The 67918-nt window shown below is 37.8% G+C and overlaps 4 protein-coding genes across 8 annotated transcripts; 2 read left to right on the top strand and 2 right to left on the bottom strand.

Annotated features, from left to right (window-relative positions):
- The first annotated feature begins 7275 nt into the window (after positions 1-7275).
- Positions 7276-12922, top strand: LOC142611792 (uncharacterized). The gene is made up of 5 exons (XM_075783937.1): positions 7276-7801; positions 8171-8422; positions 8831-8899; positions 11721-11913; positions 12127-12922. Exons 1-5 carry the CDS (start codon positions 7388-7390, stop codon positions 12549-12551), a joined length of 1353 nt encoding a protein of 450 aa, XP_075640052.1. The 5' UTR covers positions 7276-7387; the 3' UTR covers positions 12552-12922.
- Positions 12923-13934: 1012 nt separating this feature from the next.
- On the top strand, positions 13935-21077 carry LOC142611765 (uncharacterized). 4 transcript variants are annotated; one of them, XM_075783893.1, is made up of 9 exons: positions 13935-14120; positions 14192-14304; positions 14466-14702; positions 16286-16394; positions 17361-17406; positions 17729-17814; positions 18288-18346; positions 19002-19132; positions 20784-21077. In XM_075783893.1, exons 1-9 carry the CDS (start codon positions 14100-14102, stop codon positions 20789-20791), a joined length of 810 nt encoding a protein of 269 aa, XP_075640008.1. In that variant the 5' UTR covers positions 13935-14099; the 3' UTR covers positions 20792-21077. The 4 variants fall into 4 exon arrangements, with proteins under 4 accessions (XP_075640008.1, XP_075640010.1, XP_075640009.1 ...); XM_075783895.1 differs by having other exon boundaries at positions 13937-14120; positions 17729-17790; XM_075783894.1 differs by having other exon boundaries at positions 13939-14120; positions 14212-14304.
- A 13323-nt stretch (positions 21078-34400) lies between these two features.
- Positions 34401-39307, bottom strand: LOC142612649 (uncharacterized). Its single transcript, XM_075784769.1, has 4 exons — positions 39220-39307; positions 38641-39001; positions 35411-37824; positions 34401-34778 (listed from the first exon to the last, which is right to left on the bottom strand). The coding sequence occupies exons 2-3, from the start codon at positions 38997-38999 to the stop codon at positions 35451-35453; spliced, it is 2733 nt and encodes a 910-aa protein (XP_075640884.1). The 5' UTR covers positions 39000-39001; positions 39220-39307; the 3' UTR covers positions 34401-34778; positions 35411-35450.
- A 12110-nt stretch (positions 39308-51417) lies between these two features.
- On the bottom strand, positions 51418-67518 carry LOC142613571 (protein arginine N-methyltransferase 1.5). Of its 2 annotated transcripts, XM_075785965.1 has the most exons (23): positions 67277-67518; positions 63391-63508; positions 62649-62758; positions 62122-62211; positions 61953-62018; positions 60280-60359; positions 60089-60164; positions 59910-59996; positions 58652-58736; positions 58308-58399; positions 58174-58209; positions 57928-57996; positions 56715-56783; positions 56519-56572; positions 56324-56398; positions 55846-55938; positions 55656-55759; positions 54599-54647; positions 54427-54513; positions 54133-54238; positions 52737-52824; positions 52188-52281; positions 51418-51961 (listed from the first exon to the last, which is right to left on the bottom strand). In XM_075785965.1, exons 1-23 carry the CDS (start codon positions 67409-67411, stop codon positions 51878-51880), a joined length of 1947 nt encoding a protein of 648 aa, XP_075642080.1. In that variant the 5' UTR covers positions 67412-67518; the 3' UTR covers positions 51418-51877. The 2 variants fall into 2 exon arrangements, with proteins under 2 accessions (XP_075642080.1, XP_075642078.1); XM_075785963.1 differs by lacking the exon at positions 63391-63508 and having other exon boundaries at positions 67277-67414.
- Positions 67519-67918: the final 400 nt, after the last annotated feature.

The raw sequence follows: 67918 nt of genomic DNA, 5'->3' as shown, positions 1-67918 counted from the left end.
AGAGAGTAAAAAAAAGAAAAAAGGAAAGGGAGAATACAAAAAATGTGATAAGGCTTGCACCAATAGGCTATTTTCTTCTCTCCCTCTCAATAGCCTACTCTCTAGCAAATTAGCAAACTCGAGATTAAGCCATTTAGGTCCACTTCTTCAAAGTAAGCAATTTCTATGGCAGGATTTCCATGCGAGATTGCTCACATTGAAGGCTGGTTCCCTTCTTGGACTTAATCTGCCAAGGAACTAAATACAGCAAACTAATTCCCTTTTCTTTCCTTCGTTTAACTAATTAAGCAGTAATCGTACTCCCGTCATATTCACACAATCGTATTTTCTTGTTAAGAAAATGGTTTAAGTGTTATCTTTTATAGTTAGTAGACGTACCCTTATTGTATTATATGCCTCCTACCATAACATTTTTTGTAACAACGTCCTCTGCGGTAAGCAAGAGATCAAGATCTTGGTGAAAGGATTCTAGTTTGCACACAAGCTAGCTTGGGGTGAGTTTCAATCAAGTCGGTCCTGGCTCTTCTACCCCAGAATCATTGGGCCACAATGCGGCAGGAAACAGTCCAGCCCAAAAAGGAAAAAACACAAAAAGGCCCACCACAGTAATTTATGACACAATTTCGTCAATTGAGTTACAAAATTATGATGTCTAGTTCATGATGATTGCTATTTATCATTAGGCTTAAACACCAATTGATATTTTATATAGGTGAAATTTGAACCTGTGGTGGGCCTTTTTATGATTTTGGGCTAGGCTGGACTGCTTCTTGCTGTACTGGGCCCAAGTATTCTGGATAAGAGAGTCGGGACCGGCCCAACTGCAACTCACTTTGGTCTGGTTTGTGCACAAACTATGCCTCTATTTGCCGAAACTTTTGTCACATGCCTATGGCAGGCGAAGTTGCCGCAGAAGAAAGTTGCAGCAGAATGGGTGCAACAAAATAATGATAAGCGAGATACATTATTGTTAGGCAAACTAAGTAAGCAATCTTTCATTAAAATAAAAGAGAATGAAAAGTTATAAGTATAATAATAAAGCCTGGAGGAGAAATGATAGCAGTACTCAGTAAAGTTAAAGAAGAATATACTAGCTTGCCACATTCAGTTTAGTCACAGGGCTATGGCCAAGGAGGGAACCATTTCCTCAATGTGGGTAACCTTGCAGGAGGATCCTGTCGTAGAAATTACACACTTTGAGGGAGCGGACCTGAATGGCTTGTGCCCAAAAGGATTTTTTAGCAGAAGGTAGGCTTTAAGAGGGAGAGAAGGAGAAAACCTATTGGTGCATGCCTGCCATTCTATTCCCTCTTGCTCTTTTTCTAACTCTCTGTTTCTTTCCCCTTTTTTACTATTTTAGTTTTTCCTTTTGTTTTCTTTCTTTTCTTTAGTGCTTTCTTGTGCAACGTGATGGTGATCACTCTTGTGGTAATTGCTACTGTTTTTTCCTCCCCCCACTGTGCAAGGCAAAGGCCCTTTATATATTGTCTGCAGCGACTATTTTTTACCATTTTACCCCTTGACAACCTTTGTCTGGTCTGGGTGTCCTTGCCAACCACCACTGGTTTGTCAATGCCCCAATTACCACCATTTACCTATGCTGGCTGTGCCACTCCCTATTACCAGACAAAGAAAGTTGTTTTGTTTGTTTGCTCACCGTGGCCTTTTCATCTGCCACCATGTGGGTATTCTCTCTTCCTATCTCTCGTGGCATGCACCTAGTGGTTCTAGCTCATACTCACTCTTTTGGGTGGTATGTCATCCTAGCAGGACATTTCCCCCAGCGAGAACCCCATAATAAGCTTCCCCTTCTCCCCACCGTCAGACCATACCCTCTCTTACCTCTAACCCATAACCCACCACTCCTGTATTGGCTGATTACAGGCTGGTATTGCCTAGGTCTTGCATGTGCTCCACTTCTTGTGTACGTTCAAAACATGCCCGCTACTCATGCGTTTGTTGTGGTCTGGGGCTCATCTGTGCGTTCTGCCGCCCATCCTTAACCTCTTATGGATTGAACCATATGCTAGTCTTTCATTCTTTATTAGCCTATTTCTTTCCAAGGGTTGGGCCTTGCTTGAGTTTTTCTTCTTTTAGTCTATTCCTTGCTCCAGCCATAGTCTCGTTGTCATTCTTGTCACACCATTCTGCTATTCTTGCTACGGTGTTATTGGACCCGTGTTTGCTGGGCCTCTTTGGGCCTGCTGCCCAGCCTTCTTTCAATGATTCCATATGGTCATTCATGCTACTTTGGGCTTTCCCAATTCGTTACATTGCTTGTGGGCCTCTTTTGTCCCATTTCCTTCTCCTTGGACATCCTCGGCTCATTTCTTAATTCTGCATTCCCATGGGCACTTTGCTAACTTTTTTGGGCTTCCTTGGCCCAATCACTTTATCCTTCATCCTTGGAGCTCATGGGCTTTCCATCAACTCTTTTCTTTCCTACTTCATTACTTCAAGCTTGTTGTGACCCATTCTTACTTTTCTTCATTACATAATGCCCATGAGTTTACTACTTCCTCTTTTGGGCTCCTCTAGGCTCATTTACTTTTCTCAAGACCCATTTATTTATTTTATGGGCTTATGATCCATTATTCTTGCCATTAATGGATCCTTCCTATCAATCCACTAACTCTCTTCTTGCCCATATTGTTGGGTTTCTTCCTGCTACTAGACTTTTAAAAAATGAGCCTCAACAGAACCCTATATTTCTTATTTAATGACAAAAAAATCCTATCAATTAAGCTAACATTATTAAATAAAACCAATTTAATAAACATTGGTTTTTTTCTCCCTAATCAATAACCCACTAACTTTATTTATTTTTTCTACTTTATGCGGCTGTGACATCATTTTTAGATTTAGGCCTTTTTTTGTTTGTTTGTTTTGTCCAACATAGGGTGATGTGGCTTAACGGTGAGACTATGACAAATATGATTACAAAATGGGTGATCGTGTCTTAATAACTAAGCACCCATTTTATGCTTAATGGTGAGACTACTAACAAAGATGGATTGTAGGGCTTTTTTGAAAACAACAACAAAGGTTAATGGCAAAATTTAGACTCCCCTCTATCGTTTGGGACATCAGGTATAGGCTCTCTTTGAGGTTCCATCTCAGATCTTCAACTGAGCATTCACATAAACTCATGTAAAAATATTTGTTGATTTTAGTATAAAAATCAATATTTTCTATTTTATACATTCACTTTTCAAAACACTTTAGATTAAATTATTTACTTTACATTACACTACATTAAAATATATATATAAAAATTGATTTTTATTAATTGTTTCTTTTTCTTTACACACAACAACTATCTTCCATTATCTTTATTCATTTTCGAAAAATATAAAGAAAAAAATAAAAAAAATTAAATGCAAAATGAGTAGTATTAATATAAATTTATACAGTTATTGTAATGAATGAGCTAAAATGTGATACATTTTCTATTTATTAGACAAATACTGATGCTGACCTTGCAACCACTCCTCATCCGTTTTCACCTACCAAATAAGGGGTTCCATCCTACATAACCCATCCCATCCCATCCCATCTCAACCACCAAACACCACCCCCAAAATAATCACGCCCTCATCCCATGTGAACATTCCGAACAAACCCGTTTGTCCTGTACCCCTCTATTGGGCTGGGCCTAAGCCCTTCAATTCAAGCCCAACTACAAGAACCAAACCCTCTTCTACAAAGCTCAATTAATCTTAATGCCACATTGCCACACTCTCCTTTTTTTACAAACAGAGGGCTCCCCCTTTTGTGGTAAGGCCCAAATGGCCCCGGGTAACATTCACAATCACACTTACATGATAAATAATAAATAATCTATTTCTTCAGCCGGATTACATTTATCTATAATATTATTTATCTATACTAGTATTTAAGGAGCTTCCCCTGTTTAGATTTCTTAATTTTGATATCCAAAATATCCTCAAATTTACCAGTTTGTAAAGCTGAAATAGTAGGGTTAGACATGTAAAATTATCAATTTAAAAAGTTCTAAATTTTAGATAAATTTGAAAAATCATTACCTACAAAATAGGAACACTTCTACTAACCCACTTATTTTAACACACGTTTATAATATTATATTCTTAAAAAAACCTCACGTTGAGTAAAAAAAAAACAGTAAAATTTCTAATATTTTATTCTTAGAAAAAACCTCACGCTCAATAATAAAAAAAAACAACTAATGAAATACCCTTAATTTAATAAACTTATCTTTATCTCTAAATCATAAGAAATTGTTTAAAATCTTAAATTGATAAAAATTGAAAACAAAAAACCTAATGAAAAAAGCCACGTTGTATCAAAAAAATTACCACGTTTCTATTTTGAAAAAAAAAATCCTACATTCTGTAAAAAAAACTACCCTAGCCGCCCCCCTTTTTTTTTCAAATTCAAATTCAAAAAAAAAAAAAAAACCTTAACACGAGATTTGAATTCCACTCCCACATTTTACTCCTAACAAATTGCTTGAATTCCACTCTCCCAAGTTTTACTCCTAAGAAACTGCTTTACTATCATATTTAAAAAATTTAACTTCTCTTTAACTTCTTTTGCTTATCCAGTTTTTATTTTATTTTATTTAAGTTTCATGTTATATCCTCCTTCCTTTTCATCTTCTTCTTCTCCTGGAAATATCAAAAAAAAAAAAAAAAAAACCGGAATAGAATATTACTGCACTGAAATAACAAAAGACTTGATTGCTTGACTTCCAAGATTATCCAGATAAGTATATAAGCAAATATTCTTCTTTTACTTATCCTTTTTTTAGTTTTCTATTTCTTACATTCAATTGCTGCTTTAAAATATTGTATTTGTTTTTGCTCTCAAGGTGTCTTCTTTTGACTTACATTCATTGTTATCCAATTTTTAATGCCCCGGGTTGCAACCATTGTCATATAGAATCTAAGGTGAGTAGAGTTGCTTTTTTATGCATGCTGTAATAAATTTATTTTAGAATTTTTTTGAACAAAAATTTAAATGGATTTGATCTCAATTACAAACCAAGCAAGACCATGTGTGGTGCTGTTAGCAAACCATGGAACCCAATGTGCAGAGCATTCCTCAAAATCCCATTAATTCTTTGATTTCATAAGAAAATCAATGGAACTCAATGGATGGTTGTGCCACTCGATCATTCCTTTGCTTGCACAATTTATTTGGTTTTATTTCGGATTGAACATTTGCATCTTTGCCCTCTACTCTACAACACCATTTTGTGCTTTGTGTGGAGCCCATTGGTCTTACCAATTTTTTTTTCTTGCAGATATTATGTACATGTGCAAAAAAATGAGGATATTAGCAAGATGGGAGAACAATTGACTGCCCTGGCTTTGGATTAATGAGAGATATACTTTTTTTCAAGTAAATATTATGTATTGTAAGTAGCTAACTTTTTTTTTGATACCATTTATTCGTCTTATTGAGAAACTACCTTTTGATTGTGGACTTAGTAAAGGGCACAAAAAAAAATTCGAAATCATTTTGTTTACATTTTACTAACGGAATGGCATATACCGTTTTGTTTGATTATTTTCTTTCTTTCATTTTATAATTCTTTTCATTTTTTATGTTGCATTATATTCTTGATTTTTTTTTTTTATTATTCCCTTCTTCTTTTTTCATTTGATAGTGCAAGTTAGCTAGGAGTGATATAGATAATTCTGAGTATATTTTAGTAACCATTAAATTTGATTATCTAAACATTTTAGTAGGGAGATCGTGAAAAAGAAAAATATAAGGCGGATCAAAATTTTAGTAACAAATAAATTTTATGAAGCTTTAAAAAAAAAAAAAAATTCTAGACAAAATGACTACAAACATATCAAAAGGAAAAACATTTTAGATGGGTTTGTGGAAGATATGTAACAACAGTGTAGGAAGCCCACACATATTGTAGGAGAAGTTTCATGAGAACCTCTCATAAGATAAACATTTAGAAGGCTTAATAAAAGATGTTGAATCATAATCTTCTTTGTCATACACTATCATATATATATGGTTTATGGATGAAATTTTTAGAAAACATTTTTATTATCCAGACATTGTTTACTTTATGAGATCCTTATATATTGTGGCCATGACATTGAAAAAAAATATAAGTTTCAAACGTGACTAAAAAAAAGTAACCGGAAATTTAACCAATAAAAATAGAAGATTAACCACACCCATAATGTAGAACCATTCAATTTGACTTATGTCCTACAAATTTGAACTCTAACTCTAATTATATTAATGTTTCAAAAATTAATCAATTAACAAATTTTGTGTTCATTTTTTGGAGCTTGCCTCATGACACTTATGGTTGTATTAGTAGTTTGCAATGCGTAATATTATTGGACAAATGCATAAACCTAAAATTGGGATGAATAAAAAATTATGACACTACACCAAAAAAAAAAGCCTCATTGTATACACGTAAGGGCTCTTTTTGAATCACACAATATTTTTCCATTGAATTTGTATTTTCCTTTCATCATGGTCACGCATAGGAGTTTTCAAGTAAAGTGGTTGGCTATTAAATAGTTTTAGTAGCATTAATTTTAACTAATTTCATAAATTCATGTTAAGTTATTTGTGATATTTTGTTAAAAAAAATACTAGCCTCTGAGTACAAGCGTGAGACTCTTCTATTTTTTGAGTAAAATTTAATAATTTGCATTCATTATAATTTGAGATTATTATATTTTCTAATCACAAAAAAAAAAATCTAGGGGTGTGATGAGTATTATGCATTTGTGGGTGAAATAATTTTTTCATCACACCCCTAGATCTTTTTGTGATTGGAAAATATAATAATATCAAATTATAATAAATGCTCTAAATTAACTTTTACCCAAAAAATAGAAAAGCCTCTGAGCACGCGCGTATTTTATTGTTCTCCTAAATTGTACACAATTGTAATACATTTTTCTTCTAAAAAAATAACAATAATAAATTTTTTATTTGCATGAATAATATATATATTTTTACTCTTTTCATGCAAGTATTAAATAAAAAAATTACATCTACAATATTTTTACAATAAATTTTAAGTAATAAGTTGTCTTGATTACTAGTAATCGATATTAACAACTTACTACCTACAAATTTGTTTTATAAATATTATGAAAATGTAATAAATATAATAAATCTTTAATTTTCCCTATTTTATTTATTTATTTATTTTTTAATCCACTCCAAAATTGAAAGGGCGAAACAAAAAAACCTAAAGGGCCACCACCACCAAAGTGAAATCCTAAAATTAGGGTTTAGTTAAAATAGACAACGGAAAACAATCAAAATTCTCATTTTTATTATTATACACAGTGAACGCTGATTGCTGATTGTAGTTTGTAGCCAGAGATTTACAAGACACAAACAAAAAATGGCGAAATCATCAACCGCAAAGCTCTTCTTTCTCTCCTCACTCTCATCGTCGTTCCGTCTTCGCTACCTCACCACCACAACCACCACCACAAGAACTAGTCTCAGCCTCACTTGCAGTCGTAACATTACTACTCGTGCTTCCAAGAGTAACAAAAAGAAGCAGAAAGCGAAAGTAGTAGTAACTGCAGCAGCGAAGAATTCAGTGGCGGTGAAGGAGAAGAGGAGGACTCGCTCTGACAAAGCTTTGGATGAACACGCAATCCAAAGCTACGTTGGTGTCGGTGACGGTGACAATGGCGCCGCCGCGCCGCATATACCTGTGATGCTTGGCGAAGTAGTCGACGTTTTCTCCTCCAAACCCCTCCGCTCTTTCGTCGATTGTACCGTCGGCGCCGCCGGTCACTCCTCCGCTGTTAGTCTTTTCTTTCCTTTCCTACAATTTCAGAGAGTTCAAAATTACTTACTGCTACTTCAAATTTTTTTTTTTTTTTTTTTTTTCTAGTTAGTTTCAACATTATGGTATTATTATTAGCTCATTTTCACTTGGAATTGAATATAGTCCACACTTCCTGTCTTATTTTCTTCCCCCTTTGTGAATTGTGATGAAGTTGTTTGATATTATCTGGAAAATGTCTTTACTGGCTAGTTATTGTGCTTGGTCTTGCCACTGAACATTTTCTGAGAGTTATTTTTTCTGATCTCATAATTTCTATCTATGTTCCAAGTTGCTCCTGCCAAATTCTTGTGATTCTAATCTATAATTACTTATTGGAAGCAACAGATAATTCAAGCCCATCCAGAATTGAATCTCTATTTTGGCATGGATGTTGATCCTGTGGCTTATGAGAAGGCTAGAGCTCGAATTGATGCCATCTTGAATGGTGATTCTTGTCATCCAACTTCTGACCTCAAAACACATACCGTTTTGAAGAATTTTAGGCATATCAAATCTGTGCTTAGCGAGGTTGATAAGAAACTGTTAGACACTGGAGTTGATGGCATCTTAATGGACTTGGGAATGTCATCCATGCAGGTTTGTGTTAATTGCATTTGTTGGTTCTTAACTATAGATGACTTGGTGTGCGTGTGTGTGTGTGAGAAGCTTCATGTATCACATTGGATTTTATTTTTTCTCTCATCTTTATCAAATGTAAAATTTTCATATATCTTTGAGGTTTGGGAAAACTGGGGTGATAGATTAATGTATTGTAACGGTTCCTTTTTCTTCTTCTTCTTTTATTTTTATTTTTATTTTTATTTTTTTTAATAAAGCAGCAACAGTTTGCTTTTCTTTTTATTTCATCATAGTTAATTAGTGCCAGTCTTCTACAATTAAGATTGGCAGTTTTGTACTCTGATCTTTGCTTGGGGGGAAGTCTAATTCCTCTATTTACATTTTACATAATATTATTCTGTTTTGAATGCCTTCTTTTTCAAACAGGTGAATGATCCTGAAAGAGGGTTCAGTGTACTTGGTAATGGACCTCTTGATATGCGAATGGATCCTCAGGTAACAATAAGGCTTTCCCCAGATTTTTTTTTTTTTTTTCACTTTGTTATATTCAGCTGATAGGCCTCAAAGAAGTTTAGTGATGTACAATCAAAACAATTAATGCATTAATGAAAACAAGAAAATACCAATAGTTGAATTTACTCTTTATTTATTTATATATTTTTTTGATGAAATCATCAAATTGAAATTACTCCTTCAGACTAAAAAGGTAGAACTAGGATTAGTGTCAGCAATATTTCAACTTTATTTGTATCAAGTACAAGTGGGTTTTTCATTACCTGGCATTTTGACAGCTAGCACTTGCAAGGGGAGGAGGTGCTCGATGAGCAACAGCTCATTGGCCTTAGATTTAAGTAGTGTTACAGGTTGAAAAAGAGGATAAAGATAACATGGAAATAATAGATTTAAGAAATGAAATCTAAAGTGTAAGTAGTGGGTTTAAGCTTTCCAACAACTTGTAAATAATTGTCATCCTATCAATGCCCTTGAGGTCTCTTTAGTCTTTAGGTCTAAAGTGCTGATTTTAATGCAGAGAAGATACATATATTTTTTTTATATTCATTGTCTGATATGTAAGAGTGAAATTTGGTTATTATTATTTATGTAAGTGGGATTTGTTAATGAATTAAATCACAAATGGTGAGAAAGGATATAACTTTCCAGCTGAGATCTAGTAGTTAGAGAGTAAGTTATTTTGCTTTTCAAATAGCCTCCTTGTGAGTAGTAATAGTAGGTAGATAATAAGTTATTTTGCTTTCCAAACAGTGAGAAGTAGTAGTTAAATAGTAAGTCATTTGTGAGATCTAGTAGTTGTAGTAGTAGTAGTAGTAAGTTATCTGCTTAAGTGAAATGAAACAAGTTTCAGGAATAACAATAACTAGTTGCAAACCCATGCGATGCGTGAGAATAGATAATTATATTTTAGTTATGGTATAATATATAATTAATTTGTTCACTAAAATTTGTGGAAAATAATTTGTTCACCCAAAAAATTAATGAATTTCTAAAAATATTTTTCATTTATCTATCTCAAAAAAAAATCATCATTTTGTTATTTAGATTTTTTATTGTTGATATTTTCATTTTTTAGGTAGTCCATATTTTGATAAATTATGTTATTGTGTGTTATATTTTCCTAATTTGTTTTTCCTGTACAACTAAACTGTTTGCGTTTCAAATATATTATTCAAAATTTTCATTTTCTTAAAAAATATTATTATATTTATAATTTTTCTTATTGTGAGTAGCTTCCAACTATTGATTTGGTTTTGTTTACTAATATAGATACATGAGATTGGAATTGCATATTTCTTAGACATTCCAAAGAGATTTTACCATATTATAATTTTAATATTTAAAATAATATGCAGGAAAAAGGTAGACCTTATGTCTATAATTGAACACTGTACCTATCGAAATGAAAGAAAATAATTTGTATAACAACATAAAGAGAATGTGATCTAAGAAGTGTTTTTTTTTGGACTACCAAATCATATTAACCCGAAATTGTATCATAAAAAAACACAATAATTCATCAACCTAAAGCATAGTTGCCAAAAAAAACAAATATATATATATATATATATATATATATATATAGAGAGAGAGAGAGAGAGAGAGAGAGAGAGAGAGAGAGAATAATCACCTTTTTTAGAGAGAGAAATAGAAAATAAAATGAGAAGAAGAAGCATCAAAATAAAAATATAGTCATAAGTCTAACCAAATAATCCAAGTCATGCTATATTATAGAATAACACTACATTCTTATAAACTATCCTTATATGCAATAGAATAGCATTTAACAATCATAGCAAAAAAAAAAGGATAATAACTTATAAAATAAATAAAAAAACCAAACTTCATCAACCCAAAATAAAATTCTAAAGAACACATAAATTCATCAATCTAAAGTAGAGATACAAAAATAAAAAATTCACACAAAAACAAAACATGAGAGAGAGAGAGAGAGAGAGAGAGAGAGTAATTACCTTTTTCATGTGAGAAAATATGTATAGAATGGGAGAGAGAATTACATATTTTATACATATAGATGAAGAGTGACATAAAGGTTGAGAGTAGTGGAGAGATGAAAAAGGGAAATTATGATTGGAAGTAGTGGAGAGAAATGAGAAATAGGTAGATGATATGGCTGTTGATGTGGCTTAACAGGAGCTTAGTAACAATAAATGTTACACTTAACAAAGAAGAAAGGATCAGGGTGCATGATGCCATTTAACATCTGAAATACAAAGAAGAAAGTCAGGAAGCTGATGCCAAGAAGATAGGACAATAAAAGGGGAAGAGTTGGGGAGCCTCAAGGTTTTATTATGTTATAGTGAACAATGTGACTAATGATGATGTCTGAAATGGGTTTGTCTGGTGAGAAAAGCAGGAGTATTGACACAAGAAACAGATACATAAATCCATTAACAAACTAATACAATTCTTGGATTACATGGCACCAGAAAGCATTATGCTAAGCCTACAATTTTGTTCCACATACTGCATGCAGACACCTCAATTATGGGTTGAGAAAAAAAATTTCTGATCTTTTTTACCTTTTTCCTCCCTTAAAAATGCTTAGATGTGTAGAGTTCCGTACCACTGTCTTCCATACTAGAATTCCCATGAACAGTTTCTGCTTTCCTTTTCAATATACATGTTTTTTTTTTCCCACTCTAGGCATTGTCTTGGTGTAAGTTGATATCATTGCTTGTTGGGGGAATGAGTGAATTGGTCTATTTGTTCCTATGTTTGCTCACTAAGTAATGATTTTAAATTTGTGTTTAATTAACTGATTGGAACAGGCCTATGACAGGCAAGTCTGAGAGCAGAAGACATTTTAAATTCTTGGCCAGATACTGAAGTGGGACGGATATTGCGGGAATATGGGGAGGAAAGCAACTGGCGCTCTCTTCAGAATAAAATTGTTAAAGCCCGATTACATGGTGGGTTGCATACAACTGGCGAAGTAGCATATCTTATTCGGAATGCAACTCCTGGGACTAGAGGTAGTTTTCTTACCCTTCTTCCATAGTGGTTTTCTTTTGACTTTGCCTTCTATATCCATTCTAAATATATGGTACCTTTACTTGAAACACTCAGGTAATGTGCCTACTGTGCACCTTGCCCCATATCTCTATCTATAACTAGGGGATTCAAAAACTCTCCCCGCTAACAATGGGAAAAGCATTTAAGTCAATATTTAAATTCAATTGCTACAGGAGGGAGGCAAGGTTGGATAAAGACAGCAACCAGGGTGTTTCAAGCTCTGAGGATAGCTGTGAACGACGAACTTAAGACGCTGGAGGATTCGCTCTATTCTTGTTTTGATTGCCTCGCACCTGGTGGTAGGCTTGCTGTCATCTCTTTCCACAGTTTGGAGGACAGAATTGTAAAACAAACATTTCTTGACATCATTAACAGCAATGAGGATGATGGGGGTGAAGAAGGGAGACAGAGAAGTGAATTGAGAAAGATCAGAAATGACAATGGTGAAAATGAACCATGGATTAAACAAATGATACAGGGCTATAGTGGAACAATCCTCACAAAGAGACCAATAACACCATCGGAGGAGGAAGAGAGATTGAACCGCCGGTGTAGAAGTGCTAAGCTCAGGGTGATTCAGAAGGTTGAAAGAGACTAATGTTGGTTGGAACTCCGGATTCCCCAAGCTCATTTTTTGTTGTTGAACATTTTATAAATCTGTATCTCTGATGTTCTACCCCATTGTTGATTTATCATTATTTAATTGAAAGTTCAGAAGTAATAGGTAAGTGCTGGTTTTTTGAATTCCTGTACTACCCAATTATTGATCTGATGATTGTGATCAACAAAAATGATATCATGGGAATTGGACTGTTAATGCTTTTACTGGAGCCAGAATCTGTGTTAAATATTAAAATGAAATAGAAAAAGCATTGTACACCCCTTCGGAAAAAATTAGCCGATATCTTGCGCGATGCACAATGTATTTTTAAAAAATTTGTAAGAAATTATCCTATTCATCAAATGCTATTATTGTTAGTCATGACTAATTTACAAAGTTTGTTAGTAAAGTTAAATTCAAACTAAACCTATTTCCTACCCATTTTTTCGATTCCAATGCTGGGTATTCTTTGTTATGTAGCGTTCTGTAATGAATTGTAAGAAAGGAAAGGAGACATACATTTTACAATGTTTAAGAAATCATAGACTTCAACATAAAAGATAAAAAGTATTTATTACCTTCCATGTCAATGTTTAATAAAAATAAAGTACCCCCATAAATCTTTCAAATCTTTCATCCATGTGGAGATATGAATTTCATGTTTGTTACAAAATGAACACAATTTAGTCAATAAAGAATCCCATTAATCATGCAATTGTTGCTTAGATACTTTGACAAGTGTAATAGCATTTACTGTATCTTTTAATTTTTTTTTTTGCTAAGTTATTGACAACTCAATTGTGATCTTCAAAATATTTTTTATTCAGTGCAAAGCAAAGACAAATTCAAAAGATAGAATTAACTTCATAATAGATTGAGCTTTAACTTTTTGGCTGTAGAGGCCATTTTCTTCAATAATCTCATATCCTTAACGTCTATCACCTTCTACGTACACTGCTTTCTAATTCTTCTTTAATTTTACCAAAGCTTTCTAATTCTTCTTTAATTTTACCAAATTGTATATCCCGAAGAGCATCCAGTCCCTTACAAAAGCCTCCAACAACAATAATTCTAGTCACAAGATATATAATGAAATAATAAATTTTAATTTATGAATATGGTCACGTGGTGAATAGAATATCCGAATATCTATCCTGCGCAAACACAAAGAACCCACTTATTGCTACTCATATTTATTTATATATTTTATGCACAAAATTTGTTCATGTAAAATGATGTGATCACTTTACAACGGAACTCTCAGTGTAGACACGTGTAAAACTAGTGGCCTCATAACGTGCTGTTTGCCGGTGCTGAATTAAAAAAAAAAAAAAAAACGTTGATGGATTAAAATAGTGATAGTGTGAGACTGATGATACTCTAACATAGCTGTCGTTACCCCCCATCCCTCTCACTCTCTGTCTATCTTCTTCAACCTTTAAGCATTCAATTTCAACCTCCAAATAGCTCCTCCTCTTTCTAATTTCCCAGCAAAATTTTAAAAAATACAATGAATTTAAACTGGTGAATGAACATGCTGCAACTATGTTGCTCTTATCTTTGTTGGTAACTTCGAAGAAATGACTCTTTCATTTTAGTGTGGATTCTCCTCTGGCTCTACTTATCTTTTTTCAAAGTCTTGTATTTCACTTTGCAGCAATATAACAATGATGTTAACTACTAAATGGCATGGACGTGGACAAGGCTGTGCCTCATTTCTATCTTCTTCTACACCAAAACTCAAGACCAGGTTTTACTACTACTAGTTATAGTAATATTAATCGATGTAATATATTTATGTTTTTCTTAAAATATTGGATAACTTGCTATTTTTCCATCTTTGCTAAATTTGCATAATCTTTCTTTACTTATATTTGTACTCAATATCTTAAAGTTTTGAATTTATTTCAGGAAGAAAACTGAAGTAATCAAGCTAAACATATCAACTCCATCTGAGTCAAATGTAAAGAAAGCAAATTTATCAGCCACAAGGAAAGAAAGAATTAAGCTTCCAAATTATGATGATGATTGCTGTGGGGGAAAGACATTTCATATTAGAGAATTTCTAGGCCACCCTTCTGGAATTCAAGCAATGCTCAACACAAGTTCGTTGCAAAGTTTTCAAGCTCTTGACACCAACACTTACAGGTATTTTCATTTTACTGTTCAATTTAATTTTCTTTAGCTTTGCTAATCTTATTTTGATTTGTAATTGTGTTTTGCCATAACAAGTAACGAATATTTTCATGATATACGGAACTGCTTGTGTACTATTATTGTTTCTTGAGAGAAACCGAAATTACCAAAAAAGTTTCGGGGAAGAAAGAGAAACTGGATGCAAACGAATGCTATAATTTATTTTATAAGACTTCATGGGGACCAATTGTTCCACATCGTGAAGCATACATGGTTGCGGAAAATGTAAGACGAATGCACCATTTTGGAGGGTAATTTGTGTAGCTTTGTGCCATCAAATCTGGTCTAGGGTGCCTAAAGGGATTAAATTCTCTGCAGTGTTATAAAAAGAGACCTGTCAGTTTAGGAAGTAATCGAGAGGGTGACTTCATATAGAATAGAATGGAAAGAAAAATACATGTGGCCTACCTTGACTAGTTAGTTGAGGATCCATAACTAATCTGAAAATTTTGGGACTAAGGCTTAGTGGTTGTTGTTGTTTAATGTTCTTGAACATGATATAGGTGAGAATTGTGGACAATTTCTATGTTAAAAGTATGAAAGATCAGAAGGATTTTGAGTGTGACCCTTGAATGATTCTATTAAAAGATCTTATTTTTTAATCTTTTTTGGTCCTCTTGTTGCTGGACCTGGCCTTAATAGAAAACTTAGTGGGATCCTGATAAAAAATTGGGGATTCTAGTAAAAGATCTTATTTTTTAATCTTTTACAGTCCTCTTGTTGCAAATGAAACTATCACGATGAAATTTTATGATACGCTCTCTTTGTTATGGTCTCAGAATTTTATGACAATCCTTTGTGCTTTCTGTTATTTTAAGTTAATTTTTCAATGAAGTAGGAGCTTAAAAGAAATTTAAAGATCCACAAGCATTGACCATAAAAACCAAAAATATTTTAATTATGGTTATTAATATAGAATAATTCAATATTTATTACTTATTACTTTGTTTGCATATAAATCTTTTTCTAGAAATCATATCTCTAGTATAGTGGAAATTCCTATATCACATATGAAGTGCAATGCTGGTTTTTAACCTCAAGCTTTCAAAGATGTAATATAGCTAGAAAACAATAATTTTTCTTGTCTGGAAGATTCTATTCTTCTAGAGTGCCCCTTTCTATGGTGCAATTCAATTTCTGAGCTTTGCCTTTCAATGATTACATTTTTTGTGTTCTGAAGATTGGACAACTCCCATCTTCTTAGTGCAGCTTTGGTGCTGTGTATGAACAGTGGTTAATTAACCTATTCAAGTTTTATTATAAGATGTTCTTGGCTGTTCTTATAGACATCAAGGATGAGCTGGCACAATGATATTTAAGAAATTCTGCTTCTTTCTTTAAACTAAATAAGATTTCTATAATTCAATATAAATGAACCAGACACTTAATTAGTTCAGTTGTAGTCTCATCCAAAATCATGGACAACAAACTTTCTCATGTGCCTTCACAATTATAAACTCTACAGAGAAAAATCGTTGCTCATACATTTTTGGAAATCAAGTTTCAAATAGGATTATCCTCAACTGATTGTGTAGGTGCTTTCTTCCAAAAGTTCAACTTCTAAATTTTGAAGCGGCCCCTGTGTTGGACTTACGAGTGACCCCAACAAATGAAGATTGTACAGTTGAGATGCTTTCTTGCAAGGTGAGTTTCTCCTCTAGGTGAGATAGTGCAAGAGAAATTCCAAGGGGTTGGGGAAACGGGCTCTGGCTGTCACATCATTCTCTCCTGGTTTCTTTAAAGTGAAAAAATACTTTGGTTTGGTACCATTTCCATATAAAAGGGACAGGGTTTGTTATTTGGGTTAAACTTGTTTACAAAAAACAAACTATTTTAAACACTCCTCCAAATGCAACTGAAGTCATCATTTCAATTGTTTTGGAGGGTATGTGTAAAATTTTGTAAAATAGTTTGTGTGTAATAAACACTACTAATATTATTTTCATTAAAAATGACAAAAGTTTTATACTTCCAACATAAAAAAGGCAAAAGCAAACTTTTACTTCCATTTACGAACACCAGATCCACGCTGGTACCTCCTCTGCCAACCACACCACAGGCATGCTACCTCCAACACCACCATCAATGCATTAACCCTTTAGTCCTTTAACGCTACCAGCATGTCACCGTCACCACCTTTGCTGTAATAACATTTAGTACTGATATTTGACTTACAATTCATTTATATATATTTTAGGTTCAGACCTGCGGATGTAAAACAAACAATCGATTTTTTAAATGTTATAAATGCCTAGTGAGCTTACTTAAACAGGAAGTAAGGGCCGTACATGAGGAAGAAGAATACTGGGATGGCTTGGAGATATGCAATAAATTTATAGTAGAAAAAGAAAAACAACAAGAACTCCATGCTCAGATATTGAGAAGCCTCCTTTGCCCAGTCACATTTGAACTTTGATTTTACTACTTTGAGCCTTCATAATTAATTATTTGGCATGGTGTGTCTTGGTCTTAAAAATTAGATGCTGAATTGGTTTTTCTGTGGGGTATCTCTTGTAAACTGCCCAAGTACTTGGTTTGTTCCCTTTTCTCAATGATATTTTTAAACATTAAAAAAAGGTTCGCTGAAGTTTTTCCCAATATGATATGCAGTTTGAGGGTTCAGAGATCATGGAACGACAAAACAACCATTTTTCAGGTACATTTAGATCTACTGGAGTTAGCCTAGTAGAGAAATAAGTAGTTGTTTATGGGAATAAAAAAATACAAGTTTACTGCAGAGGACTAACCTTTTCTATTCTTCCATTTGTTTGTTTCTCTCCTCATATTCAACTTCAATATCTTAAGACTTCTGTAACATGCTCATGGACCGTGGAGAGGCCATTGTCCATAGGACCTACAAGAATCTTTGTACAAAAAGTTTTATACAATATATGGGGTGTTATATTCATTTGATATGATGCAAATGATTTTGAATCAATATCATTAGATTTCTTTAAAATATTGTTTTGGACTTGCAGCTTCTATGCTAAATCACATGACATGGGAGACGAATGATTTTGAATCATTTTTGGAGGTTGAGGTGAAGTTGAATCTCACTCTTGAGGTTGTAATTATTCCCCTTAGAAATTGTGATAACTTTTTAGATTGTGGCATATGCAGACTTATTTTTTCCCTCAAAAAAGAGAAACATGTTAAAGAGTTTTTTTGTTGTTGTTGTGGGGGAAGGCCAGGGGTTCCCACATGTTGCATGAGGAACAATTAATTCACGTGAGACCAATTTTTGAAGCACTGTTGGATCATATCTTGTTAACAAATAAAGTTTAGGTTTACTTTATCCATGTTAATTAGCTTGGTTGATGAGATAGTTCTAGCTCGTCAATCAGTCCTCCCAGCTGTAATATAGCACCTTTTCTCCTTCTTATGCAGAATAACTTGGTCCTTTCATTCATTTCATGTTCATTTTCTGATTGATGAAATTATATGGCTTATGCATCTTTTCAAGTCTATGTCGTACTGAGTATTGAGTTGGGGATATAGTCTCACTAGTATATGAACAACACTATCTGTTGCTTGCAGATTTACACACGCCCATTTACTATGATGCCTGTATCATCTGTTGAGCGTCCTGGAAATTTGTAAGTTATTCCATAACCATTTTTAATTACAGTTTATCCTCTTGAAATCTACTGTTATTAAATCATTATTTCATGAAGTATATGGTTATTCTTGTAATTTATGAGCTTGATAGCCTAGCATACAGATTTTGGGCAACACAGTTTCATCGCTCATTTGCTGTATCTTTGATAATATAATGAATATGTTAGTTACTATCAAAACAATTGAAGTGCATTGATTGGTGTTTTTATTTGTTATCATTAAAAGGGTATAGAAAGGTAAAATTTTAAAACAACCAAGTCACTTTCCAAGTACTGGACATTTGTACAGGTATTTTGTGCATGTGAAAATACACTTTACTCCTATCCTGATACTAAGAAGACAGTTACTTTTGATATTTCCCAAGAGAACAAAAGCCCATCTAAACACTACAATATTCTCATAGATTATCAATCTTTCTAAAGTTTGGTATCTAGTTTTGGCTTCTTGAGTATCTTGGAACATTCTCATTTTCATGCCATAATTTCACAAACAAGAACACTTCTTATTTTACAAGCTGCACTTTTGTTTCTCTAGACCCTTTATTTTCTCCACATCCTTTACAAGCTGCACTTTTATTTTTTTAAACCCTTTATTTTCTTCACATCCGAGTAACAGAAGTGTGGTGATGTACAGAATGATGCAAGCTCTGGTGGATAGGCTCTTCCCATTACATCTACAGCAACTACTACAAGATTATGACAAATGGGTTCATCAGCAATTGGATCATATTCCACGAAGTCTGTCCTCCACATCTACTTTTACAAGTAAATTCTTTGTCCTGATAGTTAATAATTCTTTTAATTTTACAACAAATGGGCTGATATTGGATTTCAGATAATTTTCTTTGCTTTTGGTTGACCAATATTTATGCTTACCTTGATAATACTAAAATTTTGAAACTATTTCGAATTTTATGTCATTTTTAAAATTGTGCCTTCAAGACATGACATCTAAAAATCTTGAGTTCAATACATAATTGATTTAGTACTCAGTCAATGCTACTTCTCTCCTTGCATTCAAATCTAAAGATTTATATCATTCCTTTTTTTATTCACCTTCCATTTTTTTAAAATTAATTGATTTAGTCAAGATAGAGTATGAGAAAAAAAAAATCATGGATTCTAACTCACAATTTCAAAGTAGTAATGTCTTGCCAACTCAAACCTAAAGTTGTGAGTGCGATTTTAAGAAAATGCATATTTCAATATTAGTCTTCAATAATTTGATTCAAGGATGAAATAAAAACTTAAAAGTAAAAAAAGAACATATAATATCATTTATAGTACTCATTAAGCACAAGAAGTAGGAGTGTGCATGAGTCATGTTGGGTCAGGTTGAAGGAATTTTTCAACACAACTTACCATGGTGGGTAAAAAACAATCCAACCCAACCCATCACAAGGGTTCAACCCAACCCACATGGATCAAATTGGATCGAGTTGAACTGATGGGTTGGGCAGTTTTTATTTTATTTTATTATTGTTGTTATTAATTTGATTACAAAAAAATATATCTCATCTGCCACTTAAGTTGAAAAAAAAATATACATTAGTATTCCAACTCAGTTATATACAAAATATATTCAACTAAGTTAGTAAACAAAATATATCCTAACTTAGTTATAAACAAATAGGAGTGGAATGGGAGAGTGGGAGGGGGAGACGGCATAGAGAGAAATAAGATTGCTAGAGTCTGCGAGGTAATTAGGTTTTATATAAGAAGAGTCAAATAGGAGAAAAATTAAATAAATGAATTATTAATTATAAAATATATATGTAGATATATATTAAATATATATAATTTAAATTTTAAATATATAGGTGGATCGGGTCAGGTTAGGCGGGTTGTGATTGTTATGACCAACCCAACCCAACCCATAATTAAAAAAAAAAAAAAAAAATCATAACCCAACCTAATCCACCAATCCCTAAAAACCGACTCAACTTGGCGAGATGGGTCAGTTTTGGCAGATTGGTGGGTTGGCTGCACACTCCTAACAAGAAGGGAGAAACTGCAAAAAGGGAGAGATATGAGTGCAGGGATAAAAAAAAAAATTAAAATTAAAAAAAATGTCCACCTCTCCCACTTCAGCTCCTCATGAGATTTAGGAGTGTTAAGCATCAACGGCAGCTTCATCCATGTACTCGTAGATGAAGCCAGTGTTGTTTGGACTGAACATTCTTCATATTAACTTTTTTTTTTTTTTTTTTTTTTCATTGTCCAAATGGTTTGAAGCAAAATGAGTTTTTGAAAAGAAACAAATGTGATCTTTTTTCATTAAACTTTTTCTGAAGATAGCCTTTTTAATATGAGAGTAATATAAAATCTTTTGGGGTCGAAGAATTATGTCAAAATCATAGTCCAAATTATCAATTGATATCTTATTACTTCTCTTTTTTTTTTTTTTTGCTTGTAGTTTTGTAGGTTTTGATGATCTATCGCTTGGAAAAGAGAAATATCAGATTTGGTGATATTTTTTCTCGTTATAGAAAAAGAATGCATTGTTTTTTTAGTTTTGCAAGAATATTACAACGCACCTCAAAGAGATCTCTGTTTTTCCTGATCCGGTTACACTCACATCTTTCTGTCATTTCTTAATTAGAAGCATTCTTATATCACCACTTGTATGACTAGCCAAGTTCTTGTTATTAATTTCCTCCAATATTTCAATAATTTCAGTCATTTCTTAATTAGAAGCATTCTTATATCACCACTTGTGTGACTAGCCAAGTTCTTGTTATTAATTTCCTCCAATATTTCAATAATTTCAAATCTCTGCCACAAATTGTCGATGTACTAAAAAAATTATTTCAATAATTTTTTAGGTAAAGTGTAGTTATTTGATCATATTATATATGTTTACAAATTTGAAAATTACATGACATAATGACCGATAGATAGGCAAGACTCAAGAATGCAAATATCATTTTGATAATATAAAAATGCAAATATCTTTCAATTATTTTTGTTACATTCTTAACTATGCGATGATTTTCTTTTTTCAAATTAATTGTTTCTCATATTATTTTGTTTTGTTTCCCATATAAAAGAAAATTGACATCATAATTTAATTATACTTAATTAATTAGTTCTCCACTTAAAATAATTAATATAATAGAATAAATATATTTATCATATATGTAATCTTTTTAAATTTATAGAATAAATACTAAAATGTTGGTTATATATATATAAATTACGTGTCATTGAAAAGGGCTAAAAACTAAAGGCCTTATAGTTGAATTGACACCTCCCCATATACAAAGTGCTTGGGGGTCTAGAGGAGAAAGAGTTCAAACTGTGGAGTTAGTAGCATGTTATAATTATTTCTCAAAAAAAAAAAAAAAGAGCTAAAAAATTCAATAGTTAAGCAAATCAGTATGAGGAAGAATGTTATATTCTAAATCGATAATTTACTATATTATTATTGTAAGGACACAATTCGAGCTTCTGACCCACAATTAGAAGGGAAAGGGCTTGAAAGGTCTTTTTACAATAAATTTGTAGAGAGTGGGCTTGAAATCTAGATTCTAAAGGTGGTTTAAACAACAAAGAAAGATGGGTTTTGGGCTCAATGGTACAAATAGGGAGTTGTTTATATGAATATGAATGAAAATTCCTCCTCGGACACAATCCGAGGATAGTTTATAGTACTGCTTCTCAAGATAGATTACAATTGTGGACAATCAGATTTATTATGTACTATTCTTTTCTTTTCTCTCCAAAGAAAAGCCTCCTCTTTTCTGAAGGCCCCTTCTCTCATTTATACTTCCTCCTTCTCCCCTTCTCATCTTCCACCTCGTGGTTATAACGCTTATAACTCTGGCTTAGATACTTGTCCCATCCATTTTCCCTGAATTCTTCTGGAGACAGAGGCCAAGTTTCAAAACCCATGTTCAAGTCTCATTTCCCCATTAATGCGACCAGCATATCAGTTGCTGAATCTTTAATACGGGGGCGGTGGTAGCAGCTTTATCTTAGATATTCCACCACCCTTTCTATTATTCTCCATGTGTACCGTGTCTTCCCTAAACCATAGAAATTTCTATAACATAGCCGGGGGATATTAAATCTTCCCTTCTATTACCTCGGCTTCATTATCCGAGGACACAATCTTTCTCGGACATATTTATTCAGACACTATCGCTTTTTTACCTAGTATTTTCTTTATGAGTTAACATTCACACACTCTTAGATCACTTGATGTCCTCGGATTGGGCTTTTAGCCCAAAAGACATTCTTGAGCCACCTTTCATAAATTACTGGGCCCAATGTCCCTACAATAGCCCCTCGAGATTCTTATTTCTCCAATTCGGGATGAAAGGAGGATCTCGACATCTGTCTCCTTTTGCCCTGTGGATATTGGAAATCTTGCTGACAAGGATGATGGTTTTTGAACTGCCCATCGCATGTTCTTGACGTTTCGGCATGCGAAGTGTCCTTAAATTAAATTCTGGCGTCTCTATGTTCCCCACGTTCAGCGATGTGACACGCATCTAACGGTTGAGGATTGCTTCTGGGCAGAGGCGGGAATTCTCCCGCTTCATTATTCCCAATGATATATAAATACCATTTTCTTTCAAATCCTCTCACACATTACAACACTCATATAACGTACCTGCCACATTTTGCCATCTACACGTGCTTTCTCATTTTACCAAATATCCTGGCTGAGGTGACTGTACCCTCTTTTTTTGTTAAAGTAAGTTCTCCCATACTTTCTCCCTTTCTTATCAGCTCTTTTTCTTTTTGTTTTTCTTCCTTCCCTTTTCTTTTTCTCTGTACTCCTTTATCCTCGGCTAGTCTATTTTCTTAGTTTTTCTAACATACCTACACCCCCTTTTTCCCAAAAATGGGTAGATTTGCATCCCTAGTGGATTCAAATGAAAAAATAGAGCAATTTAAGACTAAATACCGAATTCCCTCGGGGGTATCTATTATGCACTTTACAGAAGAGGAGTATTTCGTAAAAAGAAAAATGAGAGAAGTAGTAATCCCGATGATTGCATTCATCGAAGGAGGGATGAGAATTCCCATGGGGATTGTCACTAGGGATTATCTTAGGGTTTTTAGACTAGCTCCTACCCAGTGTGCCCCAAATGTGTTTAGGATCCTAAGTTCCATAGATGCCCTAAATGAGAAGATGAACCTAGGACTCACTCATCACGATGTGAACTGGGTTTATAACCTCCACTACCTAACGAAAAAAGAAGAATATTACTTAAAATCTAGGCATCCAGCAGTTAGGTTAATTCAATCCCTCCCTGAATTTAATAAGGGTCTAAAAAATGACTTCCTGATCATATCAGGAGATTGGCACGACGGCTTACCCTGTCCAACAAGGGAGGGGACTCCAGGTGAAGTTTTGGATCTATCTAAAATCCTTAAAAACCATCCCTTTTACCTTTTTATCTATTCTTACCTAGTTTTTCTTTCTTTTGGTCAATTTTGCAGACCCACACGCAGCGGATTGTCACCCTTTCCTCGTTGATTTTAGGAGATTAGACAAAATTTTACAAGCCGAAGTCTTTGTGCATACAAACGGCCAACTCCGAGCGGCTCATTTAATCCTCGGTTACGATCCCATTTCCAAAGCTTTTCAGGCATTGAAGTGTGTGATCAAAGCCAAGGACCTACGTCTTCCCCGGATGAGCGTTGCCGTTGAAGGTTTTCTGCTACCCGAGGGGGCTTTTATTCCTCAGGGTACCTTGGTTACCCAACCCATACAACCCCCACAACCCGTTCTGGACGATATTCCCCTAATCCCTCTTTCAACACAACATACATTTGGTGAAGCAACCTCTTCCCAACTCGGCATAAAGGAAGAAGAAGAGATTGTTGAAGTATCCGATTCCGAGGACGAGTTCGAGGTTTTTAATCAACCTCACTCCCTTGAAGACCAAGTTTCTGTCCTTGGCACATCCTCTCAAACCTTACAAGACATCATCCAACAACCTGATCCCATGGGTATCCAGCGCAAGCCAAAGCCGAGTCTCAAAGATGTACTGGAAGCTTAAGCAGGGGCTCAAGAGCTTCTTAAGGAACCTCGCACCAGGGTCCAAGATAAAGGCGCTGAAAAAGGCCTTGAATCCAGGCTCCCTCCTCCTCCCCCTCCTTCCCAATCTCAGCATACCAACCTGGCTGACCCCAAAAGAAAACAGGACCAGCAAAAAGGGAAAGAAGTGATGGAGGGAGGGAAAGGCTCTCTTCCTAAGGAGCTTGAGCTCGAAAAAGGAGGAAAATAGGCCCACACCGTGCAGACGAGGTCAGATAGACGGACCGAATCTCACTCGACTGTACACGCTCCAATCTGGGTCCCTGATATGACTATGGATGACCGCGTAGTCACTGTTGACGCATCCATCAAAAACTCCGATGAGGGAACAGCCGCTTGCGTAGTAGACGTATTAGAGCAAGCTTTGTTGTTACCTTAGGATATGGGTGAGCTCAGAAAAATGGGAGACCAAAATGTCTTCATGATTTTGAAGAAGGAGCTTGCCATGGTAAGCATCTCGTCCAAGCCTTATTTACTTCTATTCCTGTTACTGTATAAAAATTGTAACTTTGCCTTATTATATTACTGTCTCCCATGCATAGGTTGTTCAGTCTGCTCATAGGGCAGAAGAGATCGCCATTAGCTCGTACAAGTCCTTAAAGGCTGAAGAATCAAGGCGTGAAAACGCCCAAAGGATCCTTGACCTACAAAAGAAAAAACTACGAGAGGTCACGGATAAACTTACCAAGGCAGAAAGTGAGAAGTCCAACTTGGATGCCGCTCTTAAAACAAATGCGAAACAAATCGAGGACCAAAGACTGCTGCTTAGGCAAACTAATGAGAACCTTGCTGCCGCGAGAAAGCTAATTGAGGATCTTAGAAAAGACTTAAAGGAGTCTGAGAGGGTAAAGGAGGAGGCCATCAAGACCAAAGAAAAGGCCATTCAAGAAAAAGAAGAGGCTGAGAAGGCAAAAGAAGAGGTTAAGAATGCAAAAGACCGAGCTGAACAAGAAGGTTATGAGGTCGGTGTGAAGGAGATCACAGAAACTTTCAAGGCTCAGGTCCCTGAGGTATGCAGGCATTACTGCCTCCAAGTGTGGAACGAGGCACTTTCTCAAGCTGGGGTTGATGCTTCTTCTACCCTTTGGAAGGCAGAGAGTGTCTACTTCCCTCCAGCCATTCGAGCCTCTAACCTTCCTCAAGTCAATGATGATGTTGACCTACAAGTATCTGAGGACAAAGAAAGTGAGATAGCTGAAGACTCTGCCTTTGCTGAAAGTCAACTCCCAAAGCAAGCTGATCCAATAGAAGGAAAGGCATTAGAGGATACACAGCCCTCAAGTGACCCCAAAGACTCTTCCAAGGACAAGCAGGGTGACCAAACAATTCCAACAACCTTGAAGGATGATCTAAAAGGCAAAGGAGTAGCTATTGAGTCCTCGGCGCAACCTCAACTCCCACAAGATCCCAAAGGCCCTTTGAAGATAAAGTTAAAGCAATGACTGTTCTCCTCTTTTCTCTAGCCTTTCCCTTTATCTCTACCTAATGTAATTTTGACAACTCGCAAGTATTTTGTAATTCCAAAGAAATTTGAATTTAATGAAAACACAAGTTCTATCTCCTTTGTTTTATGTTTTTGCTTTTGTTTTACCTTGATCATACTACTTCATACTTGTTTTGCTATATTTAGAACAGTAATCTATTAGGCAATCTAGATTGAATTAGGCAATAAACATGTTCAATATGTCTGCAAATGCATTAAGTGATGCTCATGGATTTCTATCCATTTATCACTATCTCAGGGAGACTTCAAGATATACGGATTGAATGTAGTTGAATTTCATTTAAATGGGGCACGTCTAAGGACCAAAACGTTATTAGGCTTTATTCAACACTTAGTGAGATATCCATTTAGGTGGGGCATGTGGTCTGAGGATCTAGGCATGACTAAGCTTCAGTTTGATACTTAATAAAAAGAATTGAAGTGTTAATTTCCCCAAGGTGGATGATTCGAGGACCAGACATAACTAAGGTTATGTTTAACACTTGATAAAAATATCAATTTAGATGAGGTATGTGGTCCCAGGATCCAGGCATACCAAGCTTCAGTTTGATACTTAATGAAAAGAATTGAAATGTTAATTTTCCCAATGTAGATGATCCGAGGACCAGACATAACTAAGGTTCTGTCTAACACTTGATAAAAATATCAATTTAGACGAGGTATGTGATTCGAGGATCTAGGCATACCAAGCTTCAGTTTGATACTTAATGAAAAGAATTGAAATGTTAATTTCTCCAAAGTAGATGAGCCGAGGACCAGACATAACTAAGGTTTTGTCTAACACTTGATAAAAATATTAATTTAGATGAGGTATGTGTTCCAAGGATCCAGGCATACCAAGCTTCAGTTTGATACTTAATGAAAAGAATGGAAGTGTTAATTTTTCCAAAGTATATGATCCGAGGACCAGACATAACTAAGGTTCTGTCTAACACTTGATAAAAATATCAATTTAGACGAGGTATGTGGTCCGAGGATTCAGACATACCAAGCTTCAGTTTGATACTTAATGAAAAGAATTGAAATGTTAATTTCTCCAAAGTAGATGATCCGAGGACCGGACATAATTAAAGTTCTGTCTAACACTTGATAAAAATATCAATTTAGACGAGGTAGGTGATCCGAGGATCCAGGCATACCAAGCTTCAGTTTGATACTTAATGAAAAGAATTGAAGTGTTAATTTCCCCAAAGTAGATGATCTGAGGACCAAACATAGCTAAGGTTCTATTTGACACTTGATAAAAATATCAATTTAGACGAGGTATGTGGTCCGAGGATCCAAGCATACCAAGCTTCAGTTTGATATTTAGACAAATGAAGATAATGAACGCAATATAGTGTCAGTAAAAATGGCCGAAGTGTCTTTCATTTAATAATAGTACCTTCGTAGGTTATTTACATTCCAGGGGCGTTGTACAACATATTCATCTAGATCTTCAAGATTATAAGCCCCTATACTTGCGACTAAGGTAATACAATAAGGTTATTCCCAGTTGGGCCCCAGTTTTCCCCATGCTGGGTTCTTTGTTGTACCCAGAACTTTCCTCAGGACCAAGTCTCCAAGTGTAAGAGGCTGTAGCTTTACATGAGAATCATACCCCTGCTTGAGTTTGTATTGATAATAAGCTAGTTGAACCATGTCATTCTCTCGTCGTTCTTCAACTAAGTCTAGACCTATCTCCAATAGATTATCATTGCTATCTGGAGTGAAGGAGTTCGTCCTTAGTGTTGGGAATCCAGTTTCTAGAGGTATTACTGTCTCGGCTCCATAAGTCATGGAGAAGGGTGTTTCTCCTGTGGACCTTCGTAGGGTAGTTCGATATGTCCACAAGATGTGTGGCAGTTCTTCCACCTACCTTCCCTTAGCATCATCCAACCTTTTCTTGAGCCCATTAACTATCACTTTATTGACGGCATCGGCTTGCCCATTCCCTTGAGGATAAGTTGGAGTGGAATATCTATTCATGCTACCTAGATCACAACAGTATCTTCTAAAGGCCTTACTATCAAATTGTAGACCGTTATCTGAAATGAGAGTATGAGAGATTTCAAACCTGGTGACAATGTTCTTCCATACAAACTTTTTTGCTTCCATGTCTCTGATATTTGATAATGGCTCAGCTTCAACCCATTTGGTGAAATAATTTGTTCCGACGAGGAGCCACCACCTATTCCCTACTACTTTTGGGAAAGGTCCAACAATGTCCAAGCCCCATTGAGCAAAAGACCAAGGACTAGATAGAGGATTAAGAACACCTCCTGGTTGATATATGTTAGGAGCGAATCTTTGACATTGGTCACATTTTTTCGCATAATCATGTGCTTCTCTCTGCATATTGGGCCACCAATAGCCCTGAGTAAGGGCTCTATGAGCTAAAGACCTTCCTCCAGTGTGGCTCCTGCAAATCCCTTCATGCAACTCTTTTAAAAGTAACTCCGTTGCTTCTGGGTGCATACATAACAAATATGGTCCTGAAAAAGAGCGCTTATATAATTTCTGATCCTCGGACAGCCAGAACCGAGGTGTTATCCTGCGAACCTTATCTACTTCGGACTTTTCTTTAGGCAAGATATCATCTTTGAGAAACGTCACAATTGGATCCATCCAACTAGGCCCTGTCCTAATTTGAAGAATTCGAGTGGCGTCATTACTCGTCCTGGTGGGTTTCCACAGATCTTCAACAAGAATGACCCGAGGTAGGCTTTGCGCCGAGGATGTTGCGAGTGTGGCTAAGGAGTCAGCATGGGTATTCCCACACTTGGACACATGTAATAAAGAAAAAGACTCAAATTTGGATTGTATATACCTGACCTGGGTTAGGTATCCTTACATTCTTGAATCTCTTGCCTCTAGCTTCCCTTCCACTTGGCCTACCACCAATTGTGAATCCAAGAACATTTGTACTATCTTTCCTCCCATCTTATAAACCATGTTCATTCCGGCGAGGAGGGCTTCATATTCTGCCTCATTGTTGGTGGCTGAGAACCCCAATCTCAAAGATTTCTTAAAAGTAATTCCCTCAGGGGATACCAAAACTAGCCCCACACCAGATCCTCTTTGATTTGCTGCTCCATCAACATACACTTTCCACAATGGAGGCTCTTTGCACGAAATCATGCCAACTGATTTTTTATCTATGCCTGATCCTTTAACATACTCTTCTAATGAGGGCTCAGCAAACTCCGCCACTAGATCCGCAATGACTTACCCCTTTATAGAGGTGCGAGGCATATACTTAATATCGAAAGCCCCTAGGACAGTACCTCATTTGGCAATCCTTCTCGTATAGTCCACACTCCGAAGTATAGACTTAAGAGGGAGTTGTATTAGGACAACAACTGTATGAGACTAGAAGTAATGGAGAAGCCTTCGCGTAGCATGCACTACTGCTAGGATTGCTTTCTCCAACGGTAAATAATTCACCTCGGCCTCATGCAGAGACTTGCTTACGTAATAAACTGGCCTATGTACATTATTATCATCCCGTATAAGAACCAGACTAACTGCATGATTAGCTACTGCAATATACGCGAACAGAACTTCGTCAATTTCTGGTTGAGACATAACGGGTGGTCGTGAGAGATATTCTTTAAGCTGTTGAAAAGCCACCGCACACTCCTTGGTCCATTCAAAACCCTTCCACTTATTTAACAACTGAAAGAAAGGCCTACACCTGTCCGCGGACCGAGAAATAAATCGGTTGAAGGTATCAGTCATTGCTGTCAGCCTCTAAACCTCTTTAGGATTCCGAGGTGGGTGTAAGTTGCTAATGGCCTTGACCTGAGCAGGATTGACCTCAATTCCCCAGTGAGTTACCATATAGCCTAGAAACTTGCCCGACCCCACAACAAAAGAACATTTAGAGGCATTGAGTCGCAATTTGTACTTTCTCAGTGTTTGAAAAGTGATACTCAGATCTTCCAAATGCGTGGAAACCGCTTTACTCTTTACCACCATGTCGTCCACATATACCTCGATAGTTTTTCCCAGCTGTGGCTCAAACATCCTAGTCATCATCCTTTGATAGGTAGCCCCTGCGTTCTTCAAACCAAAGAGCATTACCTTATAATGATAATTATCTGTAGGAGTGACAAATGCAGTCTTTTCCTGGTCATCCACAGCTAAAGGTATTTGGTGATAACCTTGGAAAGCATCAAGAAAACTCATCCGAGGATGCCCAACAGTAGCATCCACCAACTGGTCAATCCGAGGCATTAAGAATTAATCTTTGGGACAAGCCTTGTTTAAATCTGTGAAGTCTACACAAACTCTCAACTTCCCATTCTTCTTCTTTACCACCACTGTATGAGCTAACCATTCAGGATAAAAAAACTTTTTTGATAGCACCCGCCTTCTTGAGTTTGAGCACCTCCTCCTTAACAGCCTCAGAATGCTCTTTGGAGGAGCGCTGAGGTGGTTGTCTCCTCGGTACCACAGCTGGATTGACATTTAAATGATGACAAATAAAACTCGGATCAACCCCAGAGACTTTGTAAGCATTCCATGCATATACTTCCATATTTCTCTGTAAAAACAAAATCAGCTCTGTCTTCTCCTCCTGTGGCAATTGAACCCTCACCTGAAAGAATTTCTTAGGGTCATCGTCTATAAGAACATTTTCCAGTTCTTCACATGTAGGTTCTTCTACCGAGGGTATCTCAGTTGTGGCCAGAGACTTTGATTGCTACGACTTTCCGTTAGCTGAGGCCGAGGACTCCGATTCAGGCTAATGCAGAATTGCAGCCGTGACACACTGTCGAGCCACCAACTGACTCCCAAGCAGCTCCACCACCTAATCATCAAAATGAAATTTAACCTTGACATGCAAGGTTGAGGAAACGGCACCCAAAGCATGCAACCAAGGTCTTGCCACAATAGCTGTATAGGGGGAATAGGCGTCTACCACGATGAAATCTACGTTTACCACTTCTGGGCCTGATTGTACAGGCAGCCTAATTTGCCCATTTGGTATGACAGCCTTTCCCTCAAAGCTTATCAAGGGTGAGTCATAAGCTGTAAAATCTTCAAGCTTTAAATTTAACCCTTTAAACAGGTCAAGGTACATGATATCTGTGCCACTACCTTGATCGACCATCACCCTCTTCACATCGTAATTCCCTATCCTTAGGGTAACAACCAAGGCATCATCATGTGGTTGGATAGTCCCAATTTTGTCTTCTTCCAAGAAACCCAAAACTGGTAGGGCATTCGCCTTAATCCTCTTCGGCTAATCCCTTGATTCCTCGGCCAAGATCCGAGCCACAGACATCACTATGGAAGGAGTTGAGTCAGTCCTTCCCGGTGCAGCGAAAATAACATTGATTATACCCAGAGGAGGCCTTGATGAAGTGCCACTATGGTTCGCCGCTCCTAAGTGGTTGCCCTGCCCATTAGGCTGATACAGGAATTGTTTCAACTTTCCCTCTTTAACCAATTGCTCCAAATGGTTCCACAGAGTCCGACAATCCTCGGTGGTATGACCCCTCTCCTGGTGATATTGGCAATGGAGGTTTTGGTTGCGTCTCAAAGGGTCCCCTGCCATTTTATTGGGCCATTTGAAGTATGACTCATGCCTGATTTTCTCCAACAGCTGTTGCACTGGTTCTTTGAAAATGGTGTTGACCACCTGTGGGACGGTAGGACCAGTTTGTCTGGAAATATCTCTCCCAGGCCTGTTGTTGTATTATTTGTCCGACCTGAAATCCTTCCTCTCCTGAGAGATAACCTTCGCCTTACCCTTTCCTTGCTGCTAATCTTCCTCAACCCTTTTGTACTCATCGATGCAATCCATGAGCCGACGCATGCTCTTGACAGGTTTTTTCGTCAAAGATTTCCTCAAGTCATGCTCTGTAGGTAGGCCGACCTTGAAGGTCCTTATCGCCACATCATCGAAGTCTCCGTCAATCTCATTGAACATTTCCCAATACATGTCTGAATACGTTCTTAGGGTTTCCCCTTCCCTCATGGCCATGGATAATAATGAATCCAAAGGCCGAGGAACTCTACTGCATGTGATGAAACGAGAGCCAAATGCCCTAGTAAGTTCCTTGAAAGAATTGATAAAGTCTGCCCTCAAGCCATCAAACCACCTCATGGCCACGGGTCCCAAGCTAGAGGGAAATATCTTGCATATCAAAGTCACATTCTTGGAATGTACTACCATCCTTTGGCTGAAATGGCTCACATGCTCCACAGGATCCGTTTGGCCATTATAAATAGTGAAGGCCGGTTGTGTGAAGCGTCGAGGTAGCCTCTCTTCTTCCAACTTGCATGTGAAGGGTGACCTGGAGATTTGATGCAACGCCCTACCCATAGCATCATTTCCCAAGCCTCTAGAGGAATAGTTTTTACCCTGCCGCCCATGCAGGTTTTCTTCCTCGTAAAAGAAAGATTCATCTGGGGGAGTTCTGGATCTCTACCTGTAATTGTCATCCCCAAAACCCTTTGAAGAGGGATCAGAGACAGAAGGAGTTCGCCTTCGCCTTTTGTGACGCAACTTCCTTTTTAGGCTGTCAATTTCTTTCTGCATGGCTTTGGTATTTCCCTCGTGAGGAACTCTGCTTCCCCCTCGTGAATGACTCCTACTTCTGGTAGTGTGCGTAGTATGTACACTACCCTCCCGGTTCTCTTCGTGCTCAAGATGCAAGGAGTGATCATCATGCTGGGACCCCACAAACTCCGCACGGTGTTGTGGTCCTGAGCCCACCATGGTGTTAAACCTCTTCAAAAACTAGAATTTCCACAGATGGCACCAATTGTAAGGACACAATTCGAGCTCCTGACCTACAATCAGAAGGGAAAGGGTTTGAAAGACCTTTTTATAATAAATTTGTAGAGAGTGCTTGAAATCTAGATTCTAAAGGTGGTTTAAACAACAAAGAAAGATGGACTTTGGACCCAATGGTACAAATAGGGAGTTGTTTATATGAATATGAATAAAAATTCCTCCTCAGATACAATCCGAGGATAGTTTATAGTACTGCTTCTCAAGATAGATTACAATTGTGGACAATTAGATTTATTATGTACTATTCTTTTCTTTTCTCTCCAAAGAAAAGCCTCCTCTTTTCCGAAGGTCCCTTCTCTCATTTATACTTCCTCATTCTCCCCTTCTCATCTTCCACCTCATGGTTATAACGCTGGCTTAGATACTTGTCTCATCCATTTTCCCTGAAGTCTTCTAGAGACAGGGGCGAAGTTTCAAAACCCATGTTCAGGTCCCATTTCCCCATTAATGCGGCCAGCATATCAGTTGCAGAGTCTTTAATGCGAGGGCGGTGGTAGCGGCTTTATCTTAGATATTCCACCGCCCTTTCTATTATCCTCCACGTATACCGTGTCTTCCCTAAACCATATGAATTTCTATAATATAGCCGGGAGATATTAAACCTTCTCTTCTATTACCTCGGCTTCATTATCCGAGGACACAATCTTTCTCGGATATATTTATTCAGACACTATCGCTTTTTTACCTAGTATTTTCTTTATGAGTTAACATTCACACACTTTTAAATCACTTGATGTCCTCGAATTGAGTTTTTAGCCCAAAAGACATTCTTAGGCCACGCTTCATAAATTACTGAGCCCAATGTCCCTACAATTATTATATGTATAAAGCCAAAGCTAAGTGAAGATAAAATTACATCTCAAAATGGAGTGTAATTGTATTCCATGTGTCTCATCTAATTTTTTGGTGCAATTATTTACTACACTATAAAATCAAGGAGTCTAATTAAACTTTCTTAATTTTTTGTGCTAAATGAGTTATTAAGTAAGAAAACTATAGAATTAAAATTAGTTATCCTTAAATAAAATCATCATCAGTTATTCATTATTATTATTATATAATTAGTGGTTGGACAAATTAAAATTAAAAATTAAAAATTTCATCAAGAACAACTTAAATAATTTTTTTTCATTTATTTCAAACAAACTTATATATTTATTTTATTAGTAGCTATTTTATATTTTCAAATATATATATATATATATATATATATATATATATATATATATATATATATATATATATTTGCATCGATTACAAGCTAATAATAATGGGTCCGGTTAATGTGTGCCCTTAAGGCACACATTAAGCTATGCTATCTATTTGTGGTAAAATTTTCTTGAAAATTAAAAAAACTATCAACACTTTCTCAATTCCCGAGAAATTTGTTTCCAAAAATGAATAATTATTGTGTGCCTTTAGAGTACAAATTAGTAAAATCCAATTTATATATAGATTTATTTTATTGGCTAATGTAGTGAACTAATACTTTAATATAAGTTCAAACTTTGTTTGAGTAAAAGCCTGAATAAAGAATATCTCAAAACATGTGTCATGACAAAACTCCATGCTCTCTTACATGAAGTCCTAATTTATTTATAGTTAAATGCAACAAACTGCAAAAAGGAAAATGGCCATCTGACAAGATAACTAGACCCTAAAGCTATAACTTGAACAAGCATCATTTAATATGCAATTATTTGCTTCAACAAAGCTTATATAATTTGAAAAGCAAAAGAACCATATTACATAATATCAAGATCTAAATTTCTCATCTCTTCCTCTCACTTAGCCTGGCAACCAATCAGAGATGAATAAAATGTCTTTTCAAGCGCAACATCAGACGCATCAAGAGCAACATCATACAGCAATTACAATGAAAAGGTACACTCCCCTACAAACTGGTTCAATTGCACGAGTAAAAAAAACAAACAAACAAAAACTAACATATGCATCCTCAAGTACATTGAGTAGAAAATCGTGCATCTCCACAAGCCTCGGCAAATAGAATTCAGCTTTTTTGCTGGCGATGACCATTTAACCAACTTTGATGCGATGAGCACTGTAACAACGCATTTGATAAAATGAGACAAAAGTTTCTGAGATATTATTTGATGCAACGGAACCTTAAATGATGCGCAACAAAGTATCAAGAAAATTTATGCTAGGGAAGAATCCATGACACACCCCCAAATTTGATGGTTTCGAATTAACTTTAATATAAACATAAAGAAGAAAATTTTTCAAATTGTTCCAGCCAAGTGAAATGCCCAGAATGGAGATACAAAAATGGAATGCGATTCCCGGGCCCTAACTCCAATATTTTTGAACAACTAACAAACTTTTCTGTTTTGTAGAGCAACAAGCATGGAAGATCTAAATAAAAAGCCTAACTTCATGTATAAAACCAGAATGAAGCGTAGAAAAAACATAAAATAAGAAATGGTTGCATTTTGGAAACAACAAGAATGACCTTTGAATACTTGTTCCTTAGCATATCCGTACAAAGACAAGCACTTTTTCAACTCTAGCAGGCATAGCCTACGAATGCATGCATCTTCATAGTTCATACTAGAACTATATGCTAATATGCAACATTAGCATGAGGGCTTCAAAATACCTATATAGCTGAATTCCTATACCTTCTAACAAGCAATAAATATAAGTCAATTTCAAGGGAGATTATTAACTCACCATCTGCAGTACAACTCCAAGACAGAAGGCGGAAATGGAGTCAACGCCTAGCTCTATCATCATCACGCCTATCGTAATCATGCCTTTTTCTCTCGCTTGATCGAGAATCATCATATCTCGCTCTCTTCGAGTGATCCAGTTGCCTATCCCTCTCATGACCTCTATTTTCTCGCTCTTCGTCATCTCCTCTTACCTGCCTTCTACTTCCACGCTGATTCTCTTCATCATCCCTCATATGCCTTCTATATTCATAATCTTCATCTCTTCTATGCTTTCTCCCTCTTTGCTCCTCTTCAACTCTGCTTTGTCTTCTCCCTCCCCCTATTTCCTCATAATTCCGGTCATCCTTTCTACTAATGCGTTCTGTTTCATCATCCTTACCATAACTTCTACCACCCCGCTCAACAGTTTCATTATCACGCTGTCCCCCAGATCTAAAACTTGTATAATCCTCCCTCTTCTTGTCATCCTTATTTAAGTATGCTCTAGTATTTGAGTCATACTCAATTTTAGAGTCCTTTTGTTGCTCCCCACTGTGCTCTGCCCCTTTGACAGAATGACGACTTCTTGATTTTGACTCAGGTTGCTCATCTTCATTTCCAACATTAAGCCTCCCCTTCCCTCTCATTCTTTCATGACTTTCATAAGTTGTTCCATCTGCAGTATCTCTCCTAGACTTGTACCGTCTAAAATCAATCTCATCAACTGGAGAAACCGACTCTTTTTCCACTGCTTTTTGTCTCCCTGCAGTAATCTTAGATTTTCTCCTATCATAACTGGTATCAGAATCTTCATCATCAGACTCGTCCTCTGAATCATGTCTTCTACCCACTCTCACATGCTGATCTTTATTTTTCTCGTTCTCTATCCTATGACTTCCACTATGTCGATTCCGCTGTTTCTCCAATTGACTTCTTTTATTTTCAATCTCCTTATCAGTATCACTGGATTCATCCTCTGAATCATGTCTTCTGTTCATTCTCACATGCTTATCTTGATTCTTCTCGTTCTCTATCCTATGACTACCACTAAGTTGATTCCGTTGTTTCTCCAAATGACTTCTTGTTCTTTCCATCTCCTTCTCCAATTGACTTCTTTTCTTTTCCATCTCCTTATCAGTATCACTGGATTCATCCTCTGAATCATGTCTTCTGTTCATTCGCACATGCTTATCTTGATTCTTCTCGTTCTCTATCCTATGACTTCCACTAGGTTGACTGCGCTGTCTCTCCAATTGACTTCTTTTCTTTTCCATCTCCTTATCCGTATCACTGGATTCATCCTCTGAATCATGTCTTCTGTTCATTCGCACATGCTTATCTTGATTCTTCTCATTCTCTATCCTATGACTTCCACTAGGTTGACCCCGCTGTCTCTCCAATTGACTTCTTTTCTTTTCCATCTCCTTATCAGTGTCACTGGATTCATCCTCTGAATCATGTCTTCTGTTCATTCGCACATGCTTATCTTGATTCTTCTCATTTTCTATCCTATGACTTCCATTATGTTGATTCCGTTGTTTCTCCAATTGACTTCTTTTCTTTTCTATCTCAATATCAGTAGCATTGGATTCATCCTTAGAATCATGTCTTCCACTTGTTCTCCCATGCTGATCCCGATTCTGTATACGAGGCTTAGTTGAACCATAATCATCATTGGAGCCATGCCTCCTATTAGATGTTCTATACTTATCCCTCCTTTTGGAACTCTCATTGCTTAAGTCATCAGTAGCAGAATCAGAACCATCACTATCATGTTTTTTGTTCTTGTGCTTCTTTAAAGTCTTGCGCTTCTTATCAGCATCCATATCAGATTCCGTAGCAGAATCAGAATCATCAATGTTGCGCACCTTGCTTTTCTTGTGCTTCCTTGAAGTCTTCCGCACATTGACATTGCTGTCAGAATCAGTAGCAGAATCAGAATCATCAGTGTCACGTGTTTTGCTTTTCTTATGCTTCTTAGAAGGCTTGTGCTTCTTATCAACATCAATATCAGAATCACTTTCATGATCAGTGCCCCTATTACTTCTGCGGTGCTTCTTTTGAAGAGCCTTTGCATTCTCCCCATGGCTATCTGTATCAGAAGAGTCAGTTTCATGCCTTCTCTTTTTACTTCCTTCCTTCTTGTGGTGCCTTGATTCTTTAAGACCCTTTTTCTTATCATCTTTTTCAACTTTCTGATCTTCATCCATGTTTTTCTTCCCCCTGAACTCTCTATCCAAAAAAGCATGTTCACGATTCTCATAATGCTTGATATCATCACCAAGACCATCCTTCCGGCCATTTCGGACATCATCACTCCCTTCAATACTTTGCTCATTAGGATCAGATGCAGCTATCCCAAAAGCAGATCTTAAAGTTTCCATTTGCTTCTCTTTTCTAGCAGCAACTTGGTGGGTCTGTGTATCTGAATATCTGATGAATATGCAAGCACAAAATTTATTAAAAAATGTCCATCTTCCAAAGATGGGTAAACAAGACTATTATTAAATATAATGGTGGGAAGGATAGCTACAAGTCAACAGATTGCCCATTTGAAGATCTCACAAATGAAAATAACAATAGATAGTCACCCATTGAAACATCAAATATGAGGAACAAACTTTCAAAGGAAGAAAAAAGTATAAGAACTAAGAAACGCAATTCCCAAAGTATATGCCAGTTCAAAGTAAAGCACATACGTCCAAAACCAAATAAAAGAAGAGGCAGAACTGCTTGTTCCCCGATGACGCATCCTTTTATTAAATTAATAAGTTTACAAATGCACCCAATTGGGTCTTGAGCCCACAACCTCAGGACCTTGATCTTACAAGGAAATGAGAGACCATTTGAGCTAGAACTCAACGACATGGGCTAATACTACAACATTCTCAGTTTAACATTGAACCAAGCCTATTGAATTAGTCTTTTATTACCATTAATACAAAGGCCGTACCCAATGCACAAATCTCTCACTTTTTCAAGGTCTAAAAGAGGTCATGGTAGACAGCCTTTCCCCAACTTTTTTTTTTGGGAGAGACTGATCCCCGGACTCGAATCTCTTTTAATGGAAATCATTTGCCACCGCAGCAAACGCCCCGACCTCTTTTTATTACCATTAATATGACATAAACACACACACACACACACCACAATATCAACTAATAAAACTACTAGTCATAGAATATTGGCAAACCCAATTCAAAAAAACTGCAATCGATACAAATGGATTCCGAAAGTGCAAGAAATTACTTATTATTGGTGACATTCCCTCCTTCCCGGGAAAAAGTAGCGGTATCGGCTGTAACAGCAGCTTCTAGGATCTTCCGTTCCTCGTCGAGCCGCTTAGCAATCTCAGCCTCAGTGCAACCTTCATCAGTGAGCTGGTCCTCGAGTTCGACGAGCTTGAGCTCAATCTGACGCTTGCGATCGTGCTCGAGAATATCCCTGTTGGGTTTCCTAGTGAGACCGGCCGAAGCCGGGTTCGCCTCGAATCCCTTGCCGTTCTCACTGCTCTTCCCAGTCTTAGACCTGATGAAAAACTTGTTGCTCTGTATGTACCCATTGGTCCCTGACCCTCTCGGAGTCTGTAACCCTATTCCGTTATACATCTCTGAAATTAACCAAACCAAATTCACAATAATGCTTTAGATTTCAAATTCCAAGTTATAGAAAATTTTGGAAAAAAAACCCTAATATATGGAATAAAATGAACAATCTAGATCTATCATTACCAACAATAACAATAGATTTAAGGAAAGAAAAAGAGAGAATCGGAATTTTCTATATATTTTCCATGGAAACAAACAAGACCGAAAAATCTAGGGTTACCTTTTGGTTGGCGAGCAATGAAACGGTGTGATCTGGCTATTAGTCTTTAGAGTGTGCCAACTTTTCATTATATAATACAAATTCTGATAAGAACTGGGCTTAGCCCAAGAGGAAGTATAATACGAATTCTAACTCAGCTTGGCCCAATAGTAAGTGTAGTGTAGTTTATAAATGATTTTTTTGGGTAACTTATTTGAATAATGTGAAATAAAAAGTTAAAAACTAGCTTAGTTTTTAAACTTTGAAACTTATATTATTTGAAATAAATTTGAGAAAAAAATTGAATAATTTCAGTAAAAAACTAGCTTATAATTGGTTTAGTAAAGTTTTACTATATTCATTCTAATTTTTATAAATAAATAATAAAAAATATTTATTTTATTAAAATATAGGGATAAATACGAAAACCACCTTTGGGCTACAACTAAGTGTTAGCATGATTTTTCAAAAACAAAATATTTATTTGCTCCTGATGTGGGATGAAAACACTCAACCCGTCTTTGGACGGTCACCACCTTCGCAGCCGTCCAGAAGCTATCCTCAAGACGAGAGTAACAGACAAGGACGTCCAGAGGGTGATAGCGAAGCTACATCCCTCGTCCATGGGATGCGCACAGCCTACCTTATGAGGACTCGTCCATATAAAGATTCGTGGACTAGGATGTTACACTTAGAATTAACAGGCGCGCTCGATGAAGGAATTCCAGGACGAGGGTATCATACTTAGGAGAATCTCCGAATATAATGTGACAATCCCTTATCCCACGCATAACAGTCATGTACCCGTTGTGGAATAGAAGTATAACTCCTAAACGGTTATGGCAGTTGCGTTAAGCCTCCTTGAATCCAGGAGAGGTTCCTGTCTCAATAACCGTCTATAAGAACACTATATAAAGGCTGCTTCAGACAAGGCCAAGGTATGTTCGCTTTTACTCCAGAAAAGTTGGAATTCGAATAACTTAGAGGAAAAAACTAACTTTGCCATCGGAGGATTTTTGGCCGGCAGCCCCGGTCGCCTTTGATACGCTTTTCTTTCTTTTTCAGGCCGTAGAAAGAACCAGTAGTCCTTTCAAGTCCGAAGCATCCAGCCTACTGATTTTCTTGGCATCATCAGTTGGCGCCGTCTGTGGGAACGGTAAACTTGTTATTCTATCCCAGACAAAAGGTTGAATGGTTCGAACAAGATCAAGGGCTACCAGCCCAGGCCACCAGGAGAGTAGGGATGCTTCCAGCAATCCCCTTCGTGATCGCAGATCAGCACCTATAGTGCAACCGCCTTCTATGCAGCACATACAATCCATGGCTGCCGCTATGGCAGAACTGACGCGTCAGAACCAGGAATTGAATAAGGAGATCAACTTCAGGAGGCAGTGTCAAGGACACATGGAGGGAAGGGCCCCAAGTCAGGAAGGAGGAGAGAATGTAGAGTCCGAAGATCAAACAAGGGGTACCGCTTCAAGAAGGGTGCCGCACTTGGAAAAAGAAATGGACCAGATGAGAAAAGCCATGGATGAAATGAGGGAAAACATGAGGCGAGCAAACCCAGTAGATGATATGGTCCACCGAACGGACTCCCCTTTCACAGCCTCCATCAGCGGTCACCCTCTACCCCCGAAGTTCAAAATGCCTTCTCTAGACTCGTACGATGGAAATCGCGACCCCTGCGATCACATTGCAACTTTCAAGACGACCATGCACCTGCAGGGGGTCCCAGACGAGATCATGTGCAGAGCTTTTCCCACCACACTCAAGGGATCAGCGAGAGTGTGGTTCAGCAAGATTCCCCCAAACTCAGTGGGATCATTTGAAGAACTGAGTAAGCTGTTTGTCAACAACTTCATTGGAGGACAGCGTCACAAGCGTTCCTCCTCTAGCCTGCTGACCATAGAGCAAGGGGACAATGAGAGTTTGCGATCTTTTATCACCCGTTTTAACAGAGAAGCCTTAACGGTGGACGAGATGGATGACAAGCTATTGCTAGCCGCTTTCCACAATGGGGTCAATTCTGACTTGTTTATTCATAAGCTCTATGAGCAGGAACCGCAGACTATGGCCGAGCTTGTCCATTCAGCCCGAGAATTTTATGAATGCCGAAGACGCCATCATAGCCAAGAAAAGAAAAAGGGCGAGAGCGCTCGGAGGTGGGCCACCATCGCTACCGGGACCGGGGACCTCGTCCGAAGAAGGTTCGGGTAGACGAGAGAAAAGATAAGGATGGTAAGAAGGCCGGTTCCTTCCGCAAGGAATCAGCAATACACGCCCCTGACTATGCCATTAGAGCAGGTCCTTATGCAGATCAAGGATGATCCGTCCTTGAAGTGGCCAGACAAAATGAAGGGAGACCCCAACAAGCGTAATAGGAGCAAGTACTACCGTTTTCATAGGGACCACGGGCATGATACAGACGAGTGCTTTGACTTGAAGCAACAGATAGAAAATCTCATTAGACAGGGGAAATTGAGGAACTTCCTTGGACGAGACCAGAGAGATGAGAAAATGAAGGCTAAGGTGGAAGAATCATCACACCCCCCACTAGGAGAAATAAGGGTAATTATAGGAGGAAGCTCGACGGTGCAGTCGTCCAAATCAAGGAAGACGTACCTGAGGGTGGTGCAGAACATCCAACAGTCTAGACGACCTACTGGGACGAGGGAGGTAGACCAACAGGCTGTTACTTTCACGGACGAGGAGGCAGGACGAATTCACCATCCACACGATGACGCGATAGTCATCACCTTACTCATCTCTGACTACATGACCAGGAGGGTATTAATAGACAATGGCAGCTCTGCAGACATTCTCTACTACCCCGCGTTCCAACAGATGAAGCTAGGACGAGATCGGCTTCGACCAGTGAACTCGTCGTTGGTAGGATTCGGAGGAATGAAGGTGCAACCTGTGGGCACCATCATGTTGCCAGTAGTCGTCGGGACGTATCCGCAGCAGATAACCAAAGAGGTGAATTTCCTTGTTGTTGATTGTGCATCGTCATACAATGCAATAATTGGAAGGCCAACTTTGAACAGCTGGAAAGCGGTAACCTCTACCTACCACTTGTCCATTAAATTCCCGACCGAGCACGGAGTAGGCCAGGTACAAGGAGACCAGCTGGCTGCCAGAGAATGCTACCTAGCCATGCTGGCCATGGACGAGCATATGCAGACGATGAGCATAGACGGAAAAAGGGTTGTGGCTGAGCCCACTGAAGCATTAGAGGATGTCCCTTTGGACGATAACCAGCCTGAGAAGTCTACCAGAGTTGGGGCGAGCATGGAAGAGGGGGCGAAGCACGCTTTGGTCCGGTTTCTGAGGAAAAACCTTGATGTCTTCGCATGGAGTCATGAGGACATGCCTGGAATTGATCCAAACGTCATTACCCACAGCCTGAATGTGTGTCCCTATTCGAAACCAGTGCGTCAGAAGAGAAGAGTTTTTGCTCCCGAGCGAGATAATGCCGTTAAGGAAGAGGTGCAGAAGTTGGTCGTCGCGAAGTTTATCCGAGAAGTTCACTACCCAGACTGGTTGGCGAATGTAGTCATGGTCAGAAAAGCCAATGGCAAGTGGCGTATGTGCATGGACTTCACTGATCTCAACAAAGCTTGCCCCAAGGATAGCTACCCATTGCCACGCATTGACCAGTTAGTGGACTCGACGGCAGGTCACAAGATACTTAGCTTCATGGACGCTTTCTCAGGGTACAACCAGATTCAGATGAATGAAGCGGATCAGGAGAAGACCTCATTCATCACAAGCCAAGGGTTGTATTGCTACAAGGTTATGCCCTTCGGTTTGAAAAACGCAGGGGCGACCTACCAAAGGCTGGTTAACCATATGTTCCGTCCTCAAATCGGGCGAAATGTAGAGGTTTATGTGGACGACATGCTGGTGAAGAGCCAGGACGAGGATAAACATCTTGAAGACCTTCAAGAGACTTTTGACACATTGCGACGGTACCACATGAAGTTAAATCCGAGCAAGTGTGCTTTCGGAGTTTCGTCGGGTAAGTTCTTGGGGTTTATGGTGTCGCACAGGGGAATTGAGGCGAATCCGGATAAAATCCAGGCGATACTGAACATGGAGCCACCGAGAAATATCAAGGAAGTCCGGTCTCTTCTTACCGGACGAGTCGCCGCCCTCAACAGTTTGTATCGAAAGCTACCGACAAATGTTTACCTTTCTTTAAGGTCCTCGGGAAGGCTTTTGAATGGACGGACGAGTGTCAAAAGGCCTTCCAAGACCCGAAGGCGTATCTAATGACGGCCCCATTGTTGAGTCCGTCTACACACGGGGAAGAGTTGTACTTGTACTTGGCGGTGTCCCCACACGCAAGAAGCTCGGCGTTGATCGGAGAAGAGGGAAGAGTCCGCAGGCCGGTCTATTACACAAGCCACGCGATGAGAGGGGCGAAGGACGATACCCGATGATGGAGAAACTAGCCTTCGCGTTAGTCACGGCTTCTAGGAAGCCGAGACATTATTTTCGAGCACACGTCATCAACGTCCCGACGGACCATCCCATAAAAAAGGCGATGAGCGAGGTTGGAAGCCGCCGGACGGCCGGTACGGTGGGCCGTTGAGCTCCGCGAGTTCGATGTCAGGTACCTCCCGAGGAGCACAATAAAAGCGCAAGCGTTGGTAGATTTCATTGCAGAATTTACCCCCAGTCAGGACGACCTGACCAAGGACGAAGGAAATGAAATGTGGGTGGTAAATGTAGACGGATCGTCCACAATGTATGCAGGAGGGATTGGAATTGTACTGAAGTCCCCTGAGGGTGACAAGCTGGAGTATGCGACCCGTCTGCAGTATCCGACTACCAACAACGAGGCTGAGTATGAGGCTCTACTCAAGGGGTTGGAATTGGCCAAGTCCTTAGGGGCGGAGTCGTTAACAATCAGAGGAGACTCTCAACTGGTCATTAACCAAGTAAATGGGATGTGTGATGTCAAAGAAGATCGAATGAAGAAGTACCTTAACAAAGTGAAACGCCTTGCCCGGAAATTTTCAACTATAAGTTTTATTCAACTTCCCAGGGAGGAGAACGCTGAAGCAGACGCCTTGGCAAAAGCCGCCTCGGCAGGAGTCATAGACGAGTTTGACGACGTTCAGTACATGCCGAGCATAGACATCCCTGACATACAGCAGATAGGAGGAGGAGAAAATTGGATGAGTCCAATAATAATCTATCTCAAAGAGGGGAGGCTTCCAGAAGACAAGGATGAAGCGAGAAAGTTAAGGGTCAGGTCGGCCAAGTATGTCATCATAAATGAGGTGTTGTACAAGCGAGGCTTTTCTCAACCCTACTTAAGATGCCTGGCTCCTGACGAGTCAAACTATGTTCTGAGGGGAGTTCATGAAGGATCGTGTGGAAATCATTCAGGGGCAAGATCCCTTGTCCATAAGATCGTCCGTGCCGGCTACTATTGGCCAACAATGCAGGCAGACGCCAAAGACTATGTCAAGGTATGCGATCAATGCCAGCGTTATAGCAATGTGCCCAGACAGCCGTCAGAGTATCAAACCCCAATTATGGCCCCATGGCCCTTCGCACAGTGGGGGTTAGATATCCTGGGTCCTTTTCCCATAGGAGTCCGGCAAATGAAGTTTTTGGTGGTAGGGATAGATTACTTTACCAAGTGGGTAGAAGCCGAGCCTCTTGCAGCAATCACTCAACAGAACGTGAAAAATTTCGTATGGAAGAACATCCTATGCAGGTTCGGAGTACCCAGGGTATTAGTATCTGACAACGGGCGTCAATTTGACAACGCACCCTTCAGGGACTTCTGCAATCATTTTGGTATCAAGAATCACTTCTCTTCACCCTCCCATCCACAGGCAAATGGGCAAGCAGAAGTAGCAAACCGATCCCTGCTGAAAATCATCAAGACTCGGCTTGAGGGGGCAAAAGGGATATGGCCAGACGAGCTACCAGGTGTTCTTTGGGCCTATAGGACGACCGCACGAACTCCAACAGGAGAGACCCCGTTCAAACTAGCCTATGGGAGTGAAGCTGTCATACCAGCGGAGGTCCACATGGCAAGTCATCGAGTGATGGAATACCAGGAGAAAGACAACGGGGAACAACTTCGCCTCGACCTCGATCTTATCGATGAGGTAAGAATGGATGCGGAACAAAGGACGGCAAGGTACAAAAATCTCATGGTCAGACAGCATGACGCCATGGTTAAGCCCAAACGATTCGGTATGGGGGACCTTGTCCTCAAAAGGGTCTCCTTGGCGACCAGGAACCCAGCACATGGAAAACTGGGACCCAATTGGGAAGGACCCTACAGGGTAATCAACTGCAAAAGGCAGGGGTCCTACTACCTGGAAGCCCTGGACGGGCGGAAGTTAGGGCATCCTTGGAATGTGGAACATCTGCGAAGGTACTATCAGTGATGAGCGGGGACGAGGGAAGTCAGTGGCAAAATTTCAGTTGTGATTTGCTTGTTTGCTTCTATTTACTTGTGCTTTTACTACTATTATGGTGTGTTATGAATAAAAGTGCACTAGTTCTTAAACTTCTGCACTACTTACAGACTAGCTTATGAAAGATGATGCTATGTACTTGATATCTTAATAAGGCACTAGCTCATAAGCGCGTGCCAAGTTTGTGAACAAGGTTCATGTAATAATATGGTTTGGATTTCTTATGTACTTGAATTCCAGTTTCCTTGATAATATCCACGGACGAGGCAAAAGCCTTAGACAAATAAAATCTCGGGACGAAGGCAAAGATTTCCTTTAAATAAGGATAAGGCAAAGAAAAAAATGCTAAGGCCTTCTCGTCCAAAACTTTCCTTTAAATAAGGATAAGGCAAAGAAAAAATGCTAAGGCCTTTTCGTCCAAAACTTTCCTTTAAATAAGGATAAGGCAAAGAAAAAAATGCTAAGGCCTTCTCGTCCAAAACTTTCCTTTAAATAAGGATAAGGCAAAGAAAAAAATGCTAAGGCCTTCTCGTCCAAAACTTTCCTTTAAATAAGGATAAGGTAAAAAAAAAAAAAAAAAAAAATGCTAAGGCCTTCTCGTCCAACGCTTTCCTTTAAAAAGGATAAAGCAAGAGAGAAAGGCCAAGGCCCACTCGTCTAAGAAGGAAAAGTAAGCCTTAAGATATAACATTCCAGAGACGAACACTCGTCAAGACGAGAAGACATAACATTATAAACTGCTTATGAGAAAGAGAATAAAAATTGCCTAAGGGACGGGCCAAAGTAATGCAGTCGTCATCAGTCCTAAGTGGGTCGTCCATAGAAAGATTGTAGACGGTCACTCAACACTTAGAGCGTAGTTTAAAGGACAATGAAATAAATTATGACAAACAAAAAAGATATTCTTTAACTTGAAAAGGGTAGACGGCCACCGTCCAAAAACCCTTATAAAGTAAACAGTAAAATACATTGTTCATAAGCTCGTCTAGAATACTCTAGACGAGGAAAATTGTACTCGAATAACATTTCAAATTCTCAGATACATTTTAAATAAGATAAAAGAGAAAAGAAGAAAGCTAAACAGCAATAACTTCTTCAAGGGGAAGGGGCATCAGCATTAGGGTCGTCCTGGGCTGGTCTGGTGGAAGCGTCGTCCTCAACGTTGACATCGTCTGAACCTGTGTGGACGAGAGAACTTGTAGCAGCAGCAAGGTTGAGTTTGATGACGCTAAAGTCAACTTCTGGAAAGCTGTCCATAGCGTCCATCCTAAAGTCCTCAAACCCTGCTGCATAGTTCGTGTCCATCAGGTCAGTAAACTCCTTGGACGCCTTGAACTCCTCCACCGCCTCGTCTTTAGCTTTCTTCAAAAGTTGGCTCAACTCGTCATTTTCCTTTTGAAGAAGTTCAAGACGCTCGTCCTTCTTGGCAGTGTCAGACTTCAGCTCCCCCACCAAAACCTTGAACTCCTCAACCTCGTCCTTGGCCTTGTTCGCCACCTCTGCCCACGTCCTACAGTCGTTTTTGATCTCTTCTATTCTTTTCTCTAGAAGGATCCTCGTCCTGTCCAACTCAGTGGCCTGCCTGGACGCAGCTATGAACTTGGACATAGCCTACATAAAAGAAAAGGAAGTTTAGATGATAGAAACAATATTGGGCAAACATGGGCAAATCAAGACGAGGCAAAGATAGTCACCTTGAAGAGATCGTGGACGCTAGAATGCTCGAAATCTTTCAAGGACATGTTGTAGCACGCAGCCACGTCCTCGCCTTTCACAGCTTCTTGAAAACGTTCCCAAGCCAAATCCTCGTTCCCCAATAAGTTAGTAGAAATCCCTTGAGGGGGCTGGGACGAGTCAATAGCAGGGGACTTGGACGGAGTGGCGCTTAGGGGCGTGGACGAGTCAACATCAAGGACCAGGACGGGCGGTTGGGAAGTAGGCTCAGGCCTAGCAGTTTCAGGCCTGGACGACCCAGACTTAGCTTTCTTCCCCCGACGACTTGGCAGGCTAGTCAAGTCCACATGCTTGGACAAGCTTTTCCTTTTCTCACCAGAAACAAGACGAGGTTGGGGTTGAGGCTCAGATCTAGCTGCCTCGTCGACGACTTCCTTCCCCTTGTTTCCCTTCATGGTTGCCATTCCTAAAAAAAAAAAAAAACTTTAGAAAAGACATATAAATAATAATAAAACAAAAATGGAAAAGACATGTCTTAAAGTGCAACACTCACGTCTACGGGTGGTTAGCTCGTGTGCTAAGGCGTCGACGGACGGTTCAGGGCCGAGTCCCCACTTGTGTAGACGCTTAAGGGTCACTAACGAGTGGAAGTCTCGTTCAGGATGTAGACGGGCCCTGTGGACGCAGTCACGATGGAACTTGCTCAAAGAGGGTCGTCCAACGGCTGGAAAGAGAAGAAAGAAACTAAGGTCAGACCATCGTCCAAACAGAAAGTATAATATAAAAGAAGAAAAAAAAGAAAAAGAAGAAGAACGTAACATACCTTCTGGACGAAGGTTCCCTATGTCTCCAGTATAAGGAGCAAATGAGTCTCTACCAATCTCAACGGGATGCCCCGCCCAGAAACCAGAGACGAAGAAAAACTCCGTCTTCCAGTTTCTGTCAGACGAGGGCAAAGACTTAATCAGTCTACAATCATTGCCCCTGGCTGTAAACTGATGGAAGCCTCGAGATTGATTTATCTCGGAGGGTTTATAGCAGTACAAGAACTCGTCCACGGTAATAGGACGGTCCCCGTCAAACACCTCCATCCATAAGACTTGCATGGAGACAACTAGTCTCCATGCGTCGTTAAGCTGACACACTCCCAAGCCCAGCCTAGTGAGTAATTCCCTAGCAAAGGCATTTAAAGGAAGTCTAAGCCCCCCTAACAAATAGGCTTCATAAACACCTATTCCAAAACGAGGCTGGCAACACCACTCACCTCGAACAGCTAGCCTAGGGTTTAGATCATCAGGAATTTGAAACCAAGTCCTAAGGGAATCTAACCTTCTCTCGTCCGTCCTAGAAGGAACCTCTAAAGCACAACTATATACGGTTTCCTGTTCGTCTAAAGGGGAGGACGAGGGGGAGCTCGTCGAGGTGTCAGCCCCAGAGGCTGTCCTCGTCCTAATATTCTCTTGAAAAGCTTCTACAGGGATTCCAGGAACACCAGATGTGTATTCCTCAGTTGTGTGACCACTACTACTACTGACGTTACTAGAGGTGTCACAACTAGAGCCGTCGTGATACTCGTCTATAGCCCTGACCACACTGTCGCTAGACGAGCAGGAGGCCATTGAAAACGTCCTAACACTTAAAAAGGAAAGCTAAAGTAAGTATAGAAAGATTACCTGGCTCTAGACGAGGGATACTAAGGACGCTGAGGATATTCTTAGACGAAGCGACGGACGAGAGTGTCAAAGCAGAAAATTTGGAAAAGTGAGAGGGGCACGAGAGAGAAACCACTATTTATAGGCAGAAAAGTCTCGGTAACCGCAACGACAGACCTAATTAGAAGGTGACACGTGGCGCATGCCTCAGAGGAGTAAACCAGTTGACTAACCTCCTATGGATATGCGACACGTGGTGCATTTTAGAATCTGTTGATACATTATATAACTCCTGGACGAGGGGCAACTGATGTGGGATGAAAACACTCAACCCGTCCTAGGACGGTCACCACCTTCGTAGCCGTCTAGAAGCTATCCTCAAGACGAGAGTAACAGACAAGGACGTCCAGAGGGTGATAGCGAAGCTACATCCCTCGTCCATGGGATGCGCACAGCCTACCTTATGAGGACTCGTCCATATAAAGATTCGTGGACTAGGATGTTACACTTAGAATTAACAGGCGCGCTCGATGAAGGAATTCCAGGACGAGGGTATCATACTTAGGGGAATCTCCGAATATAATGTGACAATCCCTTATCCCACGCATAACAGTCATGTACCCGTTGTGGAATAGAAGTATAACTCCTAAACGGTTATGGCAGTTGCGTTAAGCCTCCTTGAATCCAGGAGAGGTTCCTGTCTCAATAACCGTCTATAAGAACACTATATAAAGGCTGCTTCAGACAAGGCCAAGGTATGTTCAGTTTTTACTCCAGAAAAGTTGGAATTCGAATAACTTAGAGGAAAAAACTAACTTTGCCATCGGAGGATTTTTGGCCGGCAGCCCCGGTCGCCTTTGATACGCTTTTCTTTCTTTTTCAGGCCGTAGAAAGAACCAGTAGTCCTTTCAAGTCCGAAGCATCCAGCCTACTGATTTTCTTGGCATCATCAGTTCCCCATACACAAACAAAAATTAACACTGTTTAAAACTTCATTACTCCTCCAAGCTATCTGCTACCTTTTTAAGAGCTTGTCTTGATTTCAAAGGTCACCAAATAACTACATTATGGTAAATAATAGCTAGAGATAGTAGAGAAGGAAGTAGGAGCATAAAAATTTTCAAACACTGTTAAATGACGTTTGTGCTTAGGGAGCAAATTACATATTTTCGAAAAGTTTTGGTAGTAATCGGCATTAGCTTGAATCTCTGGATTAGCCTAAATTATAAAATTATAATAATAATAATTAAAATAAACGTTAAAGTTTATTTTAAATTTCTTGATTTTTTAAAATTAAGTTAAAGTATAATTTTAAATATCTTAAATTAGTAAAGTTTTATCAAAATTAAAATTTTCTAACAAGTAATAAACTAAATTATTTTAATAATTATTGAGTGTAGTGCCCAATAATCTTGTAATTTAGTGGATTACCCACTCTTATTCCTATCGAGAATGTAACCATTTGACGTAACCACAAAATATTCATATTATATATTCAAAATTTAATAATAATAAAATAGATACTGAAAATACAACAAAAAAAATTATTTTGTGAGATTTTGGTTAGTAGCGATTGGTTCTGGTATTTGGGTTCTATGATTTTGAACAAAGTCCTCTCTGATGGGGTTGAAACTAGAGATGACAATTTTGTCCTGCCTAACTTGACTCGCCCCTCCCCGCTTCACTTGGCGCGAGTTTTCCCTACCCCACAAAGGTGATGGAGCGAGGAGGGGGTAAAATTTTAGCCCTGTATCACGGGATGGAACGAAAATGGGTTTAGACTTTTTAAACCCACCTCACCCCACCCCACCCCGTCCTGCCCCGCCTTGCATTGATAAGAATTATAATTATAAATTTTTCATACCCTAAAACTTTACTATTTAAACAAATATATCAATAATAGCTTATTTTATTCTATTCAACGTGACTCTCTACCTCTATTTTGTTATAAACAAGTTTCATTAAAAAAATTTGTATTAGTTATGGGACAAATTGACAAAAAGTAGAGTTTTACAAGGTGGGGCAGGACTTCACAGAGCCTCGGGAGCAAGGACGGGTCAAGACATAACCATGCAAGGTAAGAGCAAAGACCCCATCCTTTAGCTCCACCCTGCCCCATTGCCATTCCTAGATAAAACAGCCTGACAACAAGGTTATTTAAATGAGAAATTTTTATTTCTTTCTTTTGTTGGAGTGATCAGTGTGGGTGATGGGTTTTGATGTCTAATTTTAAAGGCTTGGGTTGGTTGGCTTTGTTCGAATGCTTGATTGGTGAGGGTGGTAGGTTGATGCCCGATTTGGAATGCATATTAGCTTGTGCTCAATGATTCAAACACCTAAGTGCAATATATTGATTGATAAAGCATGTGTTTGAATTTAATTTTAATTGGGAACCCTACTATTCTACACCCAAGTAACGGTACTTAACTTTCGCCCAGCTTACATTAGCAAAATCATTAATTCATCTAATGTCAAGAAGTCGGTATAATATCAGGTAGCAGTGTACTATATGGTAAAAACTACATCCTCTGTTTGACTACGGCCAACATAGCATGCTAGCCATGCTATTTTTTAGAACACCACTCAAAATGATTGAGGAGGATTACAATTTCCCTGTGTAAAAGAAAATCAATGTGCTGACACAGAACAAGAGAGCAATCTTAATAGTCTTGTATATTAGTGTACAGCACTATTGACTGATACTATGAATACAGGAATCAGCTCCAGTGGTATGTGAAAGCAACTGGATATATTTCACCAAGGTCTGAGAAGCAGAGTAACCAGTTGACCAAATATATCTTGGACAGACTTAAACACGTCTTGCTCTTGACAGACCAAACCTTGAACTGGCTTCTTCCTGAATATTGCATGGTTTTAAGTATCAATATGTGGAATCAAGAAATCCTACAGCCCAACCCAATATGATCGTCCATTGCTGTTGTGAATGGGAGATGGGCAGGGAGATGTAACACCCCATTCATACCAAACCTGCCAGAGTTTCACAAAAACCAGAACAAGAAACCATCATCAGGAATTATCCAAAATTTTCCATTTAAACATCGCTTTTGCACTTAACACCTTGAAACCAGCAATACATTAAAAAAAAATAGATGCATATGATAATTGATAGACAGAAGCCGCCTTTTGAGTTTTCATTGTTCCCCTAATAATGAATCCTAGACAGTGATGCAATAATAACAATAATAAGTTATACCTTGCTAGGACCACAGCAACGCCAGAAATGTACTTCGAGAGAAGAACCAGCATGCACAAACACCGGTGTCCTCAGCGGGAAAAATATTGCAAACCTGAGTAAAAGGACACAATCAACAGGCAGGCATTCAGAAAAGAGCCATCTACATAATTCACTGTAGGGTCCCCTTTGGAGCTTTTTCTTCTAAGGATTACTTATCAAAATAATTTATCGTATAATCAGCTTCATCATGAGCAGTTCCTTTGCTATACAATTTATGGATACTCTTTTAATTTTCTGTTTAAGTAAAAATATGGCAATATTTCACCTAAACCGGATAATAAGCAAACTCCCCCGCTCATGTTTGATAACCCAGAAAAGGTCAAACTGTACTTGATAACAAATACAGACATTTAAAATACATTGTATTGATTGGAATAAAACAAGGGGAGATCCCAGCATCTGCATATTTGAGCTATTAATATCAATTCCAGGGCACTAAATGAAGGATGATAAGCTTCAAGTGAAAAGTGCCTTGCAAATAAATTAAAAGAGAATCAAATGTCATACCAGCTGAACATGTTTGGTGTTGCTGTTGATGGTTCAATACCAAGATGTACATCTTTGTATAATGTTGCATCAAAATAGCCAGCAAATCCTGTGAATCAAGTGGAAGAAAGAGTTCAATCTGACTTATCTCATGGGAAATTAAGATAAAAGATCTCCAGCACCATCACTGGCCATATTGAGGGAATTAAAAAAATGATTTCATCTGAAAGACTAAAACCACAAGCAAAACAAATAATAAAGTGTGGATGTAGGGCATTCTGCCCCTAGGCCTTGGCGCAGGTGGTATAAGAGTTTTGAGAGATTCAGGTAGTTCTTGGGATCAAATTATCCCATACCCACATCAGAGAGAGGCAGGTTTAAAAGCAAGAGGAGACAAGGCCTATACTGGCACTGGTGAGGTTTAAAGTTAGATTGACCAACGTCAATTACATTGCACGAGTCAGACAGAATTCATCATTCTAGATCTTTAGCAAACAAATAATGATTAACTCCCAATATGATTATTGATTAGCACAAATAAGAGATGATCTATTAATACTGTTAACAAATAATGATTAACTCCCAATATGATTATTGATTAGCACAAATAAGAGATGATCTATTAATACTGTTAACAAAGAGAGACTGAGAATAACGTTCAAAAAATAAAACCCAATTCATCAGTGGAGCTGAATATTCTGTCGATAGAACCACCCATCAACCTTTCTTAGTCTACCTAGGATATCTTCAAACAACGCCAACACTCTCCTCTAAAATTCATCAATAGCAACACAGGATAAAGTTCAAGAAATATATATATTCCAAATTTGAATTGCATGCATCACATTTTATCTTCAACTACAGGGGTCAAATAATAAGGTTTAACTGTGTTGAATCCATCAAAATATATATTCCTTCCAAGTAAAAGCTGGACATCACCTGTCACCTGGACTCCAACAGGCAACAACATGCTTCTTAGCCTATGCTACTATTTTTAAATTTTCCTACCCTGGTTCAGCATTGCTGTCTGAGTACCAGCTTCTTATTCATAGGAGTAAAAGGGAAATATCCACAAACACATGTTCATGAGCAATATGTATAGATCTGGAAAGTTTATCCTCGAATACATTAGCCATCACATTTGATAAATTACAGATTCTCCAAAAGCTTGAAGTTGTTAGGAATTGATGAATTTAATCATTTAATTAAAATTCTAACACTCCCCCTTACGTGTGGGCCTAGATTCCCTCTCAATAGGTGGAGCCCAACACGTGGGATATTCAACTTTTTAAATGGGAGGCAGAGTGGAGATAGGGATCAAACAGGATCTCGCTCTAACACTATGATAAACTACCAATTCTTCCTAAAGCTTAATCTATTAGGAAATGGTCATTTAACTATAATTCTAAAAACATACCATGCACCATGGCTGATCCTGTATCACTGGGTATCTCAAACTGAAGCTTCTTGTAACGCTGATTGCTTTTCATAGTTGGCTGATTTGGATGAGTAAATGTAAAGACCTACACAAATGGAAAGAAATACCAGTTGAAGATACCAATCAATATCAACTTTCATAGGAGATGACATAAAAGAACAACTCTTTTAAAAATATTTAAAAATTATTTTAATCAATCACTATAACAAACAAGCATAGGCTAGATATTGTATACACATTAGAGGTAGTATGTCATCTGAAGGAAAAACTCACAGGTTGAGTAGGGGCAAGCCTTGCTACATTGTGCAGTTTAACAACGTAAGCAGTTTCAAAGTGCACTACATCTTTATGTAACTTAACCTGCAGCAAAACTAGAACCAGTTTAGATAAAATGCTTAAATAACTGAATCGTGGAAATTTTAGACCACAAAAACAAGGGACATACATCATTATACAGCTTTGAAGCTGTCACTGGTTGTATGAAACTTGTGTACCTGAAAGAGGGGTATCTTAATTTAGTAAAAGCATATGATGTAAATATACTACTGGGGGTATCAAGAACATGATCCAACTTATGTTCTTCTCAACAAGACTCAGATCGTTGGTGGATATATGGGCTTCCACTCCATGCAAGATTGGGGAGCCATGGACCAACAACTGACAAAAGGCAGACTTTGGTAAGAGAACAATTTGTCTTGCCAACTGAATGCCAAGACTTGCATAACCACTATCGTTTGGACTACTTGAGAAAGGCAACTGTTCAGTTGGGGTTTTACAATGTAAATATTTATTGGCAATGTAGACATCAAAAGCAATACAATTTCCACTACTGTCTATCTAGATTGAAAATGTAAATTACAATAATACCAAGACATGCAGCATCAGAAATATAATCTTGATACACAATATCTGATTGGTCCATCTAGTAAAAGAAATGTTTCAAATAATAGTCTTGCGTCACAATCACACTAGACACTTTGTACAGGTACATTCACACATGTTCTCCACACCAAAATAATGATGATGATGATGATGATGATGATGATGATGATGCTCAGGTCAAATGGCTCTGATCATCAAATCAAGCTGAGGGAATGAATTCTGTTTATTTGAATCTCATATGGATAAAATATATTGAAACTATAAGAAAATTGAATGAAACTAATGTCAGTTGAGCATAAACCCTAAAACCATTAGGGTTGAATAACAGCCAAAGAGAAAAGATACGGGAACACAAAGGAAAAGAATTTCTGTATATAATACTAGTTTACTTAACAAATTTTTTGACTGTCTACATAAGCATCCACTGGCACAGGAGATCTCCATTCCCCCATTAGTCATCAAATAGTAGCCATCTATCTTTCCTTTGTGCAGGCCAACCATTTAGTAAAAAGCAAGCAATCACCCATCCAAATTATCAGAGACATAAATTTGTAAAATATAACAATACTAAACTCTTTTTTTAAGTATAAAACCCAAATACTTGAAAATAATATACTTACGATGACGGTATTGAAATCCCATCATCCTTCAAAAACCTCTGGGCTCCATCAAGGCACTCGGGAGACAGCTCATTGTCACCAAAAGATCCTAGCAGTTCGCTAACCTAAGAACAGAAGGCACAAATAATAAGCAGCCATAAGAGGAGGTAAAAGGATATAAAATTGATTTACTATGGCAACATGCACATACCAAAATATCAGCTTTCTCAGGAGCATCCCAGTGACGCATATCGCAGGAAACTATGGTAACAATGCTTTCCCAGCCCTCTAGTTTGACTAAACTCTGCTCCAAAAAATGCCACAAGACTAGTAAAAGGGGTGCTGTAGAAGCAACTTATACAATATGTTATCTAAAATATATAAGATATACATGCACACAGAATGATCCAGCCAACTGCATAATTCCAACAATTGATCTGATCCAATTTAAATGAGCAACCCAAATAAATTTGTATTTACCCTCACTTTATCACCTATCAGGCTGAACCAAAATATTATATGAAACTTTCTTAAATTTCCTAGCAGTTATCGCCTTGAAACCTTGTATTTCTGCATAGCCCTACCATATGAACATTGTGTGCAGTTCATACATTCCCATCATGCTATCAAAGCTTAGGCAAGGTAAGCAGGCTGCAATACCAGAAGCGAGAGAGAGAAGAGCAACTCACATGTAGTGTAACAACTGCATTTGGATTTTTCTCCACAGCAAAAACTTTAAGCTTGCGCCCAGTTTCTTCTGCAGCCTACATAAGAGCAGGAGAAAAATAAAAGTTCAATAAAACAATGTAATTTTCACCATGCAGAATGCAGTCTAGATACATAGTGTAGCCAAAACCAATCAAGCAGCAGGTAGAGAAATGTACCTGTAATGATGCCCTAACAAGAGGTCCACGTCCTGCTCCTACAACCATCAATACCTGGCCACATGAAAAATACAATGATGCGAACCTTTGCTTCCCAAGCACATTACATTTTATCAAATACCAAATGAGGTGCATAATGTACATATACAAACAAAATCAAAGAAATTGCAAAAACGCCAATGACTGGGTCACTTACAGTGGTTATCATTGACGCCTTTTCATCAGGAACTCTGTCTTGCAAAGCTTTACAAACTGCCCTTTGGTACTGCAAATAATAAGAAAATGAATATTAATTCAAACGAATATATCATTAGTTGCTATTTTCTAGCAACCATGGCATATACCAGTACAACACACACCACAGGACTGCTAACCATAATCACTCCACCTACTAATGACATAAAAACAATTGCCTAGCAACAGGACAGACAAACATCACAATTAAGGGGGGGGGGGGGGGGGAATAGTTCGCTCTGTGCTCACCGCACAGCTCCGTATGGAATTTGAGGTTTTATAGAGCTTTTGAAGATTGGGAGTTGGCTGCATCTTATTCTCTGCTACAGCTTATCCAAACCCGTATTCCTCGGAGTAAGAGGAGAGATACTCTTTGCTAGCGGCTAAAAGGTGATGGTAATTTTGACACCCGGTCTTACTATCAGGTGATTCGGAGTGCTTCGAATTCTTCGTTTCCTTGGAAGGGGATTTGGAAACCTAAGATTCCTAAACGAGTGGCGGTCTTTCTGTGGACAGCTGCTTATGGTCGGATCCTCATTTTGGATAATCTTATGCTTAAGGGTCGCCATTTGGCTAATTGGTGTGTTATGTGTTGCCTAGATGGGGAGTCGGTAGACCACCTTCTTCTTCATTGTCCTGTCACTCATTCCCTATAGTCTCTTATGCTTCAGGCTTTTGGTATTCATTAGGTTATGCCAGGTTCGGTGGCAAGTTTGTTATCTTGTTGGCATCAATGGCTTGGGAAGCATAATTCGGACATTTGGAATTTGGTTCCAGGGTGTTTAATGTGGACTGTGTGGTTAGAACGAAATCGTCGATCTTTTGAGGACAAGGAGAAGACGTTGGATAAGTTAAAAGTTATAAGTTATCGCATTCTTTTGGAGTGGTCTCGTTGTTGGGGTTTTACTGATTGTTCTTCTCTCTCTGAGTTTATGTCTTGCCTTAGCTTAGTTTCCTGATCTCCCTCTTTGTGTTGTGCTGTGTGCTTTTTTTTTTTTTTTCTCTTGTTGTTCATCATCATGAACATCTTGTACTTTTCCCTTTTTGTTTCATCTTTAATATTATTTTTCTGTTTACCTATCAAAAAAAAAGGGGGGGGGGGGGGGATTAAACAGATTACACAGTGAAAAGAATGAAACAAGATTACGGCAAACAGAACTCACAATCAGTCATACCTGAATGTATTTCACTGCATCTTTCTCAAATGTCTCGTAGGTTTGCGCCTCAAGGTTATCCATGAGAGGCTGCATTCAATAAATAGACAACGCCCAGTTTGCAATTGCTATAATGAGTACATAAAAAATTCCCACACGAGAATGACAATATACAGTTAACCATTTCAACAAGAAGGAGAAAAATCGTGATTTAAATACTAATGAAAGACAATATCAGAAAATAAACAGAGGGTAGAAAAAACTTACTTGTAAGGGTGACTGTAAAAAATCCCTGTAACCAAGCTGGAGTACAAATTAAGATGGTCAAAAGAAAATTTATGACAGAGAAAAACATACCACCATTCTGTGTATGTAAGAGAGAGAGAGAGAGAGTAAACTACCTCAAATCGTTCTTGCTCAGGAAGTGGATCCATTTTTTGGTAAAGATACCCAACATAGTCCAAATATGGCCTCAGTGGATGTCTCTGTACACCTGAATGGCAAGACTACTTAACAGCCATTTAAAAAATAATAAAGACATTCTACAGAAGATCATGGGTAGAAATCTTGATAATCAAGATGACACATGAAGTCATAGACTAATAACACTAGTAAATCATTAGCATCTCAGAAAGAAACAGAATAAAATATCAATAATTTGTATTTTCCTTTCAAGAAATAATTACAAAAAAACTGCCAGCCGGATTCTGCATCAAAGAATTCTTATTCATGGGTAGGTACTCACCATCAGAACTACTATCATTATGATTAGAAGCTAAATCTGTACTCCCCTTTGGAAGACTGTGTACTTGTTTTCCAGATATGACTATCTGAGAAAAGATATATTAGAGGACAGATATTATAAAATTTAAAAAGATAAGAGGTAGTTGTAAGATCTAAGAACTGCTGATTCGATCTTTTACTCAAAATTGGAAACAAAGACCAGATAAGTTTTAAACTACTTCAACACATCAGCAAAATTCCATATAACAAGAGGGTCATCCAAATCATGATTGCAATGCAATAACTATGGTTCATGCAAAAAAACGCCTTCCGGATCTAGAGCCATGATCAAAATGACAAAAGTGACAATGAATGCTAGTAAAATCCAGAACGGATTCGGATATGCCAAGTTGAAACTTAATTGACCAGCACCCAAAAGAAAATATCTATTGATAACTAATGTGCAACGAAGCATGAGAAAGAAAACACCTAGAGCGATTTTTTGAGACATTTGATTAGGGTTTTTCTTTTTCACAGGGCACACAAGGCCTTGGGGGGAAAGTGAAAGGGGGGGGGGGGGGGGGGGAGGTGATTGACCATATAAGTAGGGCTGTAAATGCATTGAGCTAAGCCAAGTATTAGAAGTTCAAGGTTGTTCATTTAATTTTCTTTCAAACACAAGCGGAGCACATTACCAAACTGGATTTACATGTTCAAAAGCTTGGTTCATTTTCATATCAAGCAAGTATGAGCTTGTTCACAAGCTACTTAAGTTAATTAGATAGAATGATTTTCCTTTATGACCTTATAATAAAAAATAGATTTACCAACCTTCTTTTGTTAAAAATTATATATAATCTTTATTACAAAATGGCTTATTTATGTTATCAGTAAATTAAAAATAATAATTTGACATATTATAAACTTATTTACAAACTTAAACAATTCAATATCAAGTCGATACAAGTATCTTTTTATACATGTATACATATAAACCTATAATAATATATATATATATTTGAATAGAGCCCCATACTAACAAACTTGTTTACGTGCACATTATTATGTTTGAGCTCAACTTGTTTGATAATTGGGCCTAAAGTTAGGCTTGAGCTTGGCTCATTTGCTATATAAAAGAACATGAGCAAGCATGTTTTTAGCCAAGCCCAAGCGGTTTAACAGCTCGATTCATTTACAACCCTAATAAGTGGTGTCCGGAAATAAAATTATTCAAAGGAACATAACAAGAGTCAAGGAAATTTGAAATATGTTCTACATACCTGTATAGCATGGTTGAAAAACCCAGTAATTAGCTTCTGGTGGCGCTTCGACAAACATGGATAACCCCGTGCATTCGTTAGAAAAGACTGGCAAGGAAACAACATCATTGCATGTGAAGCAGCAAGCAGCATGCATAATCTTTTAAGGAAACCATAATAAACCTTAAAGAGATAATTACATCAGTATTAATAATAGCGGCTCTGACAGACTCTCCAAACCAACGACCAAGTGAGTTTGCTGAAGGTAGTGAACTCCTAATGAACAAGCAAATATAATAAATACTGAGAACAAAAACTGGTAATCTTATCTGGTTCAACACCCGGAAAAGTAGCTTGACAGAAATACAACGGATCATAGACTTTAACTCACAAAACATCAAGGGCAATTGACAACTGACTGTGATGTTCACAAAGCATCCGAAATGAATTCCACAGCTCCCAGGAGTCAACCTGTGTGGCATAAATAAAGAGGTAAACAAAAACATAGTCTGCATCTAAAACATCCATGTCTTACAAATTTCTAATACCCCCAGGTCTCATGATGAGTCAAAATAAAAAGCTCATTGTTTGGTAAGTCAATCATCATTCTCAGTTCTTTTTCAAATATTCACCTGATATGAAATAGTCATCAAAATCACCAAAAGGGGACCAAAAAATAGCCTCATAATGCTCATAAGAATCTAAGAAGGTCAAAAAAGAACAAAGCCGAATGGGATAGAATCAATCATCCACTCAAAGGGTGAAAAGAGTAGGAAAGAAAGAACCTCAAGTTCACGCAGAGGACGTTATACAGATTTAAAAGTTATTCTACTCTGCTCAGTCCAAGCAAACAAACATTTTTTTCATATAGGTAGATAGCAGGGGAGGGGTTGGAGGTGTTCGAACTATAGACATTGGGCACCACAAAGGATGCCATTACCACCCCAAAAAAAAAAAAAAAAGCCAACATAAGCACAAAGCAGGGCTCTAAACAAAAGACATGTCTCTTAATTTTCTTTTCAATGGTACACTTGCAGATGCACCCAATCAGAACTTCACACTCCATCCTATACTTACAAGGATGGAGATACCATTTGAGCTAAAGCTAATTTACCAAAAGACAACTCTCTTTACTTCCAAACACAAATCATCCCAAAAAGGACCAAAATGATCCACATGTAAATTAACAAATAAAAAAATACAAAAGTACTCTCTTCAAAATGATCCACATAAGGCACAACAGAACCACATTCCAAACTCTATATAATGGAGGCAGATGATGTGGTTACTTTAAGTTTTTTTTAAATTTTCTTCTTCATGACTTTATTAAACCAATTTAGATATATAAGGGAAAACATTCCATGGTAATAGAGATGGTATAATTAATCAACAGTAAAACTTAATTGGTTGAGAGCCAACAGCTTTTTTATGGATTCTTCCCTCCATCCCACAATGATAACCTAAGCTTAATGGATTATCCTAAAGTAAAAAATCTCTCTTAAAGTGGAAGTTCAATTTCATTTATAACCTTCATCTTTTTCTTATCAAAAACCCTTCCACCTTTAATATGAGATAAAGAACATTATAGGTTGACACTATGTTTTTAATTTTTCATTGATAATCATGCCATTTCAAAAGACTCATGTGGAACAGAGAAAGCTTTTTTTTTTCTTTCAAGAAAATCAGAAAGTGCATAGCGCCTTGCATTTTGAAAAAAAGCATGCACCTTTTGCACTTTAGGTGCCCTTAATAATATGCGCTTCACTTTAGGGTTAAGAAGCGCTTTTCTTCTGGCCATTTACAGTATGCACTTTAAGCACAGCTAGGCACATTTTTATTGACAATGGACTATTTGCTAAAGAGTTTGATTTGATGACCAAGTATACAAATTAGCCAAAGAGAAAAGTGGAAGGGTTGAGGCAAGAAAGAGTTTCAAGAAGCTGGAAACATTCGTATTTTTTACCAAAAAAAATTCCAGTTTTACTATTAATTTGGGTTGATAAATGCGTAAAACAGATATCATCCTAAGGTAAGAATTAAGTGCAATTGGAGAGGACTACTCACCAAATTATTAGAGTCTAAATCTGTAGAGTCATCATCAGTCTTCAACAAAGGAATCCTAAGCCACAACTTTTAAGAGGAAGCAATAAGAACAGAGAAATAATGAGATAGAAAGAAACTTTAAGGCAAAAAAAAATGTATATTATATATAAATTTGGATTAAGAGTGGCACCTGCATATTGTTTAGGCCCTGTAATATCTGATTCACACACCTAGCATAATTCGCACAGCATGTTCCCTTGGGAGTAGGAAGAAGGCATGCCTGCAGCATATAAGTAAACATTGAAAACTTTAGCTTTTAATCATAAGAATTTTTTTTAAACGAGGACCACATCACATGTCAAAGCATGACACAACATCACATATTACTTTTTTGATAGGTGAAAAAAGTAATAATATTGAATTTTACTTTTTTGTGATAAGCTACTGCAACCATATTGATTAATGCACATGTCTCAACCAAATGGGGTTGTATTAAGGTACCTTTATATGGTCATGGATGTCATCATCTAGCCTACATAATTGATTCTTGCTGCATGTTAATTAGTTCACGACCATTATATCATCCCACAGCTAGGAAATATTTTGGGTTTAGAATTAGGCAAGTAAGACAGTTTTTTGGGGAGGAGAGAATAGTTCTAAAGCTAGCCATGCTCACTGAAGGGCATCAGAACATAAAATAATCAACACGATGCAAACCTGGAGGGAGAGATGAGAAGCCCAAGCTATTTCTTGCTTTAGAGTGGTTTCAGAATCCATTCGAAGGATCTCATCATCCGAGTCCAAGTCAATCCACGAGCTAATTTTTCCTGAAAAAAGTTAAGAGCCCACTTACTGAGGGAGTCCAAGTTTTAAAATGCCAAACGGTTACAACAAAAACTATAAAACCATGCAGTGTCCATACCAACATTTCTTGGTGAAGGCTTCAAATGCCAAAATGAAGGCTCGTTAACCTACTCTCTAATAAGTTCAATTAATAAACTGAAAATCCATGGTAAAGGCTTAAAATAAACAGAGATCAAAATATTGTCTTAAACAGCCCAGATGGCATTCAGCACCCAATAAACTCCATCTAAGTAGTAACAACTCATTCCTGAATTAGATGCTATCTATAGGATAGTGTACTGAGTACAAACACAAGTACATTGACACTTCTTGAATGCTTTGGAAAACACTCCAATGTATTCCCATTGATAATTAAGAATGTACATAAGTCCATTAGTTCAGTATGATCTAGAAAATGGCGGAGCGCCAGATCTGCCTAGCCACCAAAATAAATAATATAAGATCTGTCAAAGCCCATTCCAGTCTCGCAAATATCAGGAGGCAAATCAAATAAGATGAATACAACAAACAATTTGAAATTTGGTGGGAAAAAAGGATGATGTCAAACCAACCATGAGGAAACAGTAAATTTTCAAGTAGTCTAGAACATTCATACCCACTACATGACTACTCCATTGGGATGGGCTCAAAACCAAGTCTGACCCAGCAAATGGCAGAGCACCAGATCCACCACTGTCTTTTTGCATTAAGCTCGGCCGATAAGCAGGATCCATCTACATCATGATGTCATATAAATATCTAGGCATTGGGTACTCAATATACAAGAAAATGTGTCTTTTATTCCTAGCACAAAATAAAGTTTGACTAATACTGATCTAAACTTTGATCAAATATAAGTATGTGTGTGATCTAAATGCAACAGGAGTAAAACTGACTATTATAACACCCAGAAATAACTCTTAGAGTCTTAGGCTTTAGCACAATCCACATTTATTGAAAACAATTGTTGGAATACATTTCCAACCCATGCCTGTCTTATTCACCAAATAGCAACCAAAACAGAATACACAGTGCTTAAAATTACAGTTTCTTGATAGTTTCTCTTTAAAATGAGATATGGGTTGCCACCCCCATGGAACTAAGGCTTTGTTGTTGGATATGGTTGCCATCAAACATTCAATTTAAACACTTATTCATGCATGGTCATAATAACAAGTTACACCAAATGTAACTTAAAACCCACCCTCCAAAACCAAAATACACATCACTGTAACAACCAATTTCTAGACTTTGCTCAGGGCAAAATACATTCATAAATAAACCATGAATGATCCTTATTTTTTATTGGTAAGTTTACCCAATGGATTTTGAACCCATGCCCTTACCCTCTACATTTTTCTTTTGGGGGAAGGAGGTGCCTTTTGAGCTAGGACTTGTTGGATTTACCATGAATGACCCTTACATCAGCAGATAAGTTAAAGATGTATTTGAGCAGCACAGAGCTGACTAATGCATAGAGAGAAAAATGGAGGAAATGAAAATGAAATATGAGACAAAGAAGATGCGCTAGGAGTGTGAGAAATACGGATGGGGAATTAGCAGCCCAAAAACCTTTCAGAATTACAAAGGACAGCTACATTGATTACCAGCATCAAGCAAGGCTAATGTGGTAGACAAATAGACGATGAAAAGTGAAAACTCCAAACATTTATGTCCCCTTTTATAGAACTAAATTAGACTTGGAAGGGGAGGTGGGGGCAGGGGGAGTTAAGTGCATTGATTATTATTCATCGGGGAGTAAAATAGCTGTCAACCTTGGTACACCCACAAATATTTAGAATTTTGTCCACTGAAATTTCAACATATGTGAACCATTTCTGATACAGTAGAAATTACTATCATACATGAAGAAATTTTTGCATTAAACAAATCATAGCATAAGAACAGCCATACAACAGAACTACGTTACTGTTAAAAACCATAGAATGTAGTTAATAGCCTATGTGAAACCAGAGTCTTACTTCAACTAGATGCTAGCAACACATTACTATAGGTGAGCATCTACCATTCACACATTTGGCCAATATGTGACTGGCTAACTAGTCACTAGAATAAGTGTAACTAGTCGCTAGAATAAGTGTTAAACAGCAATCAACTTGTACTATGAATTTTTGTATCAAACTAAGTATTGCTCCAATCATGCAAAGCATCGAGAAATACACTAATAATTATTTTAAATACATGACAAAAAAAAGGAGTAAATCTTAGGTACTATTGGTATCTGGCTGGCTATATAAACCAGTTCAAGTACCATTATGTTATTAATAACCAGTCAAAAGCATCAGACACCACACAGTGAAAATGGTCAACATGTATTTTCCGGGAAGACAGTACTAACAGATAAAGGGTTCCAAAGAACCCATAGCACGATTATTACACATATAAGAATGTAGTTGAAAGCCAAAAGGTGAAACCAGACTTTTGCCTTCACCATCTAAGGCCACCAACACAGTACTATTGGTGAGCTTACTGACCATTCACATAAAATAACAGCCATTCGGCTATATGTGATTGGCTAATTAGCCACCGGAAGCAAATAAAATATCCAAGTCCTCATTAAATAACTAAACATGCACAACATGATCATCACACAGAGAATGATGTACAATATGATCTTTTTATGTTGTCACCTTGGATAACAATTTTGGGCAATAAGACATCTTTGGTTCAGTACAATTGCAAAGGAATAATGCTACATCCGCAATAATTTTCACAACATTCTTCTCAACAGCTGAGTCGGAAGGATTTTAGGGGTTCTTATCTGGGCCCACCACTGAAATCACACATTTGGCCAATATGTGACTGGCTAACTAGCCACTAGAATTAATGTTAAACAGCAATCAACTTCTACTATGAATTTTTGTATCAAACTAAATATTGCTCCAATCATGCAAAGCATTGGAAAATACACTGCTAATTATTTTAAATTCATGACAAAAAAAAAAGGAGTATATCTTAGGTACCATTGGTATATGGCTGGCTATATAAACCAGTTCAAATACCATTACATTATTAATAACCTGACAAAAGCATCAGATACTGCATAGTGAAAATGGCTAACATGTATTTTCCGGGAAACAGTACTAACAGATGAAGGGTTTCAAAGAAGCCATAGCACAATTATTACACATATAAGAATGTAGTTGAAAGCCAAAAGGTGAAACCAGACTTTTGCTTCACCATCTAAGGCCACCAACACAGTATTATTGGTAAGCTTACTGACCATTCACATAAAATAACAGCCATACGACTATATGTGATTGGCTAATTAGCCACCGGAAGCAAATAAATCGTCCAAGTCCTCATTAAATAACCAAACATGCACAACATAATCATCACACAAAGAATGATGTACAATATGATATTTTTATGTTATCGACTTGGGTAGCAATTTTGGGGGATAAGACATCTTTGGTTCAGTACAATTGCAAAGGAATAATGCTATATCTACAATAATTTTCACAACATTCTTCTCAACAGTTGAGTTGGAGAGCTTTTAGTGGTTCTCATCTAGACCCACCACTGACATCACACATTCAGCCAATGTGCGATTGGCTAACTAGCCACTAAAATTAATGTTAAACAGCAATCAACTTGTACTATGACAAAAAAAAAAGGAGTAAATCTTAGGAACTATTGGCATCTGGCTGGCTTTATAAAACAGTTCGAAAACCATTACAATATTGATAACCTGTTAAAAGCATCAGATACTGCAGAATGAAAATAGTTAATATGTATTTTCTAGGAAGACATTACAAACAGATGATGGGTTTTAAAGAAGCCATCGCACAATTATTACACATATAAGAATGTAGTTGAAAACCAAAAGGTGAAACCAGACTTTTGCTTCACCATCTAAGGCCACCAACACAGAACTGTTGGTGAGCTTACTGACCATTCACATAAAACAACAGCCATGCAGCTATATGTGATTGGCTAATTAGCCACCGGAAGCAAATAAAACATCCAAGAATGATCATCACACAAAGAATGATATACAATATGATCTTTTTATGTTGTCGCCTTGGGCAACAAGACATCGTTGGTTCAGTACAATTGCAAAGGCATAATGATAAACACAACATTTTTCACTTCGGCAAAGCTTTTACTAGTTCTCATCTGGACCCGACATCAACATACAGTGCCTTATGACATAGTTGCGCATCAATTCAGTGTAATAAACCTTTATTCTTCACTATCACACACATAGCTAACTACTCATACCCAAAAACATAGCAAAAGTAGAAATCCATATAAATGTAGTTACCAACCCTAAAGTGAAACTCTATAGTTCAGCAGCTTCACTATCAAAAGGCCACTAACAAAACATTGCTTTAGGTGAGCTTACTGACCATTCACACAAAAATGTTTTGCAGCCATTAAAGCTGGTATGTGACTGGCTAATTGGCCACCATAGCACAAAACACACATAATTCTTCGAATCGAAACGATTGAAAAAGAAAATGGGCGATTATACGAACCAGAGTAGCGACGACGAAGTCAAAGCCAGCGGAAGAGAGACTGTGAGCCAAGAGCTGAGGCATGTCATCGTTGAACTCCGTCTCTACGCCGCAGTAGCGGGATTCCTTGTCCCCTGACCTTTCACCTAGCGGCATTTTCTTTTGGTTTGAATCAGACACGCACAGATTCTTGAAAGAGAAATGTGAAAGGGAAAGAAAGAAAGAAGAGGTGAGAGAGGGTTTTGGTAAGGGTTTTTGATTGTTTGTATAAATAAGCGCCTGAAAGCTAGGGTTTTTTTTGTATAGGCGGGTTTCAGTTTCACTCATTTTGGTCACTTTTCCGGGTCGGGTTGAAGCTCGGCCCAATTAATTACAAATGGATAATGGCATAGATTGCTATCTCTGGTGGTGGTGGTTTTTTTTTTTTTTTTTAATTAATTAATTTACTTTTTTTTTTTTATAGAAACAATTGATTTACTTAATTTTAGTAAACATTTGTTGTCCTCTAGCCGTTGCCGGTCATAGTTGGTCTGTCGAGGGATACTAAGGCTGCATTTGTTTAGGTGTAAAATATTTTTCGGGTGTAAAATAATTTCAACTGAAAATATTTTCTGGTAAAGAAAATATTTTCCAGTGTTTGGTCACATCACAAAAAATGTTTCA

The sequence above is a fragment of the Castanea sativa genome, chromosome 10 (genome assembly GCF_040712315.1).
Source record: "Castanea sativa cultivar Marrone di Chiusa Pesio chromosome 10, ASM4071231v1".
NCBI lineage: Eukaryota > Viridiplantae > Streptophyta > Magnoliopsida > Fagales > Fagaceae > Castanea > Castanea sativa.
This window is presented reverse-complemented; position numbering and strand designations above follow the sequence as displayed.

Coding starts and splice junctions, on each gene's coding strand:
- LOC142611792 (XM_075783937.1), top strand. CDS start 7,388: ATGGCGAAATCATCAACCGCAAAGCTCTTCTTTCTCTCCTCACTCTCA. Junction 8,423..8,830: donor TGGGAATGTCATCCATGCAG/GTTTGTGTTAAT, acceptor TTTTTCAAACAG/GTGAATGATCCTGAAAGAGG. Junction 8,900..11,720: donor ATATGCGAATGGATCCTCAG/GTAACAATAAGG, acceptor GGCCTATGACAG/GCAAGTCTGAGAGCAGAAGA.
- LOC142611765 (XM_075783893.1), top strand. CDS start 14,100: ATGTTGCTCTTATCTTTGTTG. Junction 14,121..14,191: donor TGTTGCTCTTATCTTTGTTG/GTAACTTCGAAG, acceptor CTTTTTTCAAAG/TCTTGTATTTCACTTTGCAG. Junction 14,703..16,285: donor CTTGACACCAACACTTACAG/GTATTTTCATTT, acceptor CTGATTGTGTAG/GTGCTTTCTTCCAAAAGTTC.
- LOC142612649 (XM_075784769.1), bottom strand. CDS start 38,999: ATGTATAACGGAATAGGGTTACAGACTCCGAGAGGGTCAGGGACCAAT. Junction 37,825..38,640: donor GGGAATGTCACCAATAATAA/GTAATTTCTTGC, acceptor CATATTCATCAG/ATATTCAGATACACAGACCC.
- LOC142613571 (XM_075785965.1), bottom strand. CDS start 67,411: ATGCCGCTAGGTGAAAGGTCAGGGGACAAGGAATCCCGCTACTGCGGC. Junction 60,360..61,952: donor ATTTAGACTCTAATAATTTG/GTGAGTAGTCCT, acceptor TATGCCACACAG/GTTGACTCCTGGGAGCTGTG. Junction 54,514..54,598: donor CTTCAAAGCTGTATAATGAT/GTATGTCCCTTG, acceptor GTTTTGCTGCAG/GTTAAGTTACATAAAGATGT.